Below are 72089 nucleotides of genomic sequence, written 5' to 3' on the forward strand. Positions count from 1 at the left end.
TTTCCTGCCCTCAAGGGAACAAGATCTGGTTAGGCGTTGCTAATACCTCTTGCTCTGAATTTGAAGAGCCATCAAGATCTGTTATAGAAGGCAAAGAATGCATGCTAGGGTACACAGACATTCCGAAGATCAATGGAGGGATTCCCATGAGGGATGTGAGGACGTAGAGGAAGGTGACTAGGAAGCATTTCCAGAAAGTATCAAGAGCTTAGGAATATGAGAACCAGTCATGGGAAGTGCTCAAAAGGGAGATGATCCCTTTCCTAAAGAAGAGTCATGTCGCAATGCAAACAACATTGTTGCAGTTTCCAGTCACATACACTGACCACCCAGCCTACGTCTGAGGCAGAAACTTCCACCGTCCTCAACCAAGTCCTGTACACTGCTTTGGTGTGAACCACTCTGACTGTGAATAGTCCATCAGGAGTGACAAGTGCCCATGCTCCAAGACTGTATTTAGTCCGTATCTGAGTAACTCATGTGTCATCCCCCCGCCATGCTGCCTCAGCCTAGCTCACAATACCCCAGGTGACCCATCTGCTGTGAAATGGCCCCATGTCTGCCATGCATATCTAGTAGGAGTAGTGGGTGAAAAAAGGAGGATTCCCCACACCTGCACTTAGAAGGACTGAACTGAAAAAACTTAAGGTCCCTAGAACTGAGGAAATGGCTATACTAAAGTTTATAATCTCATATAGCCATTCATTTCTAAAAAGTTCATTCTTATTGTTTAATAAGAATTCAGGACTTTTAAGTATTTTCTAGTTTTTCTTTCATAAATGGATAAGGGAAAAGTATAAAGGAACTTACTTGGTTAGTTTATAAAATTTTAAGTATTACCTAACACTGAGATATTTTGTCCAATTTGTACGTAGTGTTAATGTATATGTGTTTCTCTCTCTGAATAATGCAACAGATAAAAACCAACCAACGCAAAGAGGGCAAGATTTGATGCTCAAGAATGAGGAAAACAACAAATGCATAAACTGTGTATTGTCTGATGACTAAAGTGATTCCAATTAACTGTGATCATTTGAAAGTACCAAATATACTACTCTAAATGGCTTATCTTACAATCATCTTTCTGAAGCCAGTAAGTGTGTCCTAAAGGATTTCTAAACACATAGTGTCACAGCAAACTAAACTCTCACCTTACCATTTATCTTTAGATCCCAACAGATATTGAAACACTGCAAAAAGGGAGGGTTTTTGTTTTTGTTTGTTTGGTTTTTGCTTTTATTTTATTTACTTGTTTTTCTGAGGTTAAACACTGAAGTTACCAAAAAAGGAGTGCATCAATAATGGGCATATAGATTGGCTGAAAGGAAATGAGTAAAGAACAAAAAAATTAAGAGACACACAAAGAGTAAAAGAATGTATGAAGAAAAATCTTCCAGGGATAACTCTTCCCCCAAGTTCAAAAGAGCAAAAGATCCACCAGAAAAGAAGCAAACAACCATCCTGGGACTTAATTGCATTGCAAAGTAATGCATGAAAGGATCATGAAAGTTACAAAACAAGTTACATGAAAGGAACATAACATTTTTGTTCAACAGTTTCCTACCAGATGGCATTTCTAAATACAGTAATCTAAAACCTTCTGTTTGTTCTATGAATAAAGATGAAAGGAATAGCAACAATAGCTAAGCATTGAAATCACTGGAAATAAGAGTATTTTCATTAGGTTTATAAGAATCTGGCTTATTCCAGTAATGATCCTAAATGTGGGAAGGCTCAAGTTCTAGGTGAAACTCAGAATCCCAGCATTCAGGTACTGCTTACCTACTTGCTCAAAGTGATGCTCATTCAAGGGGAACTGGTGCTCATTCAAGGTGGAGGAGCAAACCAGGAATGAAAACCAGGAGACTTGGGGATAATCTGAAGAAACACAGAACTCCTAATCGATAGAGACTCTAAAGGGCTACAATCTAAATCCCAGAAGCATTTTTTTTCCTAAAATAGAAGAGTTGGGACATACCCTAATTTTTGTGAGCTACTGTGTAAATGTGTGTGACTGGACTTTGGCGTCAGATAGAACCAATATACAAATCAAGGCTCTACAAATGACTGGCAGTATGAGCTTGAGCCAAGTTCTTTACCCCCTGAGCCTCACTGGCAAAAACAGATAGTAACAGTGCACAGTTTTCTTACCGACCAGGGTTCTTGGCCTCCTTAATCAATAGGAATTGATAAGAAACCAGACAAGAAATTCAGGCAAGGCTTTATTGGGGTCCCTGCTGCAGCCACGGGCAGCAAGAACAAGCAACAGGTCCCCTTGCTTCCTCCCTGGAGGCGGGGCGGGGGGGGAGCTAGTTCCTTATATGGGGTGAGGGAAGGGATGTGTCCAAGGGTCAGGCCAGAGGGGTCCCTTAGATGGTCTGCCTACCCCTTTGGTGGTGCTGTGTGCAGGGGGCATGTGCAGTCCCCTGATTTTGCTCCTGGCTCTTCAGAAGTGGCAATTGGGTTTTTGGTCTTTTTGTATCTTGTTGTTCATTATTTGACCCAACTGGCATGCAAGCAGTTATTTTTAGTCCCTTATAGTTTCTTTGTATTTTGTAGGAGACGTCTGTCCAGGTGCAAGTACTGCAGCAAAGGGTCCCAGATTCCAGCCTGTCTCAGTTTTATGGGAATGTACTTATGATACCTAGTTAAGTCCCAATGTTTTACTCTTTTTTACTATTACTATTTTACTATTATTAGCAATAATAATCATAATAATTATGTTTCTGATTTTTTTGCCATTTCAAAAGCATGGAGTAGTGCACAAAAAGTTTTTCTGGCAGTAAATGGAGTTCTAAGAGTAGAACTCAAAGCCTTACCTGGCATATCTCCAGTGGTCACTCCTCGTACAGCCCTGCCCCCTTCTCACCTGGCCTTGAAGGTTATCGAGAATTCAAGTGGGGAAGGCCGATCTAGAGACAGAAGTAATTTTTTTTTTTTTTACTTGGAGTATAGCTGCTTTACAATGGTGTGTTAGTTTCTGCTGTACAATGAAGTGAATCAGCTATATGTATACATATATCCCCTCCCTCTTGGACCTCCCTCCCAGCCCACCCATCTAGGTCATCACAGAGCACCAAGCTGAGCTTCCTGTGCTTTACAGCAGATTCCCACTAGCTATCTATTTTACACATGGTAGCGTATACATGTCAATCCTAATCTAGAAGCAATTTTTGAGAATTGGCTATCAGAGCTCTGCCCATCCCAGCCTGTCCTCATTAATGACTTCATTCTCAGTACTGTCTGTTGAAGATTTAGAGGCTTGTGAAAGAAAACAAGAGTTCCTTTTTGATCTGGTTAACTAATGGAATGTAGGGCCATTCCCAGGGACAGCATTGGTATAACACTGATAGCATAGAGCTTATCTTGGCATCTGAAGATAAGCAGTTTAGTCACCTGGGAGTAGCATAATTACCTTGAACAAATAAAAGATATGTTGCAATTGCTTAAATATGGAGCAGACTACAATGAATGGAAGGCTGGTGTTTAATGGCTCTTAAAGATCCACTGGGTTGTTTGCTGAATTTTACATGAGGAGTGAGCCACCTGCTGGGACTGAAGCCCTCAGTATTAAAAGACGCCTATGATTAGGCCTTGATATAGAAAGCAATTCCTTTTTTTTTTTTTTTGGTACTTTAAAAATTGTGATAAAATATACATAACAAAAAATTTACCATTTTAACCATTTTTAAGTGTATAGTTTCAGTGGCATTAAGCACATTCACAATGTTGTATAATCATCACCATTTCCAGAAATTTTTCATCATCCCAAACAGAAACTCTGTACCCATTAAACAACAACTTCCCATCATCCCCCCCCAGCCCCCCACCCTGGCTTAAAGCCCTTGGTAACCACTATTCTACTCGACTCTGTCTTTAAGAATCTGTCTATTCTAGAGACCACGTACAGGTGGGATCATAAAATATTTGTCTTTTATGTCCAGTTTATTTTCAAGGTTCATCTGTGTTGTAGCATGTTATCAGAATTTCATTCCTTTTTAAGGCTGAAAAATATTCCATTGTATGTGTATACCACATTTTCTTTTCCATCCACCCATCCATGGACACTTCGGTTGTTTCCGCCTTTTAGCTATCATGAATAATGCCATCAACACTGGTGTGCAAGTATCTGAGGCTGCGCTTCCATTTCTTTGGTATGTATACCTAGAAGGAGCATTGCTAAATCATATGGTAATTCTGTTTAACTTTTTAAGGAACCGCCAAACTTTTCCACAGCTGCTGCACCATTTTACATTCCCCTCAGCAATCTACAAGTGTTCCAACTTCTCCACAAACATTTATTTTGTTTTTTTTCAATAATGGCCACCTTCAGAAATAGAGACACAGAGGTAGAGAACAAACTATGGACACCAAGGGGGGAAAGTGGGGCAGGGGGGATGAATTGGGAGATTGGGATTGACATAAAACCACTAATATGTGTAAAACAGATAACTAATAAGACCCTGTGGTATAAAAAATAAATAAAATTAAATTTTAAAAACAAAATGGCCCCTAGGGCTACCATGGCGCAGTGGTTGAGAGTCCGCCTGCCGATGCAGGGTACACGGGTTTGTGCCCCGGACCAGGAAGGTCCCACATGCCGCAGAGCGGCTGGGCCCGTGAGCCATGGCCGCTGAGCCTGCGCGTCCGGGGCCCGTGCTCCGCAATGGGAGAGGCCACGACAGTGAGAGGCCCGCATACCGCAAAAAAAAAAAAAAAAAAAAAAAGGCCCCCTAATAGGTATGAAATGGTACCTCTTTCAATCAGATTATCCTAAGCAAACTATTTTTATAAACTACACGAAGAGTTATTATTACATGGCTGTCTTATCCTGTATATAAAATGCTACAAACATCCTGTGTAAGTCTCACAGGAGAAGGTAAAATATGGTTATTATATGTTAAATTTTAAACATCCTAACACCAATATTTCTCCAAATCAAAAGCAATCCTGAGTTTTCGAACTGCAGTTGAAAATCCTACGGCAAAGAAGTATATCCGTGCCTTACCGAAGGGGTCACCTGTATGATACCAGTCTTGGCAAAACCAAAGCCTCAGTACAGCCTAAACTGCCTCAGACTTGACCCGGAGGCAGGACTGCGCAGCCCGACTGCGCATGCGCGTCTTGAGGCGCGCTCCCTGCCAGCCTACGTGCGCGGGCCCGCGGAACAGCGTAAGGGCGGGGCTCGTGAATCTCCAGTCGTGGCGGCAGTCATGGCGGCTACGTCGGGTTCAGTTCGCCTACAGCGCTGCATGGTGTCGCCGGCGGGGAGGCACAGCGCCTCTCTGATCTTCCTGCATGGCTCAGGTGGACTACAGTTTTCCGTCCCGGTTACTGCAGCATGGGAAACGCCCCCCCCCCCACTCGGTTCCCCCAGTGTTGCCCTAGTGGGGGAAGCGCTGGCCCTAGTAGGGCGCGGTGGACTCGGAGAGGGTGACTCTCCCCGCGGTAGCCCCGCGGCTGTGGACACACGGGTCTGGTAACCTGTCCCCGGCCGTCCTTCCCCCCCACCCCACCCTTGTCTTCCTTTTGCCTGTCTTGCAGTCACTGGCCCGCTGTTCTGGCCTTTGTGTCCCGTCATTCGGCCAGAGGCCCTCTGTTTACATTCTGTCCATTGCAACCATTGCCACACATTCCCCCGCCCCATGTCTCTCCCCCAAATTTAAACAGAGCAAGTTAGAAAGGTAAGTCTTTTGCTAGAGACAAATAACATTATCTAGTACTTTTCAGAGTCAGCTACTAGTGATTGGAATTTTCAACCGCAGTGGATTATTTATCTCCTTTCTGTGAGGGACCATGCCAGGGCTCGAGTGCCTTTCCCCCTTCACTCTTTCCTGCTCCCCCTTCCTTCTCCTTTCCCACTCCCCCTGGTCTTTCAGACCCCAAGATAAAGCACAGAGTCAACTCTGAGTCCCAGGGGCAGGTATTCTCCTTCCACCGCCTGCCTTTAGTGATGTGTTTAATTCTGTACAGCGTTTCTTACACTTACCTGTAGTTACTTCTGTCTTCCCCACTTCACTTCTTCCTCAAGAGTAAGGACGCTTGTTTGAATCTTTGCATCCCTAGTGCGGCCCAGGGTAAGTTCTTGGGAAGTGTTTTTTAAAGAAATGAAATGCAGCTTGTGTCCTCAGGGGGCCTACCTAAATTTAAAAACAATTCATTTAGTTTGACTCAGCAGTGGAGATCACAAGAGATCACAAGATGGTGCATGATTTACTGCCAAGTGAATTGTAAGGAAAAAAACTTTGGATAGGCATTATTAAGGCTTTTGGAAAATGAAGAGCTTGTTAGGTTTGCCAGAGGAAGTGGTCTTTAAACTGGGACTTATGTAGGCTTAAAGAAGACAGTCATTGGATAGTGGAGAGGATTGTAAAGGTACAGGGTGGAAACCTGGAAATGGGCAGTTGTAGGAAATATTCTCATTTTAAAAATGAGTCTGGGTAGATTGAATAGTTTGTCCATGGTCACTTGGCTATTACTGTGAGTGGTGGTGGAATTGGGATTTGAACCCAGATCTCTGACTCCAGAATCAGTGCTCTGGACAGGTAAGTTGAAAAAACTGAACTAGGATGTATCATTTTGGAAATAGGGAAGAAAAAGACCAAAGATGTTTGAAGGGAAAGACTTGACTAATGAAATATACTTAGAAGATGAGGGGTCTAAGATGACAGCAATGCTTATAACTCGGAGACTAATACTAATATTATTTGGGGCTCCAAGGGTGTTTATAAGCACCCAGAAATTCCCCAATACCATAGTCCTTTTCATAAGTAAATAATTTCATAAAAAGTCTGAGACTTCTTTTTTCCCTGGACAGCTTTGCTTAAAGTTACTATCCTCACTCTTTTCAATTTCAAATTACTGACATTTTAAAATTTGTAACCATATGTCTCTGAAAGCCAAAGTTGTACGTATATATTTTTTCCCTCTGTGCTTTGAACGAAGAGTTTATCCAAAGAATCCTGCCAGTTATGCAAGTATAATGCAGTTCCTGTGTATTTTGAGCTCCAACTTATTGGGAATATGATTTTACATTAGACAATAATATATGTGGTTATGTTATAGGATATGTTTGGCTTCTGGTTAATACAAATGTGGGCAAACCGATTTTAACAGTTTTACCATACTCTTGGAATAAGGTGCTGGCTTTTTAAAGAGCGGACTTTATGAATGGATCGATGCATGTTGTTTTGTAGCATTTAGTTTTGCTTTTCAAGGTTGAAAAAGTGTTTAGAGGCAGATTTTGTTTTTTTAAAAAATCTTGAAAACTTGAGGTTCTCTTCTAGGCTGTGGCAGCCATAGAACATCATATAGGAATAGAAGTTATATCTAGCCAACTTAATTTGAGTGTTTCCAACTACTAAAATACCAAAAAAGTACCTTCTTCTTTCAGGATGATGAAAACAAATGATAGCTTAATTAGCTTTGCTCAGCTTCTCAGATTAGATAAGTTCACTATTATACGCTCCATTAGGACACTGTGGTTCTTCTTTCAGTGGCATTCACCGTATTTGTAATTACCTAATTTAATGTCTGTATTCCACACTGAGCTCTAAGGTTCACACAGGCCCAAATCATGCATGACTTGCTTTCTCCCCGTAGAGTAAGTCTCAGCAAATAGACTGAGTTGGCTCTTACTAAATTCACCAGTAACCTCTGTGTTGCTAAATGTAATGGACATTTTTCAGTCATTTTATTTGAACTGTCAGCAGCATTCACCTTTCTTCTTGAAACACTCTCCTGGTTCTTTCTATCTGTATATGTATTTTGCACACTCATTCTCCTCTCCCTGGCCATTAATGTTGGGCTTCCTCAAAATTCGGTCCTAGGTTCTCTTTTCTTCTCCCTCTACATTTTTCTCCTCAGGCTAAATTCCATACAAGCCCACAGATTCTATTTTTATCTCCGTTCATGTGACACAAATACGTGTCTCCGTTTTAGATCTCCTTTGAGCTCTAGACCTGGTTATCCAACTGCCTAATAGTCATTCATGCATTAATCTATTCATTCAAGAAATATCTATTACATGGCCACTGTGCAAAGCACTGTTCTACGCTCTCAGCTCTTAAGAACCTGGATTTTGTCCTCCACCTGGTTGTAGTTTGCTCAACCCTTCGTGTAGGACCTAGAATGCATAACAAAGGGGTACCTCACACTCAGTGTGTGTAGACCTGCTGCCTCCTGTGTTTCCTGTCTTGGTGTATATAGCTCTGGCCAAAAACCTTGCCATCACCCTAGAAGCCCTTCATAATTGACCCCTCATAACTAATCTGTTCCCAGTTTCTTTTAATTTTATCTCCTAAATATCTCTAGTATCTATTTCTGTATACTGCACTGCTATCACTGTAGTCCAAGCATCTGTCATCTGAACAGTGGCCTCCTAACTACCCTTCCACATCTCTCTTTGTCCTCCTTCAGGTCTGTCTTCACATAGCTTCCAGAGTAATCCTTAGAAGCATGCCCCCTTTCTGCCCCCAAAAAACCTTCATGGCTTCTCCATGCTCTCAGGCTTTGTCGGGATGTTAGGATCCATCCTGCATTCACTGCTTTTCCTCTCATTTTCTGCTTTTCATTTCTTCAGTGCCATACTGTTTCCTGTACAGCATTTCAGCATTTGCCATATCCTGTCTGAGATGCCTTTCCCTGTGCACTTCAGTTTTTACCATCCTGTAGATCGCAGTTCAAACCATTCAACGACTATCTACTGGATGCCTAGTTTGTGTCAGCACTGTCCTAGGCATCAGATGAACAAGTAACTCACTGGCTGAAACACAAAATGAACCTTGCCTTGTGGAGTTTATATTCTAGTGAAGTTGTCCCTGAATCCTTAACTGGGTCAATTCTGAATCTAATAAACCCTTGAGGTACGAAGTGTCTTACCTTTGCAGTGGTTACATTTGTCTTTCACATTCATTTATATGATTATTTGACTAATGTCTGTTTCTCACAATAAACTATACACTCCATGAGTATAGGAATTCTTTCTCCCCATCACCTTCCCATCACTGCCTCTCTAGCAGTAAGCACAGTGTCTGGCACATTAGTAGGTACTCAATAGATACTTTTTTAATTGCTGCCTTAATGAATTGATTGATTAAAAACTAGAGTTGTTAACTTGAAAATTTTCTCTTTAGGACCACATAAAGTGAACCTATAATTCCTTCCATTCTTGCATGAGGCTTGGTTGTTTTTCAGCCATGGGATGTACAGTCATTATTTTAGATTAAACATTGCCAAAATTAATTTCTCATTTCTTCAGGTAAAAAGTGAAAGTATGCTGAATACCCCTTTTGAAGAAATTTGGTTTTTTAACCAAGAAAATTGTTTTAGGTTGTTACAATTACAAAATTTTATAAGCACTTTAGGAATTTACTATTTTTAAGAGTAAAAAAATAAATGACAGTGTTTAAAATCAGATATGGAAAGGATTTCTTTTTTAGAAAAATCAATTGATTTATTTGTTCCTATTGTATCCTTTAAACAAATGAGGAAACTTAAAACTCAAAGTTAAACAGGTCTTTAAAGTGAAGTCAGGAGTAAAATAATCAAAATTATTTCTAACTATTGATGGCTGATCAGTTATTTCCTATTAATAAATCGATTTCTATACAGTTATTTTTATTTATGAAGATTTTTTTATTCTGTGTTCCAGCCTCTGTGTGACGTGAAAGTTATAGACTGCTTTTAAATACACTGTATTGTCAAAACTGTTTTAACTTAATCTAGATTTTGTGATTCATCAGGTGATTCTGGGCAAGGATTGAGAACGTGGATCGAGCAAGTTTTAAATCAAGATTTCACATTCCAACATGTAAAAGTTATTTATCCAACAGCTCCTCCCAGGTATGCAGTAATTTAATTCATTACTCAGTATAACTCTGTGGCATAAAATATATATAAATGTACCAGCTAGATGGTTTTACAGCTTAATTCTGTATTTAAAATATTTTAAATTGGGGTTCTTTTTTCCAGAACTTTTTTTTTGGTTTAGCAATTACTCTGTTAGACCAAGTTTTGCTAGGTAGTTTATTCTTTGAAAAGCATTCCCTGAAGCTCTTAACTTAAACTTTGTCCTAGGCATGGTTTACAGGACTCTGCTTTCTGTGGCCCTGCAGATTGCTCATCTTTCAAACTCTTCCCCTTCATTCACCCCCTAAAGAAACTAATAACTCAAACAAGGATAATCTTTCTAATAATTCAGTTAAACCAGAGTTCATAATCTCTGGCAAAAGGCTTTTGTGGCATTCTTTCTACACATAGAAGGTTTTAGAAATAATTTTAAGCTTTTTGAATCAGTAAACCAGAATAGGAACATGGAATCAGCTACTTAATCCATATTTATACAACCTGTAGACGTGTTTAACAAAATGCACAATCATAAGACTGGTATAGTTTTGAAGTCAGACTGCTTTTTTATAATTATTAAATTAACATCCACATGGTCTTTTAAACTGGGATTTACAAGTTTTTTTGTGTGTGTAAGTGAAATATTGTGCTGAACTATGCAACCCAATCTGACTTCCCATAATCTGTTCTTGATTTGGTCTTATTAGCACACTGTGTGCTTATGCAAATGCTTTGATTTATTTTTCTGAAACTTAGTATTAAGGAGAAGTATTGATAGAAGCAGAACTTCAAGGACCTTTTCATATCTACTGTTAAAAATTTACTTACTTGAGTTGATAGAATTGAAAAAGGTAGAACAATAAAATGGTAATTTTGTTGTAAGATTTAAGATTCAAAGAAAAGTTATTATTTTAATATAATTTTGGAGCAGTTTAGTATTTTGGTAGTGAAGATAAAAGACCTAATGGCCAGTGGGTAATTTTTGTGCTGTAAATTGAAGGTCTTTGAAAATGTCCGAAGAGCTTTATTATTTACTCTTGGCTTTTAGGGTGAGTGAAGTTAAGAGGGAGGAAGACAGTGGTATTTCCCATGGGAATGGGAAAGATAAGTTCAGTTTTGGCTAAATATAAATGTAATTGGCTGATAAAATTGAATGGAAGATCATTGGAAGCATGATTCTAGGAATTACTATTTTTCGCTTATGAATATCATGTCATCACCAATTATGATATGAATTCTAGACCAGTGTACCTTATACTTAGGCCATAGATGTTTCTGAGAGTCCAGAAATCTCCATGTGCTCTAAAGCATTATTTGTAGGTGCTGTTGTGATTTAATAAAATATAAAAGCATTGAAATTTTTTACTGAATTCATAGTAACTTTTTATTATATGTTTTCATAGTCAATAGCTATTTGGACAGATGAACAGACATTTTAGACCATGCTATCAATGGAATATACTATACGCTACATATATACATTTAAAATTTTTGGCACCAAATTAAAAAAAAGGAAGAAGAAACAGCTAAAATTAATAGCTTATTTTATTTAACCCTTATGTCCAAAATATTATCATTTCAACATGTAATCAATACGAAATTATTAAAATGATATTTTACATTCTTTTGTTCATTTTCGTGTCGTAGACCATTTTAGTTTTTATCCTCAGTTTATCACTATGCATACCTATTTATCTTATTTCTTATTTTCCTTCAGGAAAAATTCCTAGAAAGTGCTCAGAGGTCTTAAAGTCAGTTTCTTCTTGTTTAGAGGATTAGCTTTTCCAAATATGGAACAATTTGCATTATTTAACTTAGCCTGTTATTAATGTAATGTGGTTAGGTTAAAAAAATAGTAGATTGGGAATTCCCTGGCTTTCCAGTGGTTAGGAATCAGTGCTGTCACTGCCAGGGCTCCAGGTTTGATCCCTGGTTGGGGAACTAAGATCCCACAAGCCACGTGGCACGGCCAAAAAAAAAAAAACAAAAGTAGATAGATAGGTAGTTAAATAGGTATAGATGTGTGATTTTTTTTTCTTGTACTTTCTTGTACTCAAAATTTTTTAAATATTTTTTCTTGATCACAAAATTAATTGTTGCCTTTACAATGATACCTACTTTATAATTTAACAGCCTCTCAAAGAAGACTGAAAAGAAAAATATAGAGTTGTGTCAAAATAAGAGCAGACTACTAATTTGTTGATGAATTTTAAGCTTAGTTAATGGGTATGTGCTTTGGAAATATATTTGAAGTCACTTTTATGTTATAGTTAGACAGTTTTAATGCCATTTATATTTCAATATATCATTAATAAGAGTGAAGCATATGTAATACATATCTAAAGTGACAAATATAGTAATAAATCAAAAATAAATCCACTTGTTATTCCTTGTAATTAGTTTGAATGAAAAATCTGGTATGTACTATACAACGTGGAATTTTTGAGAAACCAGTACTTCAGTTAAAGAGGAAAAGTGAAGACTTTTAGAAATAGGTCATCTAATTCTTAATTAAAATAAAATTATAAGGGCTATTAATGAAGAATTTGTCAGTTCTATGTCTTAATTTTCACGTCAGAAATTAACAGATTTGACTAGATCTCTAAAATCACTTACAATGATTAACTTTTTGGATTTGGGGACCCTTCAGATTTTATCTAGTAAAGATAGAGTAAGAGCCAGTAGTGTGGGACTTCCCTGGTTGCATACTGGTTAAGAGTCCACCTGCCAATGCAGGGGACACAGGTTCAAGCCCTGGTCCGGGAAGATCCCACATCCCGCAGAGCAACTAAGCCTGTGCACTACAACCACTGAGCCTGCGCTCTAGAGCCTGTGCGCCACAACTGCTGAGCCCACATGCCACAACTACTGAAACCCACATGCCTGGAGCCCATGCTCCACAGTGAAGCCACTGCAATGAGAAGCCCACGCACTGCAACGAAGAGTAGCTCCCGCTCGCCACAACTAGAGAAAGCCTGTGTGCAGCAGCAAAGACCCAATGCAGCCAACAATAGAAATAAAAAATTTAAAAATTTCTAAATAAATAAATAAAATAAAAAGCAAACTGGGTTTATATGAAATTCAAAACCAAGCTAAACAAAAATCATTTAAAAAAAAAGAACCAGTAGTGTAATACTCATCGTCTTTTTTGCTGTACTTGTTAGGCCAATAGGTCAGGGAAATACCCAAGATGATAATATTATTCAGTAGGAGATTGAAGATACATGGAAGTATTGTGGTACAGTATTTAAGAATGCAGTTTTTGGATTAGGCAGACCTGTGATTGAATCCTGATTTCTCTACTTAATGCTATAAGATTTTGAGCAAAGGTATATTGCCTCCCTAATGGTGTCCCAATTTCTTGAGCACTGAAGTAGAGATAATTGTATCTACCTCAGAGTTGTGAGAATTGAACATATAATGGACATAAATTCTTCAGCACGAAGTCTGACATAAAATAAGCACTCAATAAATGTTAGTTACTTAGAGTAGTCTATGATATCCTTGTGGGCAAGATATAGAAATATCCAAAGAATTACTGATAATCCTTGAGGAAATTTTCCAGATCTGTGTTTCTGGGTTGTATTCTTAAGCCTTATTTGGGTTTGCAGTTTTATTTTAATTTAGGTGAGGAGACAGTGCTCAAATTTCCAGATGATATCCTCAAAAGAAATGCCCAGTCATGTTGTTTGCCCATGTTTTTATTTGGTTGTCTATCCTTTACTTACTGATTTGTTAAAGCTCTGTATGCTTTTAGATACAGCTTGTTGTTGTTGTTAGATGTATGCATTCAAATATCTTGTCCCTGTCTGATTTGCATTGTCACTCTTAATGAAATACTGTGACCATACGTTTCTTTAAAAGTAAAATTTACAGTGAAATGCAAACATCTTAAGCATACAGGTCAATCCGTTTTTATGAATATATGCACTTGTTTACTTCAAATATGGAGAATGTTCCCACCACCCCAGCAAGTTTTTTTGTGCCTCCTTCCAATCAATTCCTACCACACATAGATTACCATGGTTCTGATTTCTATCACTGTAGTATAGTTTAGCCTGTTCTTGAATTTCAACTAAATGGGATAATTTAACCTTCTGTGTCTGGCTTCTTTCACTCAACATAGTGTTTATGTGCTTATCAGTAGTTCATTTAAAAATTTTTGAGTAGATATTATATGTGAATGTACCACACATTTATTTATCCATTCTACTGTTGATAGACATTTGGATTTCCAGTTTTTGAAAACAATGTATGTCACTGCTATAAGTACTTTTGTGTTTTTGTGAACATATTTTAATGGATTCTTACCTGAACTCTGTTCTGTTTCATTGGTCTATTTTTTTAATTTTATGCCAATATAAAACTGTACTGATTAATATAGCTTTATAGGGAACTTTGAAATCAAATTGTATAAGTTTTCTTTAACACTTTTTCATCCTAGGTTCTTTGCATTTGTATGTAAATTTTAGAATTCACTTACCAATTTTACAAAACACCTGTTTGGATTTTGATTAGAATTGCATGTAATCCATAGCAGGTTTATTTACAGAAAATTGATGTCTTCCAGCCCATGCACATGGTGTGTCACCGTTTATTTAGATCTCTATTCATTTCTCTCTGCAGTGGTTTAGAGTTTTCGGTATAGAGGTCTTTTGCCAAATTTATTCACAAATATTTTATGTTTTTTTTGTTATTGTAAATGGAATTTTTTTTAATTTAAATCTCTAATTTGATTGTTACAAGTACATAGAAACATTTTATATTTGTATCTTGTTCTTATATCTTGCTATCTTCCTAAATTCACTTATTTCTAGTAGTTATTTAGTAGATTCCTTATGATTTTTGTATAAACAATCATATCATCTATGAATAAAGGCAGTGTTACTTTCTCCTTCCCAGTCTTCCTTTTATTTTATTTTATTGTCTTGCCTTATTGTGCTTGTTTGAACTTCTGATAAAGTGTTTAATAGAATCAGGGAATGCCTTCCTGTGTAATCTTAGAGGGGAAGTGTCCAGTATTTCACCATTAAGTATGATGTTAGTTAATAGGTTTTTTCTTTGCACCTTTTATTAAGGAAATTTATTTCTTTGCCTAATTAGCTGAGAGTTTTCTTTATGAATTAGTTAGATGCTTTTTCTGTATTGTTTTGAGATAATCTTGATTTTTATCTTTCATTTTGTCAGCATGGTGAGTTACATTGGTGGACTTTCAAATGTTAAACCAACTATTCATTCCTATTATAAACCCTGCTTGGTCATAATGTATTATCCTTTTTATATATAGCTGAATTTGATTTGCTGTTATTTTGTTGAGAAATTGTGTGTCTGTGTTCATGAGGGATATTGATCTGTAGTTTTCTTTAATGTCTTTATAAAGTTTTGTTATCTAGGTCATACTGTCTCTTAAAATGTGTTAGGAAATGTTACCTTCTCTGTTTTCTGAGTTTGTGCTATTTCTTCCTTCAATGTTTGATAAAATTCACTAGTGGAATTATCTGGACCTGAAGTTTTCTTCTGTGAAGATTTTGATAATTTCTTTCATATAATAAGAATATTAAGATTTTCTGTTTCTTTTTGTCAGTTTTGATCATTTGTGTTTCTCATGGAATTTTTATCTAATACACAAAATTTATTGGCATAAAGTTGGTTGTGATATTTCCTTTTAATGCCTTTAGGATTTGTGTTGATATCTTTTATTCCATTGCTGATATTAATAATTTGTATATTTTTCTCTTTTTTCTTGCTTTATCTTGCCAAGGAGTTATTAATTTTATTAATCTTTTCATTGAACCAGCTTTGGCTTTGTTATTTTGCTCTCTTGTTTTCTATGTCATTTATATTTGCTCTTATATTTATTAGTTCCTCCTATTTATTACATTAAAGCTCTAAATTTCTCACTAATTACTGCCTTAGCTAATTCCCACTAGTTTTCTCTTTTGTATTTTTAGTATTATTTATATTGAAATATTTTCTAATCTCTTTTATATTCCCATTATTATTCCTGTGTAACAAACCACCCCAAACAACTTTTATCATGGTGAAACATCTATGGGTTAGAAATTCAGAAAGGGCACGGCACTAATGTCTTGATTCTGTTCTATGATAATTGGGGCCTCTGCTGGGAAAACTTGAAGGCTGGGGATGACTGGGCAACTGCTAGGGACTGGAATCATCTGAAGGTTCACTCATTATCTGGCACTTAATACTAGATATTAGCTGGGACCTTCCTTTGGTCTTGTTACTGTGACACCTGCCTGAGTTCTCATTATCTGCTGTCTTGGGCTTCCTGGCAGAGTGGAGGCTGAGTTCCAAGAACAAATGCCCTAAGGAGAACCAGAAAGGAGCTGTATTGCCTTTTAAGACATAGTCTTAGAAGTTACATAGTGCTGTTTCCTCAAGAAGAGCATGTGGGATGAAAGATATTGTTCTGGCCAGATATGGAAAACAGAGTTCTGCAAGCTTCTTTAACCCGTAAGTTATTTAGAAATATGTTGTTAATTTCCAAATATTTAGGGCTATTCTCAATCTCTTATTGCTGTTGACTTCTGATTTCATTCTACTGCTGCCAATATTCTGTACAGTTTCAGTCTTTTGATACTCTTTGGCACTTGTATTATGGTCTTGCATAAGGTCTTCTTGGTGACTGTTATTCTGTGCCTTTGTGTATAGGGTTCTATAAATGTCAGTGGCTTAAGGTGGCTATAGTATTACTCAAATTTTATAGTTTCTTAGTGATTCTAAGTCATTCTATTAGTAACGAATGGGTGTTAACACCTCCAACTATGATTGTAGGTTGGTCTATTTCTCCCTTTAGTCCTGTCAGTTTTCTCTTCATGGTTTTTAAGCTATATTATGTACATTCCCAGGTAGGATTATTGTCTTCCTCATTAATAGCTACTTGTATATTTTAATGTTCGTTTTTATCTCTGGTAATTCCTCAAAGTGTACTTTGTTTAATAATAATATAGTATATATCAGCTTTTATCTTTACTGTTTATATAGCGTATATTTTTCATCTTTTTACTTTTAACACCTATATCATTATATTTAAGGTAGGTTTCTTATAGATAACATATATTTGGGCTTTGTTTTTTCTTTAACGAATCTGTCAGTTTCTATCTTTTAAGTGATTTGTTTAGACCATTTGCATTTACTGTAACTATTGATATGTTTAAATTTATTGCTTTTTGTTACTCTTTTTTCCTTTTCCATCTTTTTTGGATTTAAGAAAATTAATACTCTATTTTCATTTATTCCTTTTTTTCCTGATCTAGGGATTATAAGATACATATCACACCTTTCACCTGTTTACTTTTTACCACTTTACACAAGATGTTGAAGCCTTACAACCATATAGTTTCCTTTATCCTCCCCACCTTTATGTTATGTTTGTTGTATATGTTTTATCAATGTACATTGAAGACTCTGTCAAACAAAGTTATAATTTTTGCTTTCAAACATCATACATGTTTTAAAGAACTTAAGAAGAGGACAATAGTCTATATGGTTACCCAGTTGTGGCCTATTACAACATATCAGTATGTTTTGATTAAATTGTGAATTGCCACTTTGGCTATAAGGTATTCCTTTTCTCAACTCTATTTAATAGATGTTTTTAATCAGCTGAGTGAGGGGCATATTAAGTAAAAATCAGCATTTAGTTGCTATGTTGATTTAAATGGAAAATATTGCTTCATTGTTTTATTATGTTAATTTAGACTATATTTAATTGAAGTGCTCAATAAAGATTTTTATTTTGTGACATACTTTAGCTGTATTTGTAATTAGAGGTTTTCTTGGTTTGGGTTTACTAGTAGAATTTCCATTTAAAAATTAACAGTAATTTTTAACGGGCCATCAGTAATTTATATGATGATATAGTTTCTCAGTGTTTTGAAAAATTCTAAAAGCAATAAGATTCAGTCTGTAGTGCCTCTACTTTTAGATTCACTGTTTTTTCACATGAAGTGCATGTTTATATTTTTCACTAAACATATATTCTGAAACAGGGTTAGGCACTCTTGATTTAGGTTTAGTAATGGGTTCATCTTTACTCCATCACTTAGGATTCATACCTGAAGCATGATATTAGGAGATCTCTCTCCTGATAACAGTGGATCTGTACTATAAGTACACTCCACTGGCAAGGAACCCTCATTAAAAAATGCTATTTTGAAGAAATAGTATACTTCTTTGGTAAGTATTTTAAATGGTACATTTAAATATCTATTAGTATGTAAAAGCTTATTTTCTTAGAAACATGTTCTTTTTAAAAAAAACCAACAAAAGAAAATTTTGACCTTTTTCTGGAAATCACAGAATGGATATTACAAGAATTAAAGTCAAAAGATATTCTGAGCAAAATAAAATAATTTTAGGTATTCTGCTGACAGAAATTATTCCCAAATCACAAATGATTATTGGCATTCATCGTTCAACAAATACTTGTTCTTGGCACTGGGGGTATCACTGTGGAAAAGAGCATTACAAGGAGAGGGAATGTCAGGTGCTAAGTCCCTGGATCAGTAGTGAGGTGGTCCTGAATTAAAATGAGGGAAATGTGACTGGAATCTAGTGAATGTTGGGGGAAGAGCAGTGAAATGAGCACAGAGAGGAAGCCTGGAACCCGATGATGTTATCTGAAAGGTTATGAATGACGTTTCGATTTTATGACTTACAGGGAACAAAATTTGGTGTCAAGCTGAAATGTCAACTCTATTTTTTTAGACCTTGGACATTCATTCCCGCTTAATATTTTACCAGTGTATAATGGTTTGATTGATTGATTGAGGAGCCACACGGATGTTCTTTGCCAAACATATTTATTTATGGTGGTAATGTCTGAGCTGTTTTATACCAGCTAATAAAGTGGTTTATTTGAGGAAGAAGGTGAATGAGTGTAATATATGTGCCAGTTTGTTTACCTGCTTTAAAAGACAATCTTACTTTCATGCTTTATTGAAAGGTTTTTCTAACATCTTAGGAGAATTATGCATTCTTGATGGTTTTATTAACAAAAAAAGTTCAAAATTATTCTTTGTCTCATCACATTTTTCCTATTATCTCCTTTGAACAGAATTAATTTTCTTAGAGAACTGAGAGAACAAAAGGCTACTATATTAGTAAAACTTATATTCTATGGAGCATCTATCTCTAATTAAGTAAGGTACTGTCAAAGACAAAAAGTTAAGTGAATGTCATTTTTTTTCTATTAATGGCTGAGTTCCCAGAATGGTTCATATTTTAGCCTACGATATCATCCTTATTTAAGTGCTTCGACAGGCAAATAAACCCTTAGAGAAACAGAAGAAAATGAAAAGGGAAGTAGAAACAAGTCAAAAAAGTACCAGTCTAATTCAGGCTTTAGTATGAGTGTTGTATATTGTTTTCATTCAGAAGATCGCTGTGATTTAAGTGACAATTTCAATAGTTTGAGAATTCTTTTTCTCTAACGGTGACATAAATGCTATGTGGAAAGCACCTGCTTTCATTTTCAGAGTACTTTAAGAAAGTTAATCCTGAGAAGGGATTCTGGGAGGTGGGAGGATAGAATGCTTTCTGTCTTCTCTCCCCTTCTGATTCCAATTTATCTACCTCTCTTGAGCCAAGCAGGTTCTGAAGTCAGAAGGCCTACAGGAATGAGGGAGAATTTAGGCTCTGTGGGGGTCCCCATAGAGAGCTGGCGCAGGATTTTATCTTTGCTGCACCCAGTGTACCCACTTAGAGCCTGGGGAACGAGGCAGGAGAAGCCTTAGGTAAGGCCCAGAATGTGGCCGATCCTGGGAAGAGCACAGTCTGCAGAAATCTTCCCACCTCCCAGATTCATGTTATAAAATGTTAATTCCCAGGCAATAATGCAATACTAGTTAATTCCCACAAGGACTTTTTTTTTTTTTTTTTTTGGTTGTGTTGGGTCTTCGTTGCTGTGCACAGGCTTTCTCTAATTGTGGCGAGCGGGGGCTACTCTTCATTGCAGTGGCCTCTCTTGTTGCAGAGCACGGGCTCTAGGCGTGCGGGCTTCAGTAGTTGTGGCTCGTGGCCTCTAGGGTGCAGGCTCAGTAGTTGTAGCACACGGGCTTAGTTGCTCCACGGCATGTGGGATCTTCCCGGACCAGGGATCGAACCCATGTCCCCTGCATTGGCAGGCAGATTCTTAACCACTGCACCACCAGGGAAGTCCTGAAATCCCACAAGGACTTTTAAGGGGAATTATTTAAGAATTTACTAAATATTTGATTAATTTCTTAGAGAGATAAAGAAGATTAGATATCTGAGAATAGGCAGGACAAGTCTGGAAGACATGTGGTAATGATGGTAGGGAGAGGTGGCCCACCTGACTCCACCTCAGAACATATTCTAAAACCACTGTAAATACAGTCGACATGATCCTAACACAGGAGTAGATAAACAGATCAGTGGAACAAAATAGAGCCTTTCCCAACCAGAATTTTCCACCTGAATCACAGAACACACAAAATGACTTGTCATTTCCTTGAGTTTTGCCTAGGATAGAACAGAACTAGTACCAATCTAGATGCTTTGGAGAGAAGCCCATTCATTATAGACAGTAAAGGTTATTAGGTATTAGGGTTTAATTCTCTTATTTACCTAGGTTGACACAGACTAGATAATTCAGAACTATAGTATGGCAAAGGTAGAATTTCACCTTTATGAGAAAAGTTTTTGGTTTTTTGTAGTAGTGCAGGCACAACTGGCTAAACATTTGGGAGAAAATGAATTTGAACCCTTAGGTCACTTCACGTATGAAGTAAATTCCAGAAAAATTCAAAACTTTAAGAATGAAAACAAAAATCTTAGAAGGGGGCTTCCCTGGTGGCACAGTGGTTGAGAGTCCGCCTGCCGATGCAGGGGACACGGGTTTGTGCCCCGGTCCCGGGAGATCCCACATGCCGCGGAGCGGCTGGTCCCGTGAGCCATGGCTGCTGAGCCTGCGCATCCAGAGCCTGTGCTCCGCAACAGGAGAGGCCACAACAGTGAGAGGCCCACGTACCGGGAAAAAAAAAAAAAAAAATCTTAGAAGAAAATCTTGGATTCTATATGTAAAAATGTGTGGACTGAGAATACCTTAAATAAATCAGAAGACCCAGAAATTTAGTTCAATACAAAAAAAATGGACAGATTATATCAATTGTAAAAGTCTTGTATTTGGCTTTTTTAAAAAAAGATAGATACTTTAAATACATTACGTCAATATACAGAAATTGATTTGAAAAAAATACTTGAAATACAAATGAAAAATATTTATGGCAACAATACACAGATGCGGTTCTAAACTAATAAAAAAAATCAAAACCCCAATAGAATAAAATAGCCAACGTTATGAATAAGTAATTCCTTTATGTGGAGTTCTGGAAAGGCAGCACTAATCTATAGTGATAGAAATCAGTCAGCGGTTTCCTGGGAAGTGAACGGGGCTTGCTTGTAAGTGGGCATGATGGAATTTTCTGAAGTAAAGTAAATGTTCTGTATCATAATGGAAATACATTGTCAAAGGTCTTTGAACTTTGTATTTAAAATGTGTGCATTTATATATGTAAACTATACCTCAGTAAAGTTGATTTTAAAACCATAGTTGATACCCTTCAATGGTAATATTTTAAAGTATGTTAGTACCTGTTGTAATTAGGGTAGGGCTGTTGGGCAAAAGGATGTTCTCAGACCTTTCTTGTAGAAAGGTGAATTTTTATAGCCTTTGTGGAAGCAACTTTGAAACATCTATTAAGGTAAAAATCATACCTCTCCATCCTGTGGTCCTATTTCACAGACTGTTCCATAGGAATAAAAGTCCCAGTATGTAAAAACATGTACGTGAATATGTTTGATGCAGAATTGTTCTTAGTGGCTAAAACCTGGGTACCAAATAAATGCCCATTAGTAGGTGAAGGGCAGATTAAATTGTGGAACATCTTTATTATATTATATAGCTATTTAAAAGGATGGGTAAGAGCTATATCAGATGAAAGGATTTCCATGAGGTATTGTTAAAGGAGAAAAGTATGACACACATAAGAAAACCAAATAGGCTTATTTCATTTTTGAAAAGCAAATGCTCTAAAAACTATAATGTAAAGAAACATGTTTTAATGTATGTGCAAAGAAAAACATTCCAGATCATTAACATAGTTTACCTAATGTGAAGGGCAGGATGGGGTGGGAGAGGAGAGGAGGAATGGAGAGTTGAGCAAAAAAATAAAAAGGACTTAATTGGAAGACATCAAAACAATACACACACAGACAAAATAGCCTGTATTTGCAAGATTTCATGCATGTGCATAAACTAGGAGAAAATGTTAGGGTTTTATGTACTGACTTACAGAGATATTTGTAATATACATTCAAATTTTAGAAAGTATGTTACCAAGTAAAGTTTATAACACGATTATATTTTAGTAAATACGAGGTTCTCTGAAGATGAGTTCTTGTTAAATCTGAGTCAGAGCAACTGCCTTGTTTCCAGATTTCTTTCACTTTCTCTTGAGAAAGTTTCCAAAATATTTCTCTTGACTCTTAGGCTCCTTAAGTGGATATCCATTTATTTTAGAGTGTTAAGACCAATACAGAACAACAGTTGTGTAGTTCTCCTATTCCCTTCAGCGCCACCCTTTGGTCCTAACAGTTGGATGTTTCTGATGGTCAGATCTGCACAGACTGCAGAGTCGTTTTGCTACAGTGGTTGAGATAATGAGAATTGAATAGTTCTACCTCCTTGGGTTTGCCAGGATTCCACTTGGTTTTTCACTAGAGAAAATGCAAAGAAGCACATTCAGATCTCAGCTGGTGTCTTTCAGCCCTCCATTTTTTTGTTCTGGCTGTACATTTTATGCTTTTATTTCACTAACTCTGGAGGGTGAGTATATGTAGCTAAATTTGAGATGGGGCAAAGTAGTAGAGGTGTTGGTCTAGGAGAAACCCTGCATCTGTGGTCATCACTGGTTTAGATTTCTTTCAAATTATAATGTATACTTTTGTCACTGTTTGTGTTTTCTGTGGTCTTCTTCCTTATAACATAAAACTTTTTCACGGTCACATGAGGAGAAAGCAAGATTTGCTAAGTGAAAAGCTGTATCTTTTATTAAACTTTACTATTCCTCATCTTTGGAAAGCTATTGTTCTCCATGTGTGTCTTATATATCCCCATAAACGTCTGTGTGTTTGCTACAGGAAGCTCTAAGAGTGTTTTCATTCCCTTCATTTACCTTTACCAACATAAGACTTGATACAGGACCCCTTGACCCCATTATAATTGATTAAAACAGAATATTTGGAATACCTTGGGATACACACAAACGTGTGCATACACACATGTATACTTAAAATAACAGAGCATCCAGAGCAAGATTCACTAATACTGTAACCACCCCATCTCATACTTAAATGTAAAGCGTCTTATAATATCAGTCTTGTTCAACAAGACACCCAGTTCAGGGCATCTTATCACATAAAATGTTTTTAAGTCCAACAAGACACCCAATTTGAGATCCAAATGATGCAAACAGTGTGGAATATCTGTATGATAAGCACTTCCAAAGATTATTTGTATCCCATTAAACTCATTTCAAGGTTCCTGAGAAGATTTAAAAATAAAATAGCTCCAACTCTTGATTAACAAAACAAAACAAAACAAAAATACTGAAGACTCCTATTCTAAGGATAATCTACCTGGTGTGATCAAGAAACCTTTAAATTACTAACGTAGCCTTCATACTTATGTGCTACAAACTAACCACCTTTTGAAAAGCATTTTGGTAAATCATATTTTCTACTCTTGAGGCATTGACTTTTTGCATGGCCAGACATTATTTATTTAGCTGTAAATAGTTAAATAATCATTTAAATTGAGTGGAAAAAATAACATGCACACGCAATAAATAATTACCCTTTTTTCATGGGGATTTTCTGGAGAATTTATGAAACTTAAAAGATGGAGAGAAACTAAGATGATGAACTGGCATTAATAAATGTTAATAGAACCAAGGTAAGTACAGGAGAGTTAAGGCAATCAGCATGGGAATATTTTTAATGTGAATTACTTAACTTTTAAAACTTGGAGGAAATTGTAATTATTCAAAACACTAATTTTTTAGAAATTAAAACATCTATTTTAATTTTTTCTTTTTCTTTTTTTGGTTTTAAACAGGCCATATACTCCTTTGAAAGGAGGATTCTCCAATGTATGGTTTGACAGATTTCAAATATCTAATGACTGCCCAGAACACCTTGAATCAATTGATGTAATGTGTCAGGTGCTTACAGATTTGATTGATGGTGAAGTAAAAAGTGGTATCAAGAAGAACAGAATATTACTAGGTAAGATCTTTAGGTGTTGATAATTTAAATATTTTTTTCGCTTTTGTGTAATTCTATACATTGAATTTTACTTGGAACATTATTTGGAAGCACTTTGTGTATCATTTGACCTATTCACAGTTTCAGATAAACTTTACATATTAAGAATTTTAAGGGTAATAGAATTATAAGCAAAAACTCGTAAAACTTTAACTGATTTTCTTTTTAATAATAACATACTTTAAGACTCCCATGGCGGTTAAAATTTTCTTTCTACTTTAATTTTCAATTAAGAGATTATTCATTCCAGTTTTTAAAACATTTTATTTTAATTAGCTTAAGTTTTATATGTTTAAACTACTATCGCCATAATTAAGATAAATTCGAGTACATAGTCAAAATATAACAGCAAATTCGTGAAAAAATTCGTAAACTCTTCAGAGTTAATACTGTAGGAATAAGGTATTCATAAACTTTTGTTAAACATGTCTTTAGCAATCTCTCTTCCCAAGGGGATATAGCATGCCTTTATATAAGCTTTATTCTACTTATACCCCTTTCCTTTTCTGCAATCATAAAATACATAAACCATTTTATAATACATACAAAAATAAGATAAACTGTATAGAATGTGAATGATACAGGATGGATTTTTGTTAAAGAGTTATTTCCAAATAACTACTTAATTTATAATGAGTTGTATTTAATGTTGAAATTATAAAGCAAATTAAGTATCTTCATCATGTTCTAAATAACATTAAAATGTACATTGAAATCCTGTGTAGACAGGATTTGGGCAAATTAATAAACTTCCTTTGTGTTTATTGAAGTACTAAACTATTCATTGAGTTGAGAAGCAATATGATATACTGGATGGAATACATTTTTCTGTCTTGGCTTCAGCATTCACTTTTGTTAGTTAAAAGCAGTGCGCCCTCCAGTGCAGTAACATCACCTTTCTGGGCCTCTGTTTCCTCATCAGTGTTTAACTCTATATTTCTATGTTTCTGTGTTTAACATCTGTGTCATAGAGATAAATACAGAACGTTATGGGAGTACTGGGAAGAGCATAGTGAAGGGGCACCAATTCAGTCTAGGGCACCATGAAACAGTTACAAGATAGAATTCAAAATATGTGAATGTGTAACAGATTCTGTCATTCAATGATTTAGCAAATATTTTCTAAGTTTCTAAGTACTGTGTGTCTGGCAGTAAGTTAGATGCTCAAAGAGACACACCGATAAATAGAACAGGAATGCCACAGTTGCTTACAACCTAGAAGAGCCCATGAGGTACTTAAAATGGTAACTGTAAGGCCAGCCAGCCTTGATGATTGCCCTAAAGCAATATAACTGACAGCTCTTCAAAGGGAATGATCATCTGTATGTATTTTTATTTCTCAGGACCCATCGCAGTGCCTAGCACAGAGCTAAACATTTATAATGAGCAGCATGACCTGATCTGTAAATTGATGACTTAAGTAGTTAAGTATCACAGGAATTCAGATGAAAAGAGGTAATAAGTATTTGGGGCTATTAGAGAACAATTTAATAGGAAAGTATCAGAGGCATTTGAGATTTTGAGATGTGCAAATAAATAAAATTTTAACTATTATAGTGTAGAGGTCTAAACATAGAGAGTAATATGAATGGTAAATAGAAGTAAAAAAAAAAATAGTGCTTGATTTTATCTGTCTGGATGTTAGATGGCTTTAGCAGAAAGTTTGTTGTCTGACTGGAAAATGCCTATTGATCTGATAGCTGGACTAACAACCTGAAGAGTATAATGGTATAGTGACCAAAATGGGTCGAATCTAAAGTCCACCACTGCCTAGCTGGTTCATCACTTAATTGCCTACACTGAATTTCTGCTACCTCATCTGCAAAGTGGGAATAATAATACTATAAAAATACTATTTTACTGGGATATGATGTTTGTAAAACAGTTGGCTCATTTTACACTCTCAATAAATACTTTCTGGTTCCCCTTTTATCCTTTATTCTGTAGGTAATTGAGGAGAGATGATTAAAGTATGTCTTTGAGTCATATAGTTAGAACTGTGCTTTAGGAAAATTAATCTGGCAGAAGGGGTAAGTGAAGAGATAACAATTTGGGTATGGGGAAACCAGTTACTGAATTTATGATTATAGGGTAATGAGATCCTGAAGTCACGTAATGACAGTGGGAAAACAAAATATTATTACTGTAAGAAATTGCTTTAAATTAAAATTATAAAATCTTCATACATAAAAACGTAGAAAATATACAAATCGTACTTCTAATGTATATGTGTTAAAGAACGTATCACGTTGAATTGTAATTGCTTGTCTCTTGCCCCATCCCTCCTTGCCCTTCCCTGTATCCATCAGTTACTTCATCTTATTCATCTTTGAAAAGAGGTTATGGATTGTTGTAAGGTCGGAGAGCTGATAAGAATTTTGAATCTGGGTTTACTTCATTTCAAAGCCCATGGTTCTTCCATTTAACTGAACGTTTGTAAAATTCTTAATACATCTTGTCAAATTCCTTTTGTGAAAAAACTGTACCAGTTGATACTTCTCCCACCTATATTTAGAATGTCCATCTTATTATACCTCACTGAATAATATTGTCTTGAAAAATATTTGCTAAAAATAAGTAAACAAAAGTGGTAATTAATATGCACTTAATTTGTTATTTTTCTTTTAATTCTGTTTATGTTTTGACACAAGAAAGCTATTTTTACTTGTCTATTTTTTTTCCAAATAATTTCTCAGTTTAAGAAGGTATTTCTCTAGAACTTGAATAAATATTCAAATAGGTGTTCTACTGGCTTTTCTATAATTTTTTAAATATTTAATTATTTGATTCATCTGGAATTTTTTTTAGTTTCTTTCTACCATATCATGGAAGGTTTTAATTATTTTCTGAAGTACCAAGAGAACCTTGTTAAAAGATGATCTTATTTATAAAGCAGTCAGTAATGTAGTCGATGTTTTATCAAAGCTCCACTGAATTTTTAACAAAATTTCATTTTGGAAGGGTTATAAACTATTATATTATAAAATTATAAAATTTGAAATTTATTACAAAGTGCGTATAATAGGATATTTATATACACTTATGAATATAAAAATTGGGAAAGAAAAAAATGCTTTTTTAGAATTTGTGAGATGAGCTTATGAACTCCTATAAAGCCTCTTTCCTAGCTTGAGGTATGAAAGAGATGACAGAAGTGCAGATCCAAGGTTGTTGGTCCTTGTTACTTTACTTTTAGTTATTTAAGCAGTCAATGAAAATAAATCTTCACTTACATTTCTGTAGAGTTAAACAAGTGTGCCAAAATACACGTGATTCTTGACCTTCTTTTATTATGACAAAACGTTACTTATACTACCTCCTTTTTCTTTACATGGATTAGCTATTGATGCATAGAGGAAATAGCATTCTAGTCCTATAGGGATTTTCTCTTGTAGTTGTTTTTTATTTTTTTGTCTTATTGATCTAACTGAACTTCTCACTTATTTGAAAACATGGCACATGAAGCAAAATATCATTATGTATTCAAATATTTGTACATGCATTTCTTGAGTTGTGAATATCATAATTGCAAATGCATGAATGCAACTGACAGCAGTATAACATGGTTAAGAACTTGGGCTCTGGACTCAGACTGCAGGTTTCTAATCCTAGATTCACTATTTTGTAGGTATATGAGTTTCCTTAACCTCTGTGTGTGGATGATAATAATAGTACTTATCTTACAGAGGTGTGATGATTCAGTTAGTCAATTCATGTGAAACACTTAGAAATATGCCTGGCGGGTAATGTTGAAGAAATTTTCTTGCTGTTATTAAACACTCTCTGTACCACCTTCCCCATGGTCTCTCCAGACAACAGAAAGGCCGTACTGGACCAGTGCTGCCTGTGGAGACTCAGGGAGCTCATTGTTCCTTCCCTACCAGCTGTTTTCTTTCCTCAGTAGTATACGTGCTGTCCTTCCCTCTTTCTTTTTCATTGCTCATAGTTTCTTTAAACAGAAGTTACTGCTTTATATTTTTCTACTGGTTTAATCCTTTTGTCAAGTGTCTATTATAGAACATTTTAAATTAAGTAAGATTTAAATGATATTTATAACATTTTAATGAAGGAGGGATCCAGTGGGATGTCAAAGCAAAGTGCATTTGAGATGCTAGACACACATATACAAACAACATAGGTTACTTTAAAAAATTAATTATAAGAGGAAAAACTAGAAAAATTAGAAGATTAGAAAGGAAAGGGACTTCTCTGGTGGAGCAGTGGTTAAGAATCTGCCTGCCAATGCAGGGAACACGGGTTCGAGCCCTGGCCTGGGAAGATCCCACATGCTGCGGAGCAACTAAGCCCGTGTGCCACAACTACTGAGCCTGTGCTCTAGAGCCCACGAGCCACAACTACTGAGCCCGCATGCCACAACTACCCACACACCTAGAGCCCGTGCTCTGCAACAAGAGAAGCCACCACAATGAGAAGCCCACGCACCGCAACGAAGAGTAGCCCCCGCTCGCCACAACTAGAGAAAGCCCGCAGGCAGCAGTGAAGACGCAATACAGCCAAACATAAATAATTTTTTTTTAAAAAAAGGAAAAAATAGAGATAATAGTACAAAATTGTTACCCTTGTTGATTTTGTTTAATATGTGATAAAATTTCAGATTTAATATCACACATTGTGTCCTCATGGAACTCTTTTCTCTGAGATTGTAATTTTAACCAATATAGCTTTGTAAACAAAACTATTCTCTATATTTGCGTAGGTGGCAGCCTATTTTTCTGTGGTTTTATTTTGATTAGTGATATTTTATTATATTAAACTTAGTTTAAAAACAATGTTTTTATAGAGTATGATATACCACCTTTTCTAGGTAGTTTACACAGCTTAGTCAGGTCAAAAATGAAACTTCTCATACTAAATTTAATTTCCAAATTGTTAATAAAACTTAAGTGCTGGAGTACCAAAAACTATCAAAAGCTTTACAGTATAATGAGGGAGATAACAGAAGTAAAGTGTTCTAAAGAACAAGTCGATTTTGGGGGGAGCTAGGAACTGCTTCTTAGAAGAGATCATCTCCAATTGAGTTTTAAAGAATGAGTGAGAATATGACTGGTAAACAAATAGGGAAACACAGTCATGAAAGAAAACAAGGGACACATTAAAATCTCTCAGGGACTACTAGTTTGATATGCGCTTCAACTCCTAGGATTATTGAATTATATACAGAGAATGACATGATCAGATGAGCATTTTAAAAAGATTACGCTGACAACACTGTGGAGGCTGGCTAGTCTGAAGTCCGGGGGAATAGGAAGATGGCAAATGCAATAGATCCAGTAGAATGATGAAAGACCAACACGTATAGTGTTTCACGACTTTGGAAACAAAGGATGAGTAAGATTACACTAAAGAACATTGCAGTCAGCTGTGAGTTTAGCTAAGAAAAATCCTTTGTTTTCTTGTTTTCAACAATGGAAATATATTTCTTTCTTAATGGGAAGAATAAACTTTGGTTAGAAAGGAGGAACTGGGCAAAAGCTTTAAATGTGTTCCTTGGAGACATTTGTGAATCCTTACTATGCATATTAAGAAGATCAGATACAAGAAAGTTTATTTATTTTTATATAATAATACCACACATGATTCTACAGAGGGTATGGTAAAAATTAGGGGAAACACAGGCAATAAAATAGCGACTTTTAAATTACTTTCTGAATTTGGCAACATAGCTATTGTTAAAACCTGGATTCAGATTCTGTATTCTGAGAAAATTATTAAGAATATAGTTTAACACTATAATGTGTTTAAATTATACACATTTTTTCATATACAGTATCTTTCTTGCCCTTGTAATAGGTGAAGTAGGAAATTATTATTCTCATTTCAGATAAGAAGAAACTAAAGTTCAAAGAGACTGCTGGCTAAAATAGAGTTGGGACTAGAACCCAGATCCTATGCATTGACTTAGGAACTTTGTACCATAATGAGATTCCTTTTTCTAACCACTAGGTGGTGATAATTTGTTGTTAAGAGAAAACTGACATAATTTAGATTTAACTTTGATCTAGGATGTATAGAACCTGACAAATGATAATGACCAGATTATTGGTATAGTTTTTCATGTTCTCTGATAATATTATCAGAATTTTGAAGCAGGGATAATCAAGTGCTTCTGGAATTACACCTGAATAATTTACATGGATGCTCTACATACCCATTATGATGCTCTAAATACCCATCATGAGGAAAGCGGTTAAGGGAGTAATGGTCTGTTAATACAACTGACTATTATGTAACCATTATATACTATATACATACATTTAGAAGGTACTTAGTATACTTAGTATGTGTTCAAGGAGTAAAAAAATAATTATGGAATTTTGTAATTCTGTTTAAAGACATTCAAATCAGTATTACATGAAAGTAAGGTATAAAATTGTACATATAGAGTGAGTTTAACTGTTAAAATGAATTTTTAAAAACATGTCAAAATTATATGTGAGTAGTGAGATTTTGGATAACGCATTTTCTTTATTTTTGTGTGGTGGAAATACTTTACACAGTGGGCATATATTCACATATTAATTTTATAATAAGATTTAAAATTAAAATGAAGGCGTAGTTGCAGTTACCAAGATGAAACCTAGCTCCACAATTTCCAGGCTGACTTTCCTGACATTATATAAGTTTCTTTTGAAGCTCTTGGAGGGAAAACTGGAGAATGATAGCATCCTTCTACTTTCTTTTAACATATATATATATCTTAAATAATGTACGTTTCTTCAGCAACAACTATCAGAACTTTTAAGGCTTGGGACTGCTGTTTTAATAGCTTTCCATAGACGATGATAAATATTTTGTTTACCCTGCCAATTTTATATGAGAGAAAATATACAAATATGGTGGACATAATTTATATATTCCCAAATTTTTGAGACTTTATCACAGTTCATTCTGAAAAATAATTATATATAAAGTGGAAAAATTGTTGCAATTTGGTTGGAGGGTGGATTTTATTCCATTTTTAAAATCCCATTCAATTGACGGTAAACTTGAATTGTAAGTTCCCTGCCTCCCCCCCCGCAACCCCACCCCCGGACTTTGTTTTCAGATAGATTAGCTTAGTTTTCCCAGTACAGTTTTTGTACATTATTACTGTTTTATTTAATTTAAAGAGTTCATAAAAACTAGGTTATTTTTTTAACATGTTTTTTATTCAGCCTATTAATCTTAAATGTATGTTGAAATGTTAACTTTGACATTTTAATGCTTCACCAGCGACTATAAATATACATCATAACTATTACCTACAATGAGTTTACTCATTGGTATTTACTTACTGAGCAGTATATTTTATATTGCATTTTAAACACTTAGATGAAAATTGAAATAACTAGTCTTTTGTGTTAAATTTTCTTCCATTAGAAAAAAGTACATAAAGTCCCTTTCACACCGGTGTCCGCAACATTAAAGGTGACTGTATTGTCAAAGATCGCTGGTGAGGAATTGCAGGCTACCTCACGAGATTATAAATGGACAAGGAACTTAGATTGAATCTTAAAATAATGAGTTTTCAACGAGTACATTTTTCTTCATTATAAATTAGGAGAATTGAACATGAGGTTAAATGTCTCAAGGATACCTTTGTTCATAATGGCATTTCATACGTGGGAAAGTGTTTTCTTTCTTAGTTTTGTTGCTGTTCTTGTTGCTGTTCTTGCTGTGAGGCTGGTCCCCCCGAGAGGCTCGGAAATCCCATAAAGTGATTAAGTTACCCTAGTCAATAAAAGCGCAGTGATGGGGTGGGTGCATTTAATGCGTAAAAATTTTCTCAGTAGGTGTGCTTTTATAATAATTTTTAAATATGTTTTTGCTCACTGGTCTATTTTTATTCACATTTTATCTTTGTATGATTTTTAAAAAATCTTTATCACATTAAAAGATCACATTTAATGATATTAGCCACATTATGTTTTTATGGAACATTAATTTCATTTTGCTCCATTTATGAAATTTAAAGCTTTTTTTCCATCATTGGTGCAGCTTAGATTATCTAGAACTTCATTGTCCCATATGATAACCCCTAGCCACATGTATTTAAACTCAAATTTTAACTAGGTAAAATTAAAGTAAATGTTTAATTCCTCAGTCATACTAGTCCCATTTAATATGTTACTTAGGTACATTTGGCAAAAAATATAACTCAAGCTCTTGAATTTCTCCAAAAAATAAAAACTGTGTTCCTACAGCCTTGTTATCTCTAACATATGGATTTCTTTTAAATCATGAGATGTCTTTTAACTCTCAGTCATGCTGGGGAATATCACACCGAGTCTCTAAGCTGAAGCTGGGCCATCCTCTCTGCTATGTCACGGTCAGGTACCTACCTCCATATTCTGTGTTGTGTCGGTTTTCGCCTTTGAACAGAAGGGTCCAGGTATTTTAATCTGCATATCTCTGGTGACTGGTGTCACTCCAGTGACAGTGTTTGGCACATAAAAGACAATAAAAGTTTGTCAAGTGAATATTTTTTCCCCAAACTCTTTTTTAAAAAGACATATGGGTACATACGTTTGAATTATACCATCACAAGTCAGTTTTCAAAATAATATTATAATACGAATATGTTTTATCTTTCTCACCAAATTTTTGATCATCCTTCCTAATTCAGAGATCACTAAGCATCTATTATATGGCAAACTCTAGAAATATAATCCTCATGGAGCTTGTAGCTTGGCAAGTAAGACAGAAAGGTGCATGTTATTAATTGTAGCTGCAGTGTGAGGACTCCTATAAGTATAAACAAAATGTAAGTAGACACTAGAAGTTTAAATAAATAACACTTGTGCTGTGACTCATATTTTGAAATATAATAAATATTTTTACTTGATGACCAAAATTTATTTTTTCAATTCTAGCTCCTTTTATAACAAATTATTTTACCAGTGATGGCATAGATAGAACAGTGTTATTTACTCATAGCAGGTTTTTTTCCATGAGATCTAAAGTAGGCTAAATTTCTCTTTAGCATTGTATCTCTTTTAGATCTCCAAATATTTATGGAAGATTGGCATAGCTATATCTTGTTCTAAATTATCGTACATATATTCTGCTTTTTCTGATAAGTGAATTTTTGCTTCTTTTAGGAGGATTTTCTATGGGAGGGTGCATGGCAATGCATTTAGCATACAGAAATCATCAAGATGTGGCAGGAGTATTTGCTCTTTCTAGTTTTCTGAATAAGACATCTGCTGTTTACCAGGTAAGTTCCAGATTTTAAAAACAAAACAGAAAAAAAAAATGAGACATTCACACATTGAAACTAAAACAACATTGATAATTACACAATAACAATTGATTCACAGAGCATTCCTGGGAATTCAAATTACTTATATTGATAAATTCCAGCTGGTCATTCATGTTTAGGAAGTGCCTTGTACAGAGATTATTGTTAAGCAAAGTGTCAAAGAGAAAAGGATAAAAAATATGTGTATGCTATATATGTATCCTGCATACATATTAAAAATATAGATGATTACAACTAGGTTTGCTTATTATGTCATGAACATAATCACACCAAAGAATCAGTTACATGGCTGATACCTATTTTTCAGCAATATCCTGACTTATGAGTATGGCATATTATAGTGCTGCAGCCTCATTACAAGAAGTAGAACCAGTAGGTATGGAAATGAAAACAAGAATGCTTTTTTTTCCTTGATTGTACCTAAGCTCTGTGTTCCTCCCTCTTTCCACTCCATGTGAAGAGGTTTGTCTTCCCAAGACACAAGGTTTCTTCGGGAAATGCTTTGACCACTTTTGAGACAGTCCTCTACAGAGTAAATTCAGATCACGTACAACTGCAGCTCCAGTGGTGCCAGCAACCAGCTACGCTCCTGGTCCTGGCCCATCAATATATACCTCAGAGAGCTCTACCACTGCCTCTTTTTCCCCTTTAAATATTGAAGCTTTGGTTAAATTGGAGTTTTTCTGCCCCCTCTGATTTCTAAGAATAATGTTCTTAAATGAATTTCTTAAACTTCTCCATTTTTATGTTCTCTTCTCTAGGCTCTTCAGAAAAGTGATGGTGTCCTCCCTGAATTATTTCAGTGTCATGGTACCGCAGATGAGTTAGTTCTTCATTCTTGGGGTGAAGAGACAAACTCAGTGTTAAAATCTCTAGGAGTGAGGACAAAGTTTCATAGTTTCCCAGGTGTTTACCATGAGTTAAGCAAAGCTGAGCTAGAAAAACTGAAGTCATGGATTCTTACAAAGCTACCAGACTGAATGAGTCAAGATTGATTTGTTAATATATAAGTAATGTCTTTATAAAAAGTGATTTTTACTGCCAAATTCTAATTTGATAAACAATAATCAAAGTATTAAAAATATCAGCAGTTTACTGACTTATTAGTTATTGAAATGCTTAGCACCATAGAGAGTAGTATAATCTTATTAATGGTTAACGTTAATTTAGGCAAACGTCTGTGTATTATTTGGCAGATACATTTTTATAAATATTTGAAGGCCTTGTAAGTAAGTAAATATTGAAATATTAGAAAGTAATTAAAGTAGCTTAAATAAAGGCAATGAGAAACCAGGAAAAGTTTTAACATGATATTATTTTATCTTTGTTATCACTTTCTTTAAATTGCCTTTCCAGAGATATTCATGCTCGTGTAGTTTTTGACAGAATAACATTAGTACCCCACATTTATAGAGTAGTTTCCCGTTACCTCACCTGACCATCACAAGAGCTTGATGAAGTAGACTGAGTAGTTGTTACTGGTATTTTATAATAGGGTTAGAAGGATTGAAAACTTTCCCAAAGCCTCAAGAGTAAAAACTAGAATCCAGACCTTCTGGTCCCAGTGGAGCTCCCTTTCTCTGAGACCAAATTGCTGCTCTGCTCCACTCCTAGGGTTTCGGTTGCTCTTCAGATCCTTGTCAGCACTCAGTATGGCCAGTCTTTTCAGTTTTATCCATTCTAGTGGGTATACAGTGGTAACACTTTGTGGTTTTAATCTGCATTTTCCTAACCTAATGATGTTAAGCAATTTCTATATGCTTATTTGTGATCTGTATAAATTCTGATGATATCTCTATTCAGATCTTTTGCCCATTTTTTATTAGGGCATTGTAAGAGCTTGCATTGTAAGAGCTGTTTATATATGCTGGATAGAAATCCTTTGTTAGCCAGATGTTTTACCTTTTTTTTTTTCTTAGTCTGTGGCTTGCCTTATTTTCTTTACAGTGTAATTCAAAAGAGCAGAAGTTTTTAATTTGATGACGTCCAGTTTATTCATTTTTTTTCATTTATACTTTGTGCTTTTGATGTCATATTTAAGCAATCTTAAGAAATCCTAGGTCACTAAGATTTTCTCTTATATTTTCTTCAACTAATACACTCCTTTAGTGCTATAAATCTTCCCGCAAGTATTATATTAGTAACATCCCACGATCTTTTATATTTTGTGTTTTCATTTTCATTCAGGTCAAATCTTTCTAAATTCCCTTTTGATTTCTTCTTTAACCCTTGGGTTACTTAAAATTATGTTATTTTGTTTCAGTATATTGGGAATTTTCTAGAGATCTTTGCTATTGATTTCTAAGTTAATTCCATTGTGGGTCAAGAGAGCATACTTTGTATGGCTTGAAACCTTTTAAATTTATTGTGACTTGTTTTATAGCCCAGAAGATGGTCTATCTTGGTAAATGTTTTGTGTGCACTTTAGAAAAATATGTATGATGCTAGTGTTGGGTGGAGTGTTCTCTACATACCAGTCAGATCAAGTTGGTTGATATCCTTGTTTAAATCTACTATATCCTTGCTGATTTTCTGCCTGCTTGTTTTATAAATTATTGAGAGGGGAATATTGAAAGTTCCAAGTATAACTGAATTTGTTTCACTTTGCCATTCCCTCAGTTTTCGCTTCATGTACTATGAGGCTCCATTATTAGATGCGTCAACATGTAGGACTATTATGTTCCCCTGATGAACTGGCCTCTTCTTCTTTATGAAATGATCATCTCTATCCGTGATAGATTTTTTTGCTCTGATATACTCATTGTGTGATATTGATATAGTCCTTCCAGCTCCCTTTAGACTAGCATCTTTTTCCATACTTCTCTTTTAACCTATTTGTGTCTTTATCTGTAAAGAGCAATGCCATCAGGCAGAACACAGTTAGGCCTTCCTTTTCTATCCAGTATGGTCATCCCTGCTTTTTAATTGATTATTTAGAACATTTTAATGTGATTGTTGGCATGTTTGGATTTCAAGCTACCATCTTAACTGTTTATTTTCTGTATATTCCATCTCTTCTTCTTTGCTCCCTTATTCCTCTCTTTCTACTCCCCCTTTTTTTCTTGGATTATGTGTTCTTTTGCTGGCTTCTTAGTTATGATACTTTGTACTTTTATTTTAATGATTACTTTAGGGTTTATAGCATATAATTTTTATAAACTTTTTTAAATTTTGAAATAATTACAAGCTCACAGGAAGTGTTAAAGGTAGTACAGAGGAGCCCCATGTACCCTGCGCCCAATGGTTACATCTTACGTAACTATAGTATAATGTCAAAACCAGGAAACTGACATTGGTACAATGTGTGTGTATAGTTATATGCCATTTTTTCACATGGCTGCGTGGATTCATGTATCCACCACTACAATCAATATGCAGAACTGTTCCATCACCACAAAGATGCCCATTGTGCTGCCTATAGTCATATCCATCCCTTCCTCTGTCACCATCTAACCCATAACAACCACTGATTTGTACTCCATCTCTATAACTGGACATTGTGAGAATGTTATAGAAGTAGAACTATACAGTATGTGACATTTTGAGATTGACTTTTTTCACTCCATCCAAATTGTTGCAACCATCAATAGTTTACTTCTTTTTATTGCCGAGTAGTATGCCATGACATGAATGTATTCAGTATTATAGTTTGTTAAACTGTTCTCCAATTAAAACACAGTTTTTTTGGCTATTACGAATAAAGCTGCCTTGAACACTCTTGTATAGATTTTTGTCTAGACGTAATTTTTTTTCTCTCTGGGATAAATACCCAAGAGAGTGATTCCTGGGTTGTATAATAAGTGTATGTTTAAGAAACTACCAGCCTTTTCCAGAGTAGCTGTGCCATCTTATATTCCTGCCAGCAAGGCAGGAGAGATAAATATTCTCTGCATCCTCATCAGCATTTTGTAGTTTCACTATTTTTTTTTATTTTAGCTGTTCTAATAGGTATATAATGAAATCTCGTTGTGGTCAAAATGTGCATTCCCTAATGGCTAGTGATTTTGAGCCTATTTTCATAAGCTTATTTGCCATCTCTATATCCTATTTGGTAGATGTTTCTTCATGTCTTTTGCCCATGATCAAATTGGATTTTCTTTTTTGTTTACATTAACTGTTGAGTTTTGAAAGTTTCTTTTAATATCTTCTAGATGTGAGTCTTTTGTTAGTTATATAGTTTTCAAATATTTTTTCACTGTCTGTAGCTTGTCTTTGCAACTTCTTAGGTCCTTTTATGCAAAAGTTCTAAATTTTAATGAAGTCCAGTTTACTGACTTTTTCTTTCATGGATTATGCTTTTGGTGTTAGTGAGCTATTGTGAGTTAATTTTTGTATAAGGTGTGAGATTTAGGTTGACATTCATTTTATGTTTTTGCCTATAGATACCAAGTTGCCCAGCACTGTTTGGTGAAAAAACTATCCTTCCTCCATTGAATTATTTTTGTACGTTTATCAAAAATCAGTTGTCTGTTGCTTGTGTGTCTGTTTCTTGTTTATCTGTTCTGTTCCATTGATCTCTGTGTCTGTCCACATAACGTTAATTACTATAGTTATGTAATTCTTGCAGTCAGGTACAGTTAATTCTTCCTAATTTATTCTCCTTTTCAAAATTGTATTAGCTATTTTAGTTCCTTTCCTTTCCATATAAATTTTAAAATACACTAATCTATATCCACCCAAGAAATCTTGCTGGAATTTTGAAAGGAAGTGTGTTAAATTTGTATAACAATTTAGAGAGAATTGACATCCTTTCCATATTGAATCTTCCAATTCATGAACATGATATATTACTCCACTTATTTAGGTCTTCTGTAGTTTCTTTCATTATTTTTTTGTAGCATTTAACACACAAGTTCTGTACATGTTTTGTTAGATTTGTACCTGAGTATTTTTTGAGGAATTATAAATGGTACTGTATTATTAAATACAGTTTCCCTGTGTACATTGCTAGCTTATTGAAATACAGTTGTTTTTTGTGTGGGTGTCTTATATTATGATCTTGTTTAGGTCAGTTACTAATTCTAGGAGGTTTTCTGTAAATTCCTTGGGATTTTCTACAAAGAAAATGTCACTTGCAAATTGGAAGCAATTTATTTGTTCCTTTCCAAATGAAGTCCTTGTATTTCCTTTTCATTGCTTATTACACTGGCTAGAACTTCCAGCACCATGCTGGATGAGAACAGTGAGAGCAGACATCCTTGTCTTGTTCCCAGCCTTAGGGGGAAAGCATTCAGTCTTTCATTAGTAAATATGTTAGCTGTAGGGTTTTTTGTAGATGTTCTTTATCAAGTCAATGAAACTCCTCTCTATTCCTAGTTTTCTAAGAGTTTTTATCATGAATGGTTGTTGAATTTTATCAAATGCTTTTTCCACAACAAGGGATAAAATTATGTATAATTATTAATGATATAATTTATTATTATATTATAGTTATTAATAATATAAGATTATTCTCTTTAGCCTGTTAATAATATGTTCTTCTATATCTGGTATGTGTTTTTACTCTTGCTGTTTTTAAGAGTTTCTCTTGTCACTGATATTGAGCAATTTGATTATGACATATATTGGTTGGTATAGTTTTTCATGTTTCTTATCCCAGGGGTTCCTGCTAATCTTTCTAGGTGGTTCTTTCTGGCCCCAGATAGTTTTCTCTGTGAATACTCCAGGTGGACCATCTCTAGATCTCTGGAGTTCTGTCTCTGTGAAACTTACTCTTCTCTGGCACTCTGTCCTCTCAATTCTAGCCAACATCATCTACTCAGACTCTTAGCTCTGCATGTCAACTCAGGGAGTCCACCAGGCTCTGCATGGATTTTTCCTCTCTGTTCTGCAGTCTGGGAACTCTCTCAAGGCAGTAAGCTAGGGACATTATAAGGCTCACCGTGTTTCCTTTCTTTCTCTCAGTGATCACTATCCTTCATTGCCTGATGTATGCTGCTTTGAAAAACATTATCTCCAGTACTTTGCCTTTGTTTGTTTGTTTTGTTTTTGTTTTCTGTTTGTTTCAGGTGAAAGAATCCATCTAGTCCCTGTTTATTAATAACATTATGTCTGAATGCTAAATTATCCTTTAAAGAGATTTTTTAAAGTTCTTTAAAGTCTTTTATATTTACCCATATTCTTTCCTTTTCTAATGTTCTTCATTCCTTAATATAGCTTCAGATTTTCATATGGTATCATTTTCCTTCTGCCTGAAATACATTAACATTTATGACAGACATGTCTGCTGCTGTTAAATTCTTTCAACATTTTTCTATCTGAAAAAGTATTATTTTGTTTTTATTTTTGAGAGCTGTATAGAATTCTAACTTGACAGGGTTTTCTTTCTTTCATTACTTTAAAGATCTTATGCTGTCATCTTCTAGTTTGCATTTTTTCTACTGTTGTTCTAATCTTTTATCCTCTGGCTGCTTTTACAATTTTCTCTGTTTTTAGTTTTAAGCGATTTGATTATGATGTGCGTTGGTGTTGTTTTCTCCAGTTTCTTTGTGCTTGGAATTTCTTGAGTTTCTGATCTGTGGATTTATAGTTTTCATGAAATTTGGAGATGTTTTGGCCATTGCATTTTCAAATATTTGTTTGCCTATCTCCTGTCCCTTTTTTGTAGGATCTCAATTATACTTATATTAGACTATTTGAAGTTGTTTCACAGCTTACTGGTACTTATTTTTTTCTTTTTTTAAATTTGTTTTCACTCTCCATTTTAGTTTGGATAGTTTCTATTCCTGCTGTGAATTCACTGATGTCCTCTTCTGCAGTTATTTGTCATTAATCCCATCTTTTTTATCTCAGATATTGCCTATCTCTAGAAGTTCTTTTTTTAATTTCTTGAATTCATATAATTAATATGCTTAGTCTTTTCTCCACTTTCTGGAATATATGGGATATAGTTTTAATAGCTGTTTTAATATCTTTATTTGTTGAGTCTATCATCTCTGTCATTTTTGACTTTGTTTCAATTAATTTTTCTTTTTATTAAGGATAAATTTTTTTGCTTCCTTTATATGCCTAGTGATTTTTTATTGAATTTCAGACATTGTGAATTCTACATTGTTAAGTGCTAGATCAGTTTGCATTTCTATAAATATTTATGAGCTTTGCCATGGAATGCAATTAAGTTACTTGGAAAGTACTTAGAAGTATTTTGATCCTTTCAGGCTTCCTTTTAAGCTTTCTTAGGTAGTACTACAGCAGTGTTTGCTCCAGGACTAACTTTGCCCCACCATTCAAGCAACACATGTTTGAGTACTCTAGCTGATACTCACTGGATTGTGAGGTTTTACACTCTGACTAGTGGGAACTCAAATTTTTCCCAGTCCTCTCTGAGCCTCAGTGATCATTCCTTCTGTTCCTTCTAGGTAGTTCATACTTGCCTTACACAAATCTGTTGGTTAGTACTCTGCTGAAGATTTCAGGGGGACCCTCTGAAGATCTCTGGCAGTCTTGCAGCCGTCTAGTACTCTGTCATGTGAACTCGAAGCTCCTTGACTTTCTGGACTCCCAACTCTGTCTCCTCCTTCAGCTCCATCTGGGTCTCCGTCTCCATGCTGTAGCCTTGAAACTCTTCACACAGTAAGCTGGGCATTTGTAGAGCTCACTGCATTTGCTTCTCCTTCTTAAGGGATGACTCTCCTGCACTGCTAGTGCCCAATATCTGAAAATATATACGTGGCCCGCCTTTTCAGTTGTTTTAGGTCAAAAAATAAATCTGGTCCCTGTTCCACCTTGGCCGTCTTGGTCATAAGTGGAAGTCCCTTCATTCCCCTTTTATTTGAAGCTATAAACTGTAAATTTGAAGAGGGAGGGAAGGAGAAAGAAAGGGTAGGAAGGAGAGAGGAAGAGAGACAGAGACTGAGACTTTAACTAATAAAGTCCAAATCCCCTCAGAGAAGACTCAGTTCGTGCATTGTTTTAATTATCTTAAGCTTTTAATGACCTTCAACTTCTTTAAATTTTAAATGCCCTGGCTTGAATATACATGGTATCACTCATGTTTAAAGCCCTTATGGCTGCAATTTGCCTTAAGAGTAACATATATACATATCATAGATAAGGGTGTCAGGCTTATATGTGTTGAGTATATACATACCAAATATAAGAGAAAGGAATCCAGATTTTTTTGGTGAATATTTGTCCTATCACTTGATAATTATGTATTCTTGGATAAATCTCAGCCTCTGCTACAGTATACTCTTGTGAAATTGTTGTGTGAGGATCAAGTTGTATAGCATGTGTAAAAGCCTTTAATAAAATGTAAAGTTAAAAAAATTGAAGGTATTACCTGTATTGTTTTGCCAGAAATGGAGGGATGTATGTGTGTAATGGTTATAAATCTTTCCCCACAAACTGACCTATGCATGGAGGATATATCTAAATATTTTATATGATAATCTTCGATCCAATTCTACTCCCCTACCCATTGGGCTGATAGGATATTCAATCTTAGTTATCATTTGCTGCTTTACCTCATTCCAAATCATGCCAGTCTGGGCCCCCTTGCAAAGGGCAGTATCTTTAGGGGAGGCCCTCCATCATCCAGTGCTCACTCACCTTGAGACACCTATTGTCCATACGCATGAGGTCTCTTAAAGCCAAGTATTTGAGGCTGAAAAGTCATTGATTGCTAAGGCTAGGCACACGGGGGTTTAAGGTTTTATCCTCCTAAGGAAACAGCTCAGCCATTTTCCTCATGTTCTGTTGCTTCACCCACATAAACATTTCCTAAGGCAAGAGAGTCGAAATGGTCTTGATACTTTCTTACATGGGAGAAGAAGAATGGCAACAAGAAGAAAGCATAAATCAGTATCACAGTAAATTATATATGTTTATATGTTGAGGAGACTGGAATTTTTCAAGAGAGGAGAGATAAAGCTAGTATGTAAGTGAAGGGAGATGTTTCACTTTTTACTATATATTTCTTCTGTTTGAATTTTTATAATGAGCTTTATTGGTTTTGTAATCCTTAAAGTGAAGTAAAATGTTTATTGATGGCAGTTTTTCTCAACTAAGGACTGAATAGGAAAGATCACCATCAGTGGTAGGAAAATTAAATGTATTCTTTATAGGAAGTTAAGAATTTCAATTAACAAAATGAACTGAGAACAAAATATGAAACAGACTGGCAATTTGGCTATTGAGAATTTAAAGTACTTTAATACGTTAAAAAAAAAAGTCCAGATATCACTTAGCCAGAATATATTTAAACAATACGTCTTTATCATATAAAAGGAATTTCCTGATATACAATAAGAGAACAGAAAGCCATGTAAACATTTCAAGAAAAGTCAGATTATATGATACACAAAGACCGCTGGTTCACAAGACTTTGTATATAATTTTAATACATGAAAAGCTAGAATTATATTTACAGAGAACAAATGTACTGTTATGTACATTTTGATTCTCCTTTAAAATTTACCCTTTAGAAATATGTTTCTGTGAGTATACACATGTACAGTCTTCTGAAGGGAGTGTAGCCTCAGCATATTCCTACACTGAGGGTAAGATGCAGACCCATGCATGTGTTTTCTCTGTCATATTTGTTAAATTCTGCCATTTAGCTGCAACCAAATCAGCTCAGTTTGTTTCATACAGCAGTAAGACTATGAACAGGACTCCAAGCACCAGAATGAGGTCAACCTACAGCCCTGCTCTCAGCTGTGCTCCCCAGGGCCCTGGTGCCACCCAGCTGAACAAATTGCATGGCCTAGTAAGGATGTGCCTTAGGAGGCCAGCTGTCCTTCTCCTTAAGTTTCTGTATTAACCTTCCTACTTGAACCAAAGCATTAATCCAGGCATTGCAGGAGCAATTGCACAGACTCCACCTTGGCCTGCGAGGACACAGTCTAGGACAAGGTGTCCTCCACAGCAACCATGGCCATGAACTGAGGTGGACCTGAATGCTTCCAGGAACAAGAAGGTATCATTGATCATTTTAGCTAAAGATACACGCAAATTTCATACCAGTTTTTCCAATTGGATGGTTCCCATGGTAAGGTCACAGCCCTTAGGCTGTACATAAATAGCAAATTGGTTGTCATCTCTCTAGAAAGCTTTCCCGAATGATCAAGGTAGCTTCATTTTGGAGAGGTCTCCAGTCATCTTAGATTTGCATGAGCTGTTTGTGGTATTTCCTAAAACGCTTGAAAGTCTATTATGACAGGTGAAAGTCACCATGTTTTCCAGCGATACAAGTTAATACCTACTTTGCAATTCTGAGGCCCCCTCAAATGGGACCTACATCAGCCAAAGGCATAGGTGACAGTGTCTCCAGCATGACTCCTGGCCAGCTGAGAAGCCTTAGTGTTCCCAGTTCAGTTCAGCAATTGAGTCTAGTCCTTGTTTTTGCAGAGAATGCCCAGGAGAAGTCACCCCAGCCTGTGCTGTTTGTCCACACCACGAGCTGTGTTGCATTTGTCCATACCACAGACTGAATAAGTGACAGTTATGGGAATGGGTATGGAGGAGATATCTGGGGAGTGTGCTGACAGATGGTTGTTTTTTGTCTTTTGTGAGGGAAGGGTTTGGTACAGGGGCTGGGGCCATCCTTTGCTGTTTCCACAGACTTAGTAAGGTTCAGAAGAATGGTGATCAAATCTTGAATCCTCTGTAGAGAGATGGCAGACCCGGCAGTCAGTTAAATCTAAGGTGCTTGTAACAGTGTGGGAAACCTCACCAGGGTGTTTTCCAGCTTGAGGAAAGCTCCAGGGTGGTCCTAAAAGACAATAATCATTAATGTCCCTCTCTTCCCCATAAGTTCCTGGGGTCTAAGATGCTCTCTCCTATTGCTTTCTCTCCACTTACACATAATTTATGTCCTATTCCAGTAGCTATAACTTCATCTTTTTTCTAGTTGCCCCTTACTCACGCCTAGACCTTTCATCCAGAAGGGTTGGGTACAACAAGGGCAAAGGCATTTTTATAAAACCTACAGAGACCCATTATGCCCCCCACTTCGGGCCACATGGACCAGTATAGGGGGACTCAGCAAACACTGTGCTCAACCAATTAGTCATGATCTTGTTTCTCCAAGATCATGTCATTGAAACAAATAAATCCATACTTGTAAACCAGAAGTAAGTTTAAATCTCCTTCCTGCTTTTGACTAAGCAACCTCCAGGAAGGTGTACCAACCAGATCAGCCTGGGTTGCCATTAGGGGAAAGAAGAAGCATTACACTCGGTGGTCAGGAGGAACAACAAATTTTCAAAAGCACTTTATATAATCTCCCAACACTTTTATTCTGACCCTTACCCAGGAAACAGCTGAGAGGAGATGATCCCTTTCTGAGGACAGGTGTATTCCTTGACCTTACCAAGGTGCCTGGACCAGAAGAAAGTGAAGGAGGTAGAGCCAGACATCTTTTGAGTCAATTTTTGACAAGAATCCCCCAATTCTCAACAATACCAAATCCCAGTGAATTGCAGGGAATGTTCAAAGACTACCGAATACCTGACTACCAGCCCACTGTTTTGCAACAAAAGGCACACCATTGCCAGACTGAAAGCCGTCCAGAAATATAAGCCAAAAATATAACACAGATGAGTTTCATGACCCACAATAGTGTGGCCAGTGTAAACTTATCACACTGGAACGTCAACATATAACCTGAAAAAGTGTTAATAAGTAGTGAGGCACCACCTATAACCCCAAGAAGAGGTGAAAGGTCAGATGTAATCAGTGTGTCAGGAACAAGTATGGGCAATGCCCCCTGCTATGTGGTTGCCTTCACTGCCAGACAACTGGGTCAGCTTTTGTCAGGACTCAAAAGTTTGGCATGTAGTGGTAGCCTGTGTATCAAAAACAGAAGCTGTTTTACCTTGTACCCAACACGATGGTTGATGTGTCACTCTGTCTGGTCTGATGATGGTTCAAGTAAGCAACACTTGCAGTCTGGCAGTGCAGACTCAACCAGCAGCTTGATTCCAGTTGGTTTCAGTGCCAAAGGGGGTAGTCTTGAATCTTACAGTCTGTGGTTTTCCAAGTGACAGTCCAAATAATCAGGCCATGGCAACAACCCAAGAGTCGGTAAAAATACAATGAGATTTATCAAGTGTCGTATTTCTCAGAGCTATAAGAGCGACCTTGGGTTTTGCCCACTGAGCAGAATGACCCTGTCCACTTTGAGTTCTGAATAAGTTGGCCCTGAGCCTGAACAACTGCAGCTGCCCAGTGGACACCACCAGCTGTCAGCTTAGCCAAGCCATCAGTGAAGCAGTCCCAGACATTATGGGGAGCCTCTGTGAATCAAGGGCCCCAATGAGCCAGCAACTTTGCTACAGGTGGTGGAGTGGAATAGCTGCCATTTTTTCATGTAGAGCCAAGATGCTTCTGGGGCCAGGCTGGCTACATTCTTGAATGTACCATTTCCATTACCAGATCCTTTTTCACTTTGTTAGTCATTGAGTCTGAATTGATCCATCCCAAAATGGAAATACCAGGCCAGAGAGTCACAGTTGCTCCAGGGGTCAGGCACTCAGTTTCAGTAAGAGCCCAATAGTGAGCTAAGAGCTGCTTTCAAAAGAAGTAAAACTGGTAGCTGTGTCAAGGAGTCAAGGAGTCTAAACCCTAAGGGGCACCTCCAAATAGAAGGCCATCTCCCTTTGCCAGAAGCTCCAACTGGTAGCATCATTACTCACAGAGACTTGTAGCTCAAAGGGATCATTGAGGATGTAAGCCCCAGAAGCATCAGTACCTCTCTACGTGCAGCTCTTCCCAAACAGGAGACTCCCTTTTGGATCTTATGGGCATTTACAGTATAAGAATATAGAACATAAATACCAATTACACATTCAGCAGTGGAAGCCAGAACAATGGATTGCATTAACACAGAGGACTCCACTCCCTGGTCACGTTAACATTCCTTTCTTACTGTGAACTCTGTCCCGACCCCAGCAGTTGAATTTGGGCATAAACTCACTAATGGGACCCAGTTGGATGGTAACTCAGGTGCCAGTATCCACCAGAGCCACAAAAGTTTCAATCCTTTCTCTTCCCGACATTCCCTAACCCCTTTGATAGATTATGGCTTCTCATCCCTTTTGGGAACACAGCAATGTCGCCTAGCCCCAACCATCTTACTCCTTAAACCAGCTGAGGTCAGCAAAAGGAGACAGGATGGGTCACAGGGGTATGGAGAGGGAGGGTGACTCCACGCAGTAAGCAAGTCACATTTCAGTTTGGGGAGGCATGTCAGCAGCAAGCAATAATTTATTTAGATTGTTGGAGTCAGTTTCTCATTCTTCAGGGGATCCGCCTCAACAGCATTGTAAACCAAACCTAGGACACTAAAAGCCTGAATACCAGTCAATGCCCTCTCTGTGGCTTCCCATGGGAAATTGTCTCAGGGTAGTTTTCCCAGGGGGCCAAAACTCCCTGAAAGCAGGCAGGACCCACTGCAAAAAAATAAGACAAAGCTCTGAGACTTTTTACTGCCATCTTCAAATGGATCTAAGGTTGGCATAACAGACTACAGGAGGGTCTGAGCCATAAGCCAACCCAGCTGTTCTGTCCATAAGCCAACCCAGCTGTTCTGTTCTTCCTTAAGGAGCATCCTTGCACGATGCTCTCTATCTACCAGGTGAACCAGAGAACGTTCTAAAGATTTGCCTGGTCTCTCCTCTTAGGGATTGTGAATTTCGCTCCTTTCACACTCAAGGCAGATATGTGTCTCTGTAACTGTTGTCTGAAAGAGAAAAGATACTTCTACCCATACAGAATGAATGTTAGTATCAGTTATTCTAGAGGGGTGGGCCCGAAGCTGAGGTTGACTGAGGTCCTTCCACTGAAGGAGAATTAGCAATGGATAGGGTACCAATTGGATAGTTGTCTGGATCCCGTTCCTTAGCCTGCAATGCCCCCCCCAATTGTTACTGAACACAAGTTTGTGTGCCCGATGCACAGCCAAACAAACTGAAATGTTGGAGTTTGGATCAGAGAAAGGTTTATTGCAAGGTCATGCAAGGAGATGGGTGGCTCGTGCCCAAAAAACTGCGAGCTTCTTGAAGGGTTTCAGCAAAGCACTTTTAAAGGCAAGGTGAGGGAGGGGCATGGTTAGTTGTTGCAGACTTCTTGGGGTAGGATTCCTTTGTTCTTGCAGCTGTCCGTGTTTGTCAGGTCACGATGTTCCTGTAACCCTGCAACAAGACAAATATTATTCTCTGTTCTGCAACTTTTTATCTCTATATGAATGGACTCAAAGATCAGAGCCCTGAGAATAGTCTATCCTGTGTATTTCAGGCAACATTGTTTTGCAAAAGGTGCAGAGCCAGCATGACTAAGCACAGGCAACAAAACAGATCTAATATGGAATCAGATTTGTTATTCTCTATTACATAATTTCTTTTCATTAAGAATAAACACACTGGAAGACCATTTATTGCCCAGTTGACATACAATTTCTTCAATGTGTTTGCTGCCATTTCCCATGGACTTCCCTCAAATTCTGTTCATCATCCTGCAAAGCCTTCATTCTTTCCTTTCTCATACTTCAGCATTTTAGAAAATGAGTGTGAAATTTAATTTGAAATATTGAGTGCACTTTTACAAAAATGTAAAATATTATCTTAAAATACATTTTCTTTGTGCTATCCTCAAGTTATTATGTGCATTACCTTCGTGATTTTACTTAGGCCTTTTTGTCTTGGATTGGTTGCAAAAGCCATATGTGATTTTTATATTGGGAATAGAATTAATGAGTCTATGATGAATAGTGGACATCCTGTTTTGAAGAAATCATATTTTGGGCAAAATGCCCATAAGAGACATGTTTTTGCCAATAGTTTAGTGCAGAGCCTCAGGGATCTTTTCTTTCTTTCTTTTTTTTTTAAAGAAATGAGAAAGTTTGATGCTTTTGCATTCTATTTTAAATTCGTTTTAGGGGAGATTTCAAAACAACTTGTTACTTCATTTTTTGTTATTGTAACAAATTCATACTTTTTTTGTTTTGTTTTGTTTTATTTTGGTGTTTCACTACCTACACTTAAGGGCAGATTATTACTTTAATTAAAAATCACTCTGGGGACTTCCCTGGTGGTCCAGTGGCTGAGACTCCATGCTCCCAATGCAGGGGGCCTGGGTTCAATCCCTGTTCGGGGAACTAGATCCCACATGCATGCCACAGCTAAGAGTTTGCATGCCACAACTAAGAAGCCCGCGTGCCACAACTAAAAAAGACGCTGCATGCTGCAACTAAGACCCGGTGCAGCCTATATAAATAAATAAATATTAGAAAAGGAAATCACTCTGTTTTCATTTTCTGTTTCTCTCTTTCTTCCCACCTCAATTTTTTCTAGTCAGTTGGTGGCTTGTCCAATTGAAACTAGAGAAACACTTGACATATTAGTTACTTGACGTATTAATTTTGGCCACTTCTGGTATGCTTTCTTTTGCCAATGAAATTATTGCAATTGAAAATTTGCGTGCGGGTCTCTATGAGAAATGGAAGTCTTTCCCTTAGGCATTAAGTATTAAGCCAGTTTCTCTACCATGTAACAAGAGAGAAGTGTTAAAACCAAAGTTCATGGCATGCAATTGGCAGAGGCAAATAAATGGTTCTCTTTAAAAATGTAACTTCAAGAGCAATAAATCTCTAGTTAAACTTAAAAACAGGATTTTTAAATGGCAAATGAAAAATATACCAATTTCAAATAGTAGCTGAAATCCTTTTTTTTTTTTTTTTTTTTAACGTTTCTTAATTATCCTGTGAAATGTCAAGTGTGCTTTAGGGCATCTGGTTAACATTGTCTTAGTTCTGCCATATAATCAAACAATTTTTACTGCTGGAGGGAATTCAGAGATGATCATTTTACACATATGGAAACTGAGATTCAGAGACAGTGATGTACCCATAGTCCTGAACAAGCAGGGCTAAAACATAATTTCCCTTTCTGATGCTTTTTTCACTATGCCACATTGCCGTAGCAGTAACTGTTCAGAAAGTATAGCGAAATATTCACATAAATTTCAAATGTCTTAGATTTAAACCTTTGTAGACATTTTATATTCATGCTCCGTTTGGCTCCATTTGTACTGTTTTGCTAAATGAATGTAGTGGTCTCTCCCTTTGCCTCAATGTAATAGTAGGCCCAGCCTCATTTTTAAGTAATGGTACAGATTTAAGAGTTTTTAAAGATTATGAACCATTTCTATCAGAATTCTAATTTCTGAATCCCATAACCTGCTTCAGTCCTTATCTTACTCGGTATCTTTATAGAATGTGACACGCTGATTAACCCCTCATTCTGGAAACAGCTCTTCCAGCCTGGTTTTTCTAATATCTCTGGACTATGATTTCTCTATCTCCTTCAATGGTTTCTTTACTGTTAGTGCCTTAATGTGGAGACTCCTTTTGGTTTTATTTTTGTCTTTATTCTCTCTCTGGGTGATCTTCCACTTTTATGGCTTCAGAAAACTGGCTTCCTATCTACACCTCTGGCCCCAAGCTCTCTTTGTTGCTCCACATCTGCATTTTATACTTCCTGCTGAAGCTTCCCACCTGGTTGTCAGACAACCAAGATACATGTCATATATTCACAACATTGCAAAATTTTCACACTTACCAAGTGTGATTTGGGTTAAAAAAAAAAAACTGATCTCTCCAAGTTCCTGTTCCCTCACCTGTACAATGGATTTGTTATGAGATTAAATGTGAAGAGCCCAGCAGAGCAAGTGGAGAGTTATTGCTTTGTTGTCCACTCCAGAATCTACTTCTCCTGTTGTGGTCTGTTTTCAATGACCTTCCCTCCACATAACAATGTCTTTGTGTCATACCCTACTCTTCTCCACCTCTCATCTTTTCATTATGTCAGTTAACAATTCCTTTTGATGTTCTATCAGTGAAACATCTTTCTGTTTTCGCCTCTAAACCTCTAAATCGTCTCTGCCTTAGTTCTGGTCTCATTGTACCTTTGGACCTGTCTGCCTCTGGCCTCTTTTGTCTGTTCATTCTCCAGGATGGCCTTCTCTACTACCTAACAACCTCACTGTCTGGGTGGGCTTCCCACTGTCTTCAGGAAAAAATTAAAAATTTTTAAGCAGCAAATCCCTTTGCAATTTAGTCCCTACCTACTATTTCAGCTTCATCTCCTGCCCTTAACTTTGTTAAGTTAAAATATTATATATGATGAGGTAGTTAACTTGTAAAACTAATTTAGTGTCTTCTGGTTTAGTTAATAACAAGTAGGAAGGTAGGCTAGACCAGTGTATGTTTTAAAACAATTTAAAATTTATATAAAAATCAATTGCAAATACCGTACAAAGAACTTTTTTTTCCTGAACTATTCGAGAGTAAGCTGCCAACAGAATGCCCCGTCATCCAGAATACTTTGGTGCATATTTTCTACAGACAAGAACATTCTGCACGTCCATAGTACAACCACAGTCATCAAGGAGTTCAAAATAATACATTACTACAGTTTAATCCTCATTAGACTAGACCCTCATTCAAGTTTCACCAAGTGTTCAATTATATCATTTATAGAAAAAAAATCCACACCAGATCACACGTTACATTTATTTGTTATGTCTGTTTAATTGCCTTTGGTCTGGAACAGTTCCTCACTTTTTCCTTGATTTCTATCACTTTGATACTCTTGAAACTTTTAGGCCAGTTAGTTTTGTAAACTGAATTATTCTGATGTTTCCTCACAATTACATTTGGGTTAGTTCCTCTTGTGCAGAAATATAGAAGTGATGGTGTATACTCCTCATTGTATCCTATCAAGTGGCTCATGGATTCAATATATCCCAGTACTAGAAATGTTCATTTTGATCATTTTATCAGTAAGGATAGTAACATAAGTGTTATTCACTGTAAAGTTACTCCTTTCCCTTTGGCAGTTAATAAGTATTTTGTGAGGACATACTTTGAGACTATGGCAGTATCATATTCCTCATTAAAATTTTCATTTGTTTATTATATCAGAATCAACTCATGGCTTCCTATTTTATTCAATGGATTGTAATATGCTTCTGTCATTTCCTTTTGATACCAAAATTTTCCCAGAATTGGCCAGTTAGTGCCTTTTTTGAGTTGGCTTCAATGGTCTTTTCACAGGTCCCTTTCATTCTTTGAACATTGTGTTATTTTACAGCTCACAAAGATGTTTCAGGTGCATCTTGCACTTTTCTTGCCCAAGCCACTGAATCAATCATTTCTCCAAAGACTCCTGGTTCCTATTTAGTGAAACATGAAATTTAGAAACCAAGATCTGGGCACTAAGTAGACTCATTCTATTAGGGTATTGCTGTTCCCAGGCCCTTAGTGGAAAGAACTGGGGATAAATGTGTGTGTGTATATATATATATATATATACACACACACACACACATTAACAATGATATTTAGGTATATGTATGTTCCATATTATATGTATACATATATATGAGTTATACAATAGACATACCTTTACATGTATTTATGTTGTATAAATACATATATGCATATATGGAATGAGTTCATACATGAATGAGAGATAGTGTATGATAATGGAATACCTTCTGACTTTTCTGAAACGTATTAAAAGTTAAAGTAATCAGTACAGAGTGACTTTAGCTGCAGAAATCCTGATCAACTATGACTTAAACAGTAAAAACAGTTATAAATCTCAGAAAGAAAAGTTGGAGAAGTGCTCTCTGGTTTGGTATAGCTGTCCAATGCTGTCATTAAGGACCCAGACTTTTCCATTTATTCACGCTGTCATCCCCAGCATGTTGGCCTTTTTCCTGACACTTGTTATCCTATGGTCACAAAATGGCTGCCAGGGAACCAAACAGTGCATCCTCACAGTGCAACATTCAATGCAAGAAGAAAGAGAAGGCATGGCGAGAAAGACTTCATCACTTGTCTGTCTTTTTTCAAGCAACATAGTCTTTCCCAGAAATCTCCCAACTGTCTCCTCCTTCCATACTAGTTTTCAGAACTATGCTACATGGCCCCAGATCCCTTAGAAAAAAAGTCATGCTTAGCCAAAGTTTTCTGACTTTGTTAACAATATATATATATATACACACATCTTTAGTTTGAAGTTTACACTAACTCTTCTGTCTTTCTGCTGGGTGAATATGTAGAGAAAACCACTTGTGTGCTTTCTAAACTTGTTGACACTCCAATGCAGGGACCCAGTTCCACCAAGGTGACAGAATATGTATTTATTAATTCAATGAGTATTCACTGGATAGTATTGTAAACGCTAGAATATGAAATTCCTGCCCTGAAGGAGCTTGCATTCTAGTGGCGTGCTCCATTAGAGGAAATCTAAATCCAGATCAGAGGAGATCAAAAGACTTTTCAGAATTACCTTTACTTACTTCCTATCACTCTGCTTTACTCTTTCAAAAACAGAAGTCGGCTGTTCATTTCTGGTGTATATTTGACTCTGACCTAAATTATATTTTTCCTGGCTGATATTTCTGAGTTTGTGAAATGAATTTGGGCTTCTTCCTACTTTTAAGTACTAACATTTGCAATGCTATTTTTGCATCTTTTTGTTCATTTTGGTCAATTATAGTGTTGAGAATTCTGTAGTCCTGCTCTTTGAACAGCCACTCTTCCTTAAATTTAGTGTGTCCCACTTGGGAAGAAACTCATACTTTAAATGGAAACTTTTGCTGTACAATATGGCTTTGGAAAATTGCCACAGGAATGTTTTTTGATTGTATAGGACTTGGCAATGAAAATAATTGGTTAAAGAATGACATTAAAAAATAATCCTCGGATTTTGACACCTTAGAGAAGAAAAGAGGGAATGTTATTATATCACTCTTTCTCCATGATATGCTTTTCTTAGAAGAGAACAGTATATGTTTAACTAAATAATAACTTACTGCTTAATGTCTATTTTAAAAGGACATATTATCAGTTTTGGTGCTTTGGAACAGCACGAAATAGAAAACACAGACTCTGTCTTAGTCCATTTGGGCTGTTGTAACAAAATACCACAGGCTGGGTGGCTTATAAAGAACAGAAATTTATTTCTCACAGTTCTGAAGGCTAAAAGTCCAAGATCAAGGTGCCAGCATGACGGGGTTCTGGTGAAGGTCCTCTTCTGGGTTGTGACGACTTCTCACTATGTCCTCACATGATGGAAAGGGCGAGGGAGCTCTCTAGGGTCTCTTTTATAAGGTCATTAATCCCATTCATGAGTGCTCCTCCCTCATGACCTAATCACCCCCAAAGACCCCACCTCCTATTATCATTATGTAGGGCATTAGGATTTCCAAATATGAGTTTGATTGCACCAGGAATGGGGGTGACGGGGGAAGCAAAAACATTTAGCCTATAGCATATTTTTAAACTGAGTAAAGAAATAAATGTATTACTTCACAAAACAAGAAGTCCAGAAGTTGCGCAGGCTCCTCCACCGTGCAGCCAGGCTGTTAGGGACACAGATTCATTCCATCTCATGGCACCGCCATCCCAAGAGGGCTGACTGTGCTCTCAGGCCAACTCCTCTCTGGTCGAGTGATGGCCTCAGAAGTTCCAGGCATTCCATTCAGATGCAGCATCATCAAGAGGAAGAAGAAGAACCACCCTTTTTTCTGATTCTTTTTTGGAAGTGAGAAAACTTCCCTAAAGGTCCCCAGAAGACCCCATCTCACATGTTACTGACCAGACTTGGGTCATATGGCCATTTCTAAACCAGTTGCTGGCAAGAAGTGGGGTTCTCCTGATTTGCTTAAATCAGGGTCCATTTCCCAGCACTGGGGACTGGATCATCTTCTCATGACACGCTTTGTGGAGCGCAGATACCTGAATGAAATTGGATTCTGCTAGGGAAGAAGAAGCTGGAAGGAGAGGAAATGGATGCTGAAGAAGTGACCACTTAATAACCACCGAGTGGGTTCTCGCTGCTATTTGATTGGTTTAGCAATGTCAATCCATTGGTCAAAAGAAAATTAGTTTAACTAGGATTGTATTGTCCTGACCATATGTTTTCAATAGTGTCTAAAAGCAAAATACAAGCAAAATATGTATGAAGTGAATCTCATGTCATTTAAAAAATCTTGGGCTTCCCTGGTGGTGCAGTGGTTGAGAGTCCGCCTGCCAATGCAGGGGACACGGGTTCGTGCCCCGGTCCGGGAGGATCCCACATGCCGTGGAGCGGCTGGGCCCGTGAGCCATGGCTGCTGAGCCTGCGCGTCCGGAGCCTGTGCTCCGCAATGGGAGAGGCCACAACAGTGAGAGGCCCGCGTAACGCAAAAAAAAAAAAAAAAAATCTTAGGTGTAATCGCAATTAAAGTTTAGCAGACAACCTCCAATCCCCAAATGAAATCATCTGTCTCCATTTGTGTCTCCTTTAACCTTATTCTATTACCTCAGTTGGTTTTTAATGCCTGAGACATTATCTGAATGTTCAGCTGAGATCCGCATTTGTTCACTTTAAATCCCCAATAATTGGTGCAAAGAAGCTTTTTAGGGTGCTGGTGCAAAGTTGTTTTCACTCAGGCTGTTCTAGATGAAAAGTTTAATTCTGTGGGAAAACCATGCCAGGGCAAGTCTCAATCCAATCTTTATGCCAGACTCACACTTGGTCACTCACCCAAATGGACATTGTTCTGATTCAGAAGTTATTTTAGAGGCCCTTTTAAAAAATTACTTGTCAAAATTTAGTTGTATAAATCCCTGAAAATAGCTCATAAAACTACTAACAATGACAGCTAACTTGTAGAAGGCATTTCTAAAGAAATATAATTCTACTTTTAAATTAGTCCCTCTTGCCAGTATATTGAAATGCTTGGAATTTTAAGTAAATCATCCTTAAGATCCCTTAACAATTTTGTACAGATGGAGGGCCACGTGGGTGAATATCTTGCATGCATGAGGATGAGATCCAGATGACGAGAACATAGAAAGGGTTGTTTGAAACATATTAGAGGAGAACATTGAAAACATCAAACACTGTGATTGTAAGCAACTGTCCTAACTCTGAAACAATGCAAGAATATGAAGATATCAAAACCCATGGCATCTTCATTTAGTCTTTCTCTGGAGTAAAAATATTTGTGTCTCCTTTCAAGAAGAGATGAAACTTGAATATATAAATATATTCAGACAAACATGCACGTTAATAAACACATTTATGCAATATGTTACATATATTACATACATTGCATGTATGTGTGTATATATATGTTTGCATGTATTCATATGTATGGAGGATTTTTAGAGGACATATGTCACTGGTAATTGATGGAAAATGTTCATTTTCAAACCTTTATTTTCTTATTTTCTTAACACCACCACCAAAGCAAGAAAATATAAAAATAAAAAGGATCTTCATTTTTTTTAAACAGATGGGAAATATACTCTCTGGGGAAGTACAACCAGACTGATGTTTTGTCTGCATCAGTTTCTTTGCAGACTATCTGGCATTCCTTGACAAGCTTGGCATGCTTCCCTTCCTTGTTGAGCATCAATGTCTATGGGCAACTACATATATATTCTCATAAGGGTAAAGGCTATGTCAAACAATCACCAATAAATATGTATATGTAAGTATTTCTATGTGCCATATACTAGCTGCCTTATTTTCACTAAATACTAAGCTGTCTCAGAAATAGAGATTTTTCTGATGTTCCCCATAACACATACACAGAGAATACTTAGTACAGAATTTTCATGATACTGTAGAAGCTGTCCATATATATGTAATTGAAATTCTGTATGTTTCTACCACAGTTATTTCCATGAAACTGGCTGTCAGCTTTCAGGAGACAAATTTTCTCTTGAAATTCTAAATTTTTATTTCTTCTCTGTCATGATGTTTGTTTCAGAAACATAACTTTTTCTTTTATATAAGCAAGGATTACCCATATCAGCTAAAATCTGTGAGGTTTTAGGGAGATATTTATTACACTGACTTGGAATAAAGTGGTATTTTTTACCCTTTGCTAACTCAACAGTAATGCCGAAGCTCAGGTGACCTGATTGCTGTTCACTTAAGCACACACACACACACACACACACACACACACACACACACACACATTTTTTAAAATACAGTATAGCATGAAGTTGGACCCTTATCTTACATTATACACAAAAATTAACTCAAAATGGATCAAAGACCTAAACATAATAGCTAAACTATAAAATTCTTAGAAGAAAACATAGAGAAAACCTTCATGACATTTCATTTGGCAATGATTTCTTGAATATGACACCAAAAGCACAGGTTAAAAAGTAAATATAGATGAACTGGATTATATCAAAATCAAAAACTTCTGTACACTGAAGGACACAACAGAGTGAAAAGGCAACCTATGAAATGGGAGAAAATATTTGCAAATTATATACCTGATAAGGGGTTAATATCCAGAATATATAAAGAACTACAACTCAACAACAATAATAAAAACATTAAAAAATGGACAAAGGACTTACTTAAGTAGACATTTCTCCAAGGAAGCTATAGAAATGGCCAAAAAGCATACGAAAAGATACTCAACATCACTAGTCATTAAAGAAATGCAAATTAAAACCACAGCGAGCAATCACCTCACACCCAGTAGGATGGCTGCTATCACCAAAAAAAGAAAAAAAAGGGAGGCAAGTGTTGGCAAGGATGTGGAGAAACTGGAATCTTTGTGTACACTTGGTGTAAATGTAAAATGGTGCAGCTGCTATGGAAAACAGTATGACAGTTCCTTAGAAAATGAAAAATAGAATTACTTTATGATCCAGCAATTTCCCTTCTGGGTATATATCCAAAAGAATTGAAAGCAGGGTCTCAAAGAGATATTTGTACATTCATGTTCACAGCAGCATTGTTCACAATACCCAAAAAGATGAAGCAACCCAATTGTCCCTTGATGGATGAATAAAATATGGTATATATGTACAATGGAATATTATTCAGCTTTAAAAGGGAAGGAAATTCTGACATATATGCTACAATATGAATGAACTTTGAGGACATTATACTAAGGAAATGTCAGTCACCAAACAGTAAATACTGTATGATTCCTCTTAAGTGAAGAATCTAGAGTAGTCAGACTCATAGAAACAGAAATTAGGATGGTGGTTTTCCCAGGACCGAGAGAGAGTGTATTGAGGAGTTGTTGTTTAAAGCAGAGGTCTCCAACCCCCGGGCTACAGACCGGTACTGGTCCGTGGCCTGTTAGGAACTGGGCCACACAGCAGGCGGTGAGTGGCAGGTGAGCGAGTAAATCTTCACCTGTATTTACAGCCGCTCCCCATCGCTCGCATTACCTCCTGAGCTCCACCTCCTGTCAGATCAGCGGTGGCATTAGATTCTCATAGGAGCGCGAACCCTACTGTGAACTGAGCTTGCAAGGGATCTAGGTCACAGGCTTCTTCTGAGAATCTAATGCCTGATGATCTGAGGTGGAGCTGAGGCGGTGATGCTAGCGCTGGGGAGTGGCTGCAAATACAGATTATCATTAACAGAGAGGTTTAACTGCACAGAGACCATAATAAATCAATTGCTTGCAGACTCATATCAAAACCCTATCAGTGAATGGCAAGTGAAAACAAGCTCAGGGCTCCCACTGATTCTGCATTATGATGAGTTGTATAATTATTTCATTATATATTACAATGTAATAATAATAGAAATAAAGTGCACAATAAATGTAATGCGCTTGAATCATCCCGAAACCATGCCCCCACCACCGGTCCGTGGAAAATTGTCTTCCGCGAAACCAGTCCCTGGTGCTAAAAAGTTTGGGGACTGCTGGTTTAAAGGATATATATTTTCAATTTTGCAAGATTAAAAATTTCTGGAGATTGGTTGCACAACAGTGTGAACATACTTAACTCTACTAAACTGTACACTAAAATGTTTAAGATGGTAGATTAAAAAAGTGTAACAAAATGTAGCTAGATAAAACAATGGAAGATGCTTTCCAAGTGAGTGATAATCTCTGCCTATAAGCACTGCCACGTAAAAGGGGAACAGGCTGTGAAAGGCATTTTAAAGAAGAGATGTGACATAATTGTGGGGAAAGCAGTAAATAATACAGTGGAAAGACTGTCACACCTGGGGTCAGTCATACTAGGACTTGACCATGCTAAGTATTGTTATGTTGAGCCAAGGTCACTAAGTGTTCTGATCCTGGGTTCTCTTATATATATGGCAAATATACAAACCTTATAAGATTATTTTGAAGATTAATTGATATATGTGAGCTTGTTCTATCCTGGAACAAGGAAAATACGAATACATTGTTGTTGCTTTTACTATCATTATCACTGTTCTTCAAATCAAAATGTTTTGCTTCAAGTAAACATTGTTTTGAACTTTGGAAAATAAATAACATACCAGAGCTTATATTTAATAGATAGAATCTTATGCCTAAGTTATTAAATTGATAAATTATTGATGAGTCTAAAAATGTATAAGATATTAGATAACTTCCTTAAATAATAGTATCTTTCCCTAATCAAATAACAAATACTCATAGAATTCTAAGTGTAAAGTGTCTCACATTTACTTAGGCACAAAGAATAAACTAAAGATAATCAGAGACGTTATAAATTTGAAATTAGAGAATATTGAAAGTTATAAAAATAATAATGAAAATCTACACATTGAACAAGAAGAAAACAATTGCTTCTATGTTAGTAACTGTCCATAACTCCATGGGCTTTCTTTCCTACCTACTGCTACAAAACAACTAGAGGCTGCAGACATCTTCTTACTGTAGAATTCTTACTAATTTTTGAAATATCTTGTATTTGGTTCCTTTATAAAACACAGCATTTGATTACTGCTGACTTGGTATTTGTATCACTTAGAAATATTTATTGAGTCCACATTGTGGAGGCCCTAAGGAAGTTCTATCTGCAAACAGATGGTGGATAATGTACATGCAGCCTCTAGGTCGGAGGTAGAATGAGGGTTATATCTTTCCTCTAAATGTTGAAGATTACTTATTTCTTTATCCTTCTACTTGATGTAAATAAGAATACAACAAAGATCAAAGTCACTCAAAGTGATTTTTTAAAAGTACTAATTTTTCACACTGGCTTTCTATGTACTTCTTATATAATGTAATCTGATATCTCATCTGTGTATATCATAATTCACTTTGACCAAAATGTCTTGAGGAAAAGAAAAGATTAATTTGATTAACATATTATTTGGCTTTGACTGCTGAACATATGGGTTTTGATGGCTGACAAGACACTTTGCAGAGGTTGAAATAACCACACCATTAAATCACACACTAACCGGTGTACTTGCTCACGGCTACATCAGTAAGCAAAAGTAAACATCTGAAACATAAAGGTGACATTCTTGAAACAGAAAACTTCTTTCACTGAGAACATACACTTTCTAAAGTTAATACTGAGGCATCTTTGATTACTACCAGACCACGCTGCCTGAGAAAGTGAGGTTGTCAAGCCAAGCCTTTGTTTACAGAGCATAATCTAATTACCTAAGGATCAGTGTGGTAAAATGGGCCAGGATCTGACTTGACATCAATGCGCTTTTAATATTTCAGACAATCTATTTTACATTCAGCCTTGGAGTGAGTGTGTGACTTGACCAAAAATGTTTTTACAGAGTAGCACAGAAATCAAGCTTGCCCCTTCTACTATGCATGCATACACATACAGAGTGTATTCAAAAATAAAATTACCTACTTCCTACATGGTTTTCTAAGACATATTCATTACGTATGTGAGCCTCCGAATTCAAGCATAGTCTTGGCATCAGGAAGACTTCTCAAAGCCAGTATGGAGGTTAAGCACACCATGCTTATTTTATGTAAGATTTACGCAAATTGCCAGCATTTCCTAAAGTCCTTGTCTACCCTTGGCACGTTTGTGTATGGAGCCAAGAGAATAGGTTGACATTGTGAAGTTCCATTTTCAGGGAAAGGACCAAGGACGTGGCTTTAAGGTTCGGCATTTGTTTGGAGTTCCAACAAGATTGTTTTCATTATAGTGAGCTTAAGTAAGTATTAACAGTCTTTCTATCAAAGAAATTAGTCCTTATGTGAATGGCCTATAAATAAAATTGTTATACAGTGGAATAATAGGAGCATGTAATGAAACTTGATTTCCAGCCAAACAAACATATGGACATTAAAAATTTTAAAAAGGAAAATGTGCACTATATGGGTCCCATGTGGGATGATTGAAGTCATCCACTAACATGTGTGTCTGGATTCTATCCACTTAGGAGTGCAAGATCCTTTCAGGCAGGGGACCGCTCTTACTGTCTGGGGGTGTTGCAAGTGAGAAGATGTGGTTTCCTGTGGAGGGAAAAAGGGGTGGGGCAAAGTTTTCAACAGTTACCACAGTTTTGTTCAACACGTTTTATTGGGTAATGGGATACTGAGATTCAGGGCATAGGAAGTATTAACAATTATAGCATTCACTATTATCTCAAAGCAACTAATGGTGCCTCTATTTTGTGTGAAGTTACCTTACAAATACCTGCATGGTTTTTGTTATTTTACAAAAGTTATCTTACAAAAAAAAAAGTTATCTTACAGAAAAAAAAAGTTATCTTACAAAAACCTGCCTGGTTGTCTACATCAGACTTCATGTTAATTTCATACATTCACTTATAGTTTCAGACATTCATTCATTTAAAACCTTTATCAAACACCTGTCAATAAAAGAGTCTCCTAATAAACAAAAATGTATAATAACTTTATGTATCTCTACCTAAACAGTCCATTCATTCAAATAACCCAAGTAACAATCCTTTTTACATACCCCAGAGCTTCCCTAGTCTTCTGTGAAAGTGTAAAGTACTGAAATAATGGACTTAATTACAGTTAAATAATCCATTTGAACTTTTTATGAATTTTCAGGTAAATGCCAGTTGAATATAAGAGAAAGAACTTTTTAGTTTTAAAACCTTAAGACTGTATGGGTTCATAGAAAATGCTAACAAGAAACTAATGCTGTTAACTGAGCATATTGATAATCAGGAAATTAATGGCTAAAGCAACATAAAAAGTCAGGTCAGGGGCTTCCCTGGTGGCGCAGTGGTTAAGAATCCTTCTGCCAACGCAGGGGACACAGGTTCGAGCCTTGGTCCAGGCAGATCCCGCATGCCACGGAGCAACAAAGCCCATGCACCACAACTACTGAAGCCTGCGTGCCTAGAGCCCGTGCTCTGCAACAAGAGAAGGCACTGCAAAGAGAAGCCCGTTGAGAAATTTTTGAGTGAGCTATTGTGTTAACTCAATCATCAGCAGAATAAAATTTCATTGTTTAAATGTTTTGTACTTTCTTTTCAGTACAACAGAAAATTATCTTTTTTCTTCAAGTAACATTATTTGGGGGATCATATTGACCAAACTATGGCTCATAACAAAGATTCAGACCCTGTGTGAGGGAGAAAAAAGTGGTAGGGAGAAGTTTCCAATGGTTAACAAAGATTTTGTCAACACATTGTATTGGGTAATGTGATACTAAGCTTCAAGGCAGTATTAGTAATTACAACATATGGCATTCTCAAAGCAGCAGTGATGTCTTCATTTTGTATAAAGAGTTATATTAGTTATCTTACCGCTGGGTCCAGTTTGATCATAAACTTTCTACTATCTCTGTTTTCTCTCTTCTCTTTGTCTGGTTTTCGTCTGTTCTTTTTTCAGTTTTCAGCTTAGGCTTCTCTTCTTCCAGGAAGCTTTCTGGGAGTATCAAGGCTGAGTTGGGCTTCCCATAGGTTTTCTCATAGCTCCTTATACTTCCTCTTTTGTTTCCCCTATATTATAATTCCTTGCTTAATAGTCTGTCCCGGCCTAGCTGCCCCCTCCCTGGTATGCTCTACTAGGGCAGAACTATCTCATCTACCACTTTATCCCCAGCAACTAGCACAGTCCCTGGCACATAAAATTTGTCCAGTGTATACTTATTGAATTAATGACATAATGAGTGAATGAAAAATCAATGAAGAAATGTATGAATGAGAATCTGTAGACTTGGCTTCTAGACTTGCCATTAACTGTCTGTATGGCTTTTGGCAAATCACTCACATCTCTCTGTCTTAGTTTCCTCAAGTTTAAAATGAGGTGTGGGCAAGATGATTTCTAAAACTTTACAAATCACAATGTATATGCTTCTGTGATGAACCCTTCAGAATAACCCTTTCTTCAGAGTACCATTTCATTTGCCTGGGGAAAAACTTCAGAAATACTTCATATGCCATGTTGAGGGAGAATTGCTTCCATAAGCAAATTTGTAGCTAATAACTTAAATATGGAGCATTTGTTTAGCCTTTGAGGCAGAGTCTTTATTGCAGACTTTGTACATACCATCTGCTGTATAGTGTTGAGACTATCATAGAAAATCAAACAATAGATAATAAAATAAAATAGGACCTTATTTTACCTATACTAGCACAGATAAAGAACGATATAAACCTCATCTTATTTAAAATTTACATTTACCCATTTAAACAATAAACTTAATATAAAATGACAATTAGAGTATGAAAATGAACATACAATCTCACTACCACTATGCAGATAAATATGTTTTGTCCATTGTCTATATGCATTCAATCAGAAACTAACTAGAAAAGAGAAAGAGGGGAAGAATATGGCAGATGTTATCTTGGGTATAGAGTGAATGACCTTGAGAAGATGTTCAAATCTGTGTAGATTATGTACTGATAAGGGTCTGTCCCAGGAAATCTGTACATCAGGAGAAATTTCTTTAATTAACTTCTTATTTATCTGTCTTAACCACTCTGTCCCTGGCCCAGCCAAAGAGACTGTCAGATAATAATAGCATTCATTCAGAGTTTGCTATCTGTCAGGCACTGTGACAGGAAATGTATTATTATCTCTAGTTTACAGATTAGGTAATTATAAAATAAATGGGAGTACTGAGATTTGAATGTGGGCTATATGAATAAAGACCAAACATGTTGTTACTGTGTGTTATCTCTGCCACCTGCTTGGTCTGCTGGTATTTCCAGCATACAACCTAGTTCCTGGCACATAGTAAGTGCTCAGTTTATGTTTGCTGAATTAATAAACGAATAAATAGTTAAATAGGTAGGATTCCAGAAGTAGCTGGGGAGCCCAGAAATGTGAAGATAGTCTGGGGAGTTGGTCAAGATGACAGTGGAATTCCCTTTATGAAAGAAACACTATCCTAAGATATAGAGAAAGGATTTTGTCAGAAATATCTGTGTGATTCACAATATGTGTGTGTGTATGTGTGTGTGTGTTTTCTTGTGTTAGCATATGATAACGCCTAACCTTAAAAGTGAAATTTAGGTATTATATTCTAATTTATAGCCAAACTAAATGTGACAGAATATAAACTCCTGACAAGGAAGGATTATAATGGAAATCTTGGCAGTTCCTCAAGTATGCTTCTAGAAATACATCATAATATTTTAACTCTTCGTATTTAGGCCTGGAATAAAGTTAAGTTATGGCATTTTCCCTTAAGACATTTAATCCAATAATTATAATTGAATCTGTTTGGCTTGGCTGCTCATTTTGAAGTGATCATTGAACTTTTCCCTACTCATCAGACACTGATCGATGGATTTGCAAAAGACTCATTAAGATGAAATATTTTAAACTGGGACAAAGAAAGGATCACAGTATTTCCACTATCATTAAATATTTGTCAAACAATGACTCCAAATGGGAAAAGACAATTTGATTTAGTCTGAAATCTGGAGGTCCTGGTTATAAAACATATGGAAAAATAAAAACTGGATTCTGTAGCGTACTGCACTAGCAGTTGTATGTTTGTGTGGTTTTCATAATGCAGTTGTGAAAGAATCACTGCTGGAAGATATTTACAAATATATATATATATATACACACACATATATATATATATACATATAATACTAGTTGTCCATCTTTCTGGACCTAAGAACAGGAATGTGAGTAAATTAGTGTATGTACCGTGGAAATAGCTTAAAAAATAGAATTTATAAATGTGTACATATTGAAACTACATGTTTTTAAACAAGCATGAAAAACTCTTAGAATTATCAAGGCATAACTTCAGCGAAACTGTCTAGGACATAATGATAGACCTAGGGTTTTACACCATTTTAAAAGATTTTCTACAAGATGCATTGGATTAAAAATGCACAATTATGACCCAAATGCTTAAACTGGGATATCTAGAGATCCTTAAGTCTATTTGCATATGGGCTACTTATCCTTTTTATTTAGAGTTCTTTTAAAATACTATTAAAATATAAATAGCCTTATAATATCAAGAAATTAAGTGGAAATAACATGTTGCTCTCTGATTTTAAATTATGGAAGCCAAATTCCCCAAACTGAGTATTGCAGACCTAAGTTCTTATCAATTCTATTGTTTTCTAATGAAATTCTATTCAATAGTTCAAGTAATATTTATTAGGTACAGAAAGGAAACTGAGTTGACCTCCAAGAACTTACAAAAATGAATAGTCTTATCTGGTATAAGCAGGGAATATGTATTAACAAGGCCCCTGTGAAGCAAAATGAAAGTGGGAAATTATTTCTTAATTCTCAGTATATGACTTTGTATGATCATGGTTCCTTCTTAGTAATACTTGCTTTTTTTCATCGATGCTTTGCATATACTGCAGTGTTATTTGTATTCTATTCAGAGAATGAGATAGATTTAAATTGGAAAAGCTGTCACAAACTTGAAATTTGAAGTCATATCCATTTTTTGTTTTTAGATATTATTACTAGACAGTAAAGATTATACTTAAAGCAACAGTAGCTTTCAAAAACCCTATAAGTGAAACTTGCTCATCTGTTTCCTAATCACTAGAGTAAGATTCCATTGTAAAGAAACACCTTTCTTCCAAAGTAAGACTTGCTCTACAAAGTATCAGCTGAGGTTGACTTCTTGGTCTATGCAGTGTGGAGTTTATAAAATTCAAACATGCTTATAAAAACCGATTCAATACTCATTTGAGGCACACTGTGGGAAAAATGTATATACTAAAACTCTAAGAGCTGCCATTGTCTCTGATACTCTTAGATGATATTTCTCTTATATTTTCTTTCTTGTTCATGGATAAACTCATTTACATGAAAAAGCTTAACTTTGAAAATTGTTGCACATATTCCTTGTAGAAAACTTAGAAAGTACATAGGACTTTAAGAAATAAAAAGCAAAAACAAAAATAAACACTACTCAGAGATAACAACAACAAAAATATCTGCTTAGATGGGCTTAGATGTTTCCAACTCTGTTCTTTCTTCCTGTGCATACAAGAAGACTTCATTACCCTTATGGAATGTGGGCACAAATGGTGTTTATCATCTCTAGGCCTGGTCCTTAAAATGTCCCATGGGATCTTCTATGGTGTTTTTCCTGTTGACATAACTACAAGTGAAAATAGCCACAATGGCAAAGCCACAGGATAGAAGGATCCCATATCCCTGACTTCCCACTTGGCGGAAAACAATCAGAGAACTCATCCAGCCTACATAAGACTGAGACATGAGTGAGAAGTACAGTTTTATTGTATTATCCGTTGAGATTTGGAGATGGTTTGTTATGACAGCATGTGCTTCCACTCTTTCTTTTTCTGAATGGGAGATTTAATTAGGGTTTATCCGTCCTTGCTCCATAGCTGTACATTGTTTGAGGGCACTTAGTCCCCACAACATTGACCCCCAATGAGTTTCTCTGTAAGAATTATTAGAGAATAATACTCTAGGAAAAAATATACAACCAAGAAGAAAAAGAGGGATACAAAAAAAGTGAGGAAATAAACTGGTAAGGATTTGTTATTAAAACTAAATAAGTATATTTATAAAAATAAATTAACACAGTTCTAGAACTGAAATCTCATGATACTCACAAGATATTTGGAGATGCACAAGCAGCAGTGGAAATTAAAAGAGAGTTTGGCAGAGCTTTTTGTTGTTGTTGCATTGACAGTTTTTCTCAGCCAGATCTGCAGTTTGGGGCTTTAAACTGTTACAGCATCCCAGTCCCGTGTAGACTACAGAGCACCAGTGTGTATCAAACCAGGCATCTGCAGGTTATGCTAAATCAACTGTCTTAAATTTTAGACCCCTCTATACTGCAGTCAAGGACAGGGAAGAGAATTGGTGGGAGAGACTGCTAGCCTCTTGGATTCGCATAGCTTGATCACAGGTTTTATGTTCCCTAAACATGTGGTCTCAATATGGCCTTACATTCATTAATTACATAAGTTCTGATCATGGCTTCAGATTCCAGAGGGCCAGACATTGGCTTCATCCACTGCAATACACTGAATGTTTAAATCTCCCCCACATTCATATGTTGGAGACTTCATCCCCAGTGTGATGGTATTTGGAGGTGGAGCCTTTGGGAGATAATTATGTTTAGATGAGGTCATGAGGGTGGAGCACAATGATGGGATTAGTGCCCTTATAAGAGAAAGAAGCCAGACCCCTCTCCCTGTCTGTCATGTGAGGATACAGTAAGAAGGCAGCCAGCCATGTACAAGCCAGGAAGAGATTCGTCACCAGAACCTGATGGCGCTAGCACTCTGATCTTGGACTTTCAGCCTCCAGAACAGCAAGAAATAAATTTTTGTTGTTTAAGCCACCTATGGCTTAATTTATGCAATTTTTTACAGCAGCCCGAGCTGACTAAGACAACCATCAAAAAGGTGATGGACACCATTTATAAACAAAAGAAATGGAAATGCTTTATTTTTCAGAAATGAAGTAAAGAAACAACACAATTAAATATTTGCAAACCCAAAAGCAAAGGAGAAAATATAAAAGAACTATATCTGGAACACTGTCTCCAGGAATCAATTGTGATCAGAAAATGAATGAGGAATTAGGGTGTTTTGAGGTATATGTTTTAATCTTAATATCAGAAGGGAAAAAAGGAGTAGTAAGAATGAAAGCCAGAAGAAGACCAACTTTATTAAGCTGAAGGGAGATAGGGATTTCCTTAGAAATGTTGACATTTTAGGCAGACTGATCAGATAAGACAAAGAAAATGAGATCTAATAGGATAGGCTAGAATTTTGGAAAAGGAAAAGCTACCCATGTGTAGCTACTTTAAAATAAAATGATGTGGAGTGGAGGAAGAGGTTTTTCCTTTCTCTGACCAAGCTCAAAGAAATCTCCCAGAGGTAGGCAGTCAAGACCTCAGAGAGCAGACTGAAATAGTCCCCCCCAGAGGAACCATCAATAGGAAACTATTGACATGGATGATTTCAAAGTTACTGGTAGAGTCAGTAAGTGTGATTGGAAAATCAGCCCTTGAAGACTGAGCATTAATTACTAGGTGACCTTTGTAGTGACGCTGATACGGTGCGTGGGCGATACGGTTATTGCCTATGCTATGAGGAAGCATGTCCAATAAGAAATATAAAGGAAGACACAGGGAAGTTAAAATTCCTAAAGGAGAACCAGGTAGGACAATGGTTAATAGAGTGGCTCTGGGTTAGATGTTGGCCTGGTAGGAGAATTACCCAACTCCTGCCATTTGAGATAGCATAAGTTATTTAAGACCTGAAAAATTTCTAAGGTGAAGGAGGGATTCTGCTTTGTAGAGCACAAGGTGGAGGTATAGTGCCTAATAAGAGAAACAGGCCTCAAAGCATCAATAGCTTTCAGTGAGGAATGTGCCAAAGGGGCTCCTCCAACTGATCCACCTGTAGAAAAAGTCCTGGAGAGTCAGATTTTATCATTCCTACAACTCCACAGCCAGAGGCCATGGTAGCAACCATGAAACAGGCCTTAAGAGGCCTATTTGCCATGAATTTTTCACTCACTCATTCATTCATTCATTCATTCAAGTTTAAATGTTTAGGAGAGCTCATCTTCAGTATCATTTTACAGTTTCAGCATTACAGGATATAAAGGAGGAATGAAGTTACAACTTGGAAGCATTTGAAGACACCGGGTAGAGAAGATTAGCATCTCAGGATATTTTAGACTGCTCAGCTTCCGGAGCCCTAAAGGAACTTCATCCATTCTGAGCTACAGTTGTTGAAGGAATAGCTCTACCAAGACATTGAATGGACAATGATAAATTGGGGAGGATGGTTTTCAGATCTCAGTGATTGTGAACTTACATTTTACTGCAGTTTAACTCAGAACAAGGGAATTTTTACCTTAATTATTCACTTATTTGATAATGAAAGGGACTCTTTAATTAAATTGGAGGCCTCTCTATGTTGATTCACTATTTACAACTGGAGAATCTGGATTATGTCATTTTGTTTATGCACTTGTTCTGGTAAATTTTGTTGAGGTACATGTGCCAACATGATTTGAAATAGGAAGTAGAGTAAGGAGAGAACTTGTATCCTAGGATAGAAGCAGCCTTGGAGTGGATTCGATTAGTATAAAGTTTGACCCATTTCAGCACCTTAGGATGACATGATTTAAACTGCACACTCTGGATTGAGGCGGATAAACAAAAGAGGGGTGAAGCCTTGATGAGGAGAGAAGCTGAACTATCCTGAGGGAATATCCTCTGTGTGTGCATGGTGGGGAGTTCCGGGAAGGGGAGGGGAGGCAGCGAGCCATACCTCTGGTTTAATTTAAGTTTAATGGTTAAGAAGCAAAGATGCTGGGCATATACCCAGAAGAAACCATAATTCAAAAAGATACATGCACCCAATGTTCACTGCAGCACGATTTACAATAGCCAGGACATGGAAGCAACCTAAGTGTCCATTGATGGAGGAAGGGATAAAGAAGATGTGGTGCATATATACAATGGAATATTACTCAGCCATAAAATAGAACGAAATAATGCCATTTGCAGCAACATGGATGAACCTAGAGATTGTCATACTGAGTGAAGTAAGTCAGACAAAGACAAATATCATATATTGCTTATATGGAATCTAAAGAAAAGGGTACAAATGAACTTACTTACAAAACAGAAAAAGAGTCGTGGATGTAGAAAACAAACTTATGGTTACCAGGGGATAAGTGGTGGCAGGGATAAGTTGGGAGATTGGGATCGACATATACACACTACTATATATAAAATAGATAACTAATCAGAACCTGCTGTATAGCACAGGGAACTCTACTCAATACTCTGTAATGTCCTATATGGGAAAAGAATCAGAAAAAAAAAAAAAAGAATGGATATATTTGTGTGTATAACTGATTCACTTTACTGTACACCTGAAACTAACACAACATTTTAAATCAACTATACTCCAATAAAAATTTTTTAAAAGTTAAAAAAAAGAAAGCGAAGATGCTGGAGGATATTAGGAGAGCACTGCTTTTTGCCTTGCCTCCCGACTCTCTAAAAAACTTCTGCCAGCATAGCAGGCCCAGCTGCTTGCCCCACCTTTTACTTGCTCCAAGAGAGAATTGAGTTATCTGATTGGTAGATGGAGCCCATGGTTCATATTTCTCAGTTGATCCAAAGATGGCAATGAGAGATGAATGAGAGGGAGGAATTCTATTCTCTAGCTCTGAATGTTCCTGTAGGCAGGCTGGCCCAAGGTCCAGACTTGAAATGCAGAAGGAAGACCCTTTCATCAACAGATCTAAAGTCATGTTATCCAATTGGCTTTAGCAGTAATACAGCTGACATGTTCATCTCCATCTGGGTCTAATTTCTCAAATGTATCTGAACATGAGAAGAGAGGAAAAGGATATTGTTTACTGCTTCCCTGAACATCGACACTCCTCCCTATGCATCCTGTGTTGTTCACACAGTTTGCTCGTGAGATTACTGAAGGGGAAGCTGCGGAATAGATCTGGCCATCTGTTAATTACTTATTCTTCATTTATATTTCTTTGATAAATCTAAGGAGAGAACCAACAGGTTAGGCAAGGCTTTGTGTGATCCAGATTTGAAAATTGTGCTTGGGCTGGAGGTTAGTTACAATATAACTTTGCTAAAGCGAGGAGACAAAAGGGGCCTCCAGCAAAGAGCTCTTTTTTTTTTTTTGACTCTTTAAAATTTGTTTTAAAAACTGCTATAAAGCAGGACAAAGATTTGACCAGTATACAGACCTGATCTGCCCAGAAAAAATGAGAAAATTGAATTTAGACAGTTACGGTGCTTGTTTTGTAATTTTTGTTTCATCTCCTCTTTTCAAGGGCAAACTGATGACTTTCTTTGCATACTATACTCATTCTCTTCGCTAATCTTTAATTCACATTCTCCCAGGGACCCTAACTTCTGTAACTCACTGTCTAGACATCTGAATGACTTCCTTTCATCCTTGGTCTTCTAATACTATCAGTAAAATGTAATTGCTACCAAGATCTCAAGGAACAGTCTACTAATCAATGATAAGTGATACCAATATTCACTGCCATTGTGTACGAACAAGGTGATGCTTTGCCAAAATGCCTTAAATATGGAAGGAAATGCAATGTTAGAAGGTGCTTCAAGGATTCTTCCTGCTACTGCTTTGGCCTTCAGTCAAGAAAATAGTTAAATCAGTCTTAAACACAGATGGTAATTTCATTTTTTTTTTTTACAGTTATGTTTTATTCAGTAGACAAAACTGAGGACTTAAGCCTGGGACACAGCATCTCAGATAAATCTGAGGGACGGCTCTGAAGAGGCAAACAGGGAGCCAGGATACATAGGAGGTTTTGCAACAGGGACCAAGTAGTCAGAACATCAAAAAATTACTGTTAATAAGAGAAACCAGATATCTCAAGTTAAGGAATTTAGCGCTTTTCTATGTATGGGAAGATGCAAGAGTCTGGGCTCACTGACATCATACCTTTGATATGCACCTCAGCTATATGGGGCCAGTATACTATGCTTTCTTTTTTTTTAAACATCTTTATTGGGGTATAATTGCTTTATAATGGTGTGTTAGTTTCTGCTTTATAACAAAGTGAATCAGTTATACATATACATATGTTCCCATATCTCTTCCCTCTTGCGTCTCCCTCCCTCCCACTCTCCCTATCCCACCCCTCCAAGCGGTCACGAAGCACCGGGCTGATCTCCCTGGGCTACGCGGCTGCTTCCCACTAGCTATCTACCTTACATTTGGTAGTGTATATATGTCCATGCCTCTCTCTCACTTTGTCACAGCTCACCCTTCCCCCTTCCCGTATCCTCAAGTCCGTTCTCTCGTAAGTTTGTGCCTTTATTCCTCTCTTACCCCTAGGTACTTCATGACATTTTTTTTCCCTTAAATTCCATGTATATGTGTTAGCATACGGTATTTGTCTTTCTCTTTCTGACTTACTTCACTCTGTATGACAGGCTGTAGGTCTATCCACCTCACTGCAAATAACTCAATTTCGTTTCTTTTTATGGCTGAGTAATATTCCATTGTATATATGTGCCACATCTTCTTTATCCATTCATCCAATGATGGACGCTTAGGTTGTTTCCATCTCTGGGCTATTGTAAATAGAGCTGCAATGAACATTTTGGTACGTGGCTCTTTTTGAATTATGGTTTTCTCAGCGTATATGCCCAGTAGTGGGATTGCTGGTTCATATGGTAGCTCTATTTGTACTTTTTTAAGGAACCTCCATACTCTTCTCCATAGTGGCTGTACCAATTCACATTCCCACCAGCAGTGCAAGAGGGTTCCCTTTTCTCCACGCCCCCTCCAGCATTTATTGTTTCTAGATTTTTGGATGATGGCCATTCTGACTGGTGTGAGATGATATCTCATTGTAGTTTTGATTTGCATTTCTCTAATGATTAATGATGTTGAGCATTCTTTCATGT

At 36.5% G+C, this 72089-nt stretch overlaps 1 protein-coding gene across 1 annotated transcript; it reads left to right on the forward strand.

Annotated features, from left to right (window-relative positions):
• Positions 1-5192: 5192 nt before the first annotated feature.
• LYPLAL1 (lysophospholipase like 1) lies at positions 5193-38734 on the forward strand. Its single transcript, XM_029230990.1, has 5 exons — positions 5193-5307; positions 9744-9843; positions 24008-24177; positions 33318-33433; positions 34240-38734. The coding sequence occupies exons 1-5, from the start codon at positions 5214-5216 to the stop codon at positions 34456-34458; spliced, it is 699 nt and encodes a 232-aa protein (XP_029086823.1). The 5' UTR covers positions 5193-5213; the 3' UTR covers positions 34459-38734.
• The last annotated feature ends 33355 nt before the right edge of the window (positions 38735-72089 follow it).

This window comes from Monodon monoceros, unplaced genomic scaffold (genome assembly GCF_005190385.1).
Source record: "Monodon monoceros isolate NGI ecotype Baffin Bay Population unplaced genomic scaffold, NGI_Narwhal_1 Super_Scaffold_18, whole genome shotgun sequence".
In the NCBI taxonomy this organism is placed as follows: Eukaryota; Metazoa; Chordata; class Mammalia; order Artiodactyla; family Monodontidae; genus Monodon; species Monodon monoceros.

What these genes read in the sequence shown, in the direction of transcription:
- LYPLAL1 (XM_029230990.1), top strand. Translation starts at nt 5,214, where the DNA reads ATGGCGGCTACGTCGGGTTCAGTTCGCCTACAGCGCTGCATGGTGTCG. An exon ending in GATCTTCCTGCATGGCTCAG is followed by an intron (nt 5,308 to 9,743) that starts GTGGACTACAGT and finishes GTGATTCATCAG; the next exon opens with GTGATTCTGGGCAAGGATTG. An exon ending in TATCCAACAGCTCCTCCCAG is followed by an intron (nt 9,844 to 24,007) that starts GTATGCAGTAAT and finishes GGTTTTAAACAG; the next exon opens with GCCATATACTCCTTTGAAAG.